Source organism: Carassius gibelio, chromosome A10, assembly GCF_023724105.1.
Source record: "Carassius gibelio isolate Cgi1373 ecotype wild population from Czech Republic chromosome A10, carGib1.2-hapl.c, whole genome shotgun sequence".
NCBI classification, from domain to species: domain Eukaryota; kingdom Metazoa; phylum Chordata; class Actinopteri; order Cypriniformes; family Cyprinidae; genus Carassius; species Carassius gibelio.
Genome location: NC_068380.1, coordinates 23022859 through 23086083, shown reverse-complemented (window position 1 = coordinate 23086083; position 63225 = coordinate 23022859). Strand labels below are relative to the sequence as shown.

Genomic DNA, 63225 nt, shown 5'->3' with positions numbered 1-63225 from the left:
GTGCTGGGTGGGAAGAGTGAAAACTCCTAATAACTGCTAAGTTACTAAACATCTGAACATAACGAACCAATTGCACATTGACGGACCTTCTTTAATCTGTTCTGCAAAATGTAAACAAATGTATATTTGTACAAGTGTAAATATTAGGAAATATTGTGGAAATATCCTTATTAATTGTGCCTAGATATAGGGGGTCATCATGTGACACACAGCAGCCACAGCATATTGGCAAATTATTATTAAGCATTATTATTATTATTATTTTCATTTTTATTAGAAACATTCCTAGAAGCATGAACTATATAAAGAAATATCTGGATTTTCACTTTTCATAAATTGTTAATAACTATAATATGCGATGGTAGCCTAATTATGTAATTTATTATTAAAACCTGTCAGTTTACTTTAGTAATATAGGTGTCATGCCATAACATATTTTTAATACGAATTGAGAGAATTCGCCAGAAAGAGGTATTCCGTAAGTTTCTTTTACTGTCTATGGGAAGCACCGGCATTTCAGCGATGACTCATCGGAACACCTCTGATTGGCCAATGCTTTAATAAGCTCAACAGAATCTTGTGTGATTGGTTATAATTCGCACTGCTGTAAAAACGCGTCTGTCTCTGGCTCACCGCCAGCCAGCGAACGCAGATCTGAATTTAGCAGCTAATGATATGACTCTGAGTTCTCACGCCGGTGTGATTGTATCAAATATAGAAAATATTAATCGGCTATTTTTTGTCTTTTGGAAGCTGCATTCAACTTGGTTCCCTTTTTTATAAGTTACACATACAATGTCATAGTGCTATCGTGTATTGTAATCGAGTGTAGCCCAAGTTATACCTGTTGAATCGTAGACAATTCAGTGCAGATCTAGCCACGTCAACAACGCTCTTCCTGTTCTTAAACGTTACAACTCTGAGTGAACAGTTTCAGAAGCTCAGCGCATGGGGCAGGATACTGAACGAATCATTCAAACTGATTGACGAACCGATTCAATGGTTAGCAAACTGGTTTGAACAAGCCTTTGAACAGAATTGACTCAAAAGAATGAATCATTCATGAATGGGCATCGCTCATTGCCCAGAGAAAAGTAGACGGCGCGTTTGGATCAAACTGAAGCATTTATTTACATTTACATTTAATCATTTAGCAGACGCTTTTATCCAAAGCGACTTACAAATGAGAACAATAGAAGCAGTCAGGTCAACAAGAACAACAACAGTATACAAGTGCCATGAGTCTCAGTTAGTCTATAGAACGCATAGCCAGGTATATATAATTTTTTTTTTTTTTTTTTTTTTATGAAAAAGACAAGAAAAGGAAAAGTACTGGTGTTAGTAGGTTAAGTGCAGGTGAAGAAGATGAGTCTTTAGATGTTTCTTGAAAATGAGTAAATACTCAGCTGTACGAATTGAGATTGGGATTTATAACATTTATTGCATAAAGATAAAGTAATGAGAGGAGCGTGGCCCACAGTAACGAAGTAAGAGTACAGTCCCCCCCCCCCCCCCCCAAAAATTACTCAAAGAGTAAGAGTGAAAGTACCCATCTTTAAATATATTCCAAAAAGTATTAGTTACCCCAAAAATTTACTCAAGTAAATGTAACGAAGTAAATGTAACTCGTAACTACCCACCTCTGGTAACCACTAGAGTGGGCCTGACACTGAGAACCACTGCTTTAAACAATCCTAATTCATTTTCAGTAATTCATTTAAATTGTACCGAAATTTTCAATTATATTTTTTTCTGAAAACACTTTGATACTATTATAAGAATAAAAACATATATATAACATACCTAATGCATGGGATTCATATCAGGAAAATGTGGAAAATATCTAAAAGACAGACAATAACATAATTAACCAGCAACACAACAACAGATTAGCATCTAACTTGAGCACATGTGATAAAGCAATAGAAAAATACACACACAGGTTTTTATTTATCTTCTGCAGGTTACAGGTCCTTTAAGTTACCTATTTGTAAAATCTGGTAACGTTATACTTTACTATTTTCAAAAGATAATAAAGATAGCGATTTTCTTACTTCATTTTGCCAGTATGTTTGCAGGACCTTGCAGAACACATCTGACCCTTCTTGTGTTCACATTACAGTTTTTGTGCTCCATTGATATGTCACGACTCAAATTCAAAAAATAAATAAATAAATAAATAGCAGGCAAATATAAAATCATTTGCGACTGACCGAACACTTACAACGAGCAGCAGCTCAAAGTCAGCCGCCTCAGCCTCACTCACAGAAATATATTAACGGTCATATTTTCAAATTCAGTAGGCACGAAATTATTCATGGTCCAGTTTCCTGAATTACAGCCAGATTAACCAATCATGATCAAAGTAATAAAATAAAATTACTAATAGGAATTGTTTCAGCATGATAAAGCAGCGAAATGTATTTAGTTTTATTGTTGCTAATGATTATAACATATACCTTTAGATTTTAGGATAGGTAAAATTTATTAAAATATTGTAAAATGCTATTAAAATAATAATAATCTTAATTTAATATACATTTTTTAAAAGTTTATTAACCTTTTCAACCATTTAGCATTAAACATTTTCAATGTTGTTTGAAAGTTAAAACGGCTACCTTTTCAACGTTGAAGGTTGGTCATATGCCGGAAGTTTTTCAACGTTCAGCTTTAAACGTTGAATCAATGTTGTGTCAACGTTTGAAACAACAACCTTCGTTATTTCGACCATATTTCAACGTTGAAGGTCGGTTATGTGCCGGCTGGGCTGACATTTGAGCTTTTTTTCAGTTACTTATAAACATCTAATGGCTAAAGTCTAATATCACTGTAATCAGCACAAACTGGGCTATAATAATATGTGAGCAGCATGTATGTACATAATTGTGTTTTTGAGGAAAATGCGTGGTTTGTGAAAAACTAAAAATGTTAAATTTTTTTTTTGAGAACTGGAGCTTGTAACCTAGAAATTTTCTTTCTAAATTATGTGAAAATCATCTTGTTTACTCACTCACAGAAAATATATATTGATTTACATTTTCTAAGACACCTTTTGTTTGTAAAAGTCATATGGGAGTAGGCATCAACTATCAATGAATATCATTGTGATTTACAGCTGAGAAGACAAAGGCCTGCATAATGAGCCATTCAGTCATCTGCGCCACTGAGAGGGAAGAGTTACAAGAAAGAATGTGAGGAGAAAATAAATGTATATAATTTTATGTTTGTAGTTTATTTAGAATATATTTAATTATCACACAAAATAATTTAATATTCACTTGCGAGTGCAGTTAAACAGTTTATTAGGATCAATCAAAGGTGACTTTTTTTTACATCATTGCTCCAGTCACATATTCCTTCAAAAATCCTTTCAACAATCTGATTTTCAACAAAAACATTAGTATTATCATTATTATTATAATAATTATTAATATTGAAAAGAGCTGATAATATTTTTTCAGTTTTTTTTTTTTGATTAATTGAAAGAACAGCATTGTTTGTTACATTTGTTACATTTACATTTATTTGTTTCATTTATACTATTTACATCAAGCTTTGAATGGTATAGTAGAGTATTGTTATTGAAACTTCATAATGTTTCACTTGATTATTATGGAGCCAAAACAGTCTCAATAAAGATAAATGCACACACTACATTCACATATGCACACACAGGATTCATACATGCACACACATGATTCATAAATGCACACACAGGATACACAAATGCGCACAAAATTTACAAATGCACACACAAAATTTGAAAAGCACAGAAGATTCACAAATGCATACAAAATTCAGAAATGCACACGAAATTCAGAAATACACACACAATTCAGAAATGCAAACAACATTAACAAATGCACTCAAGATTCACAAAGGCACAGGACAAAATTCAGAAATGTATTTCTGATGCACACACACATATATCTTGATTCACAAACTGCTTGCGGTCTGTGAACTTCACTGCATTTATGTGTGCATTTTGAGACTCCCCTGACACAAATGCTTTCTTTAAACAGGGAATGATCAGCAACCAATCAGATATCTCGCTTGTTTTAGCCAATCACAAGAACGCACTCCACGTGGGGGATTGTTTACTTATGAGCCAATCACATGAACGCGTTCACACAGCGATATGCCTGTGGTGCAGCATATTATAGCCTACTTATTTATGAAATTGTATGAAAATACAGATTCAGGTTTATTTATTTATTTATTTTTTACAAAATATAAATTCACAAATGTCTCAATACATATAGCCCAGTGACTGCAGAAAAAAAGTTAACCATGGATTCATAAATTTGCAATAGGCAATTATTTCATTTTATTGAAATATTTTAATGAAAGTAAAAAAAAAATGTTTACACCTTTTTGAATATTTAAATATCTAAATATTCTTTTGGACGCAATATAAAAGTCACTTTAATTATAATATTCGGTCCCTACATGAAGAGAGAGTCAGTGGTCAGCTGCGAGAGGAAAGTGACTCTCCGGCTGCGCAAAGTGAGTCGTTCGCTGAGAAAAGTTAGTTGATCGCTGCGTGAGGAAAGTGAATCATTCGCTCAACTTCGCTGCATGAGGAAAGTGAATCCGGAGACTGTCCGGCTGCGTGAGTTAAGTGAATCGTTCGCTGAGGAAGGTGAGTCGTTCAATGTGTGAGGAAAGTGAGTTGTTCGCTGAGGAAAGTGATTGGATTATAAGTAAACAATCGCCCGCGTGGGGTGCTTTCTTGTGATTGGCTAAAACAAGGGAAATATCTGATTGGTTGCAGATCATTCCCTGTTTAAAGTGCCAGTAAGATGAAAATTCTAAGCTTCCTATCACTGTTTATAAGTCCTGTACATTAGGTTTAAATCCGTCCAAGGTTGAAAAACATTGTGGACGTCCATGACATGCGGAGTCCCACAAGGGTCAATTCTTGCACCGCTCTTGTTTAGGCTGTATATGCTTCCACTAAGTCAAATAATGAGAAAGAACCAGATTGCCTATCACAGCTATGCTGATGATACCCAGATCTACCTAGCCTTATCTCCAAATGACTACAGCCCCATTGACTCCCTCTGCCAATGCATTGATGAAATTAATAGTTGGATGTGCCAGAACTTTCTTCAGTTAAAAAAGGAAAGAACTGAAGTCATTGCATTTGGAAACAAAGATGAAGTTTTCAAGGTGCATACCTTGACTCTAGGGGTCAAACAACTAAAAATCAAGTCAGGAATCTTGGTGTGATTCTGGAGACAGACCTTAGTTTCAGTAGTCATGTCAAAGCAGTAACTAAATCAGCATACTATCATTTAAAAAACATCGCAAGAATTAGATGTTTTGTTTCCAGCCAAGACTTGGAGAAACTAGTTCATGCCTTTATCACCAGCAGGGTGGTCTATTGTAATGGGCTCCTCACCGTTCTTCCCAAAAAGAGCATTAGACAGCTGCAGCTCATCCAGAACCAGAAGATCTGAGCATATCACACCAGTCCTCAGGTCCTTACACTGGCTTCCAGTTACATTTAGGATTGATTTTAAAGTACTTTTACTCGTATATAAGTCACTAAATGACCTAGGACAGAAATATATTGCAGATATGTTCACTGAATATAAACCTAACAGACCACTCAGATCATTAGGATCGAGTCAGTTAGAAATACCAAGGGTTCACACAAAACAAGGGGAGTCCTCCTTTAGTTACTATGCTGCCTGCAGTTGGAATCAGCTTCCAGAAGAGATCAGATGTGCTAAAACACTAGTCACATTGAAATCTAGACTCAAAACCCATCTTTTTAGCTGTGCATTTATTGAATGAGCATTGTGCAATGTCCGAACTGATTGCACTATATTTTCACGGTTTTATGTTTTATTATTGTTTTATTATTATTATTTTTATGTAAAATAATTTTCTAACTGTTTTTAAATGTTTTAATCATTTTAAAAGTTTTAAAATTACTTGTTTTATTTTTGTTATTATTTTTCTTCATGATTATTTTACTTTCTTTTATGTAAAGCACTTTGAATTACCATTGTGTACGAAATGTGCTATATAAATAAACTTGCCTTGCCTTGCCTTACAATTAAAAACACACTGTCTCCTCGACATGATGCTATCACACCAACCAGAGTGTCTGTGTGTGTGTGGGGGGGGGGGGGGGCAGGTCAGAGTTCAGTTTCTCCGAAGACGGTAGATTAATATGCAAAGTGTTCCTAGTGACGTACATAGAGATGGGCAAAAGATTTGAAATCCATAACGACTAATTTCAGCGATTCAGAGTCGACTTCTTACTTTAGAAGTCAATAACTTTATAAATCGTGTACTTTTTGGTTTAATTACTTTGCACATTGTTTACACTGATGGACAGCTACATCATACACTGTAATACAGGTAATTTTTGATTTCCCATCTGTGTGGCTCTTTAAAAAAAGGCATTTGTGTGTCGAGCCAAGTCAGTAGTAATGGGAAGTTCGGATCATTTTACTGGGACTTTTGAGTCTCGTTCAGCAAAATGAACTAATCTTTTTTCGAGTCATTTCGTTCATTTTAGCAAAATGTAATTAAAATGTTAAGTGCTACCTCCCCAACACATCTAGTACTTACGCAAATGTTGATCACACTACAAACAGTACAAAACTAAAATGCTATAAGATACAGAAAAAAATTCATTCTTTACCTGGGTCTTCAGTCTGTGATTAGCTCACCTCACCTCTTATCTGACAAGAAGTCTTCGGGTTTAAAGGGATAGTTCACTCTCAGATTAAATTTTGGTATGTTTTAGCTTACCTCAAGCACATCCAAGATGTAGGTTTCTCTGTTTCCTCAGTATTTCCCATTTTGATATTTTTAGATCCAACCGTTCTTGTCTGTGTCTCATATAATGGATGTCTATGGTCACCACCTCAAAGAGCATGCACAGAGGAGTCCAAATTAAACAATTCCCCATCGTAAGTACATTGATGACCTAAGACACGAAACGAGCGGTTTGTGTAAGAAAAAGAACAGTATTTATATTGTTTTTACCTCTTGTACACAACCATGTCCAACTGATCTGAGTGCACGAGTGATTTCTGATGTGACGTGCGCGCGCTCTGGCTTTAGTCTGTGCAAGCGCGGAAAGCCCCGGATGTGCTCTCTCGCGCCTGTACATCACTCATTGTTTACACTTACTGCCTATGGTTTACACAGATTTCAGAAGTATTACCTTTCACTGTGAAGATCTAAACATATTTAGATGTACAGGAAATTGCAATGGAAGACGATTTCAATATATCCATAGACAACGTCAAATTTTTTCTCACAACCATATTAATTTGAACCAGAATAGACAGACCAAGTACACGTCTTCAAGCCTCAGAGAGACAGAGATCTCTTCAAAATTGGTGGTGTTTTAGTAGCAAGTGTTGTGAGATGCCAACAGAAGTGGAGAGCATATGTTGTCACGAATGGAACAACAAGACGACGACGACGAGGACATTGACAGTATCGCACACCTGCCTGACTGAAGATCCTGAGTTTTCTCCGCTGTTGAGACCCAGCGTTTTGCACGTTGTGTGTAGTATGACACGTATAAACTGGAGGCGACGTCCAATGCCAGAGGGACCCAATGGCATGCTGTCAATAGAGTGAGTAATGTGTTGTATTTTTATTATAAACGCAACGATTATAGGGTGCATTATAAACAAATGAATTAATTACAATTACTGCATTATATTTCATACAGTGCAGATTGGTGGCGTAGCGTGTGGTAAACAATGAGTGATAAAAAAAACAAACAAAAAAAAAAAAAACAATGAGTGATGTGCATGCGCGAGAGATCACATCCGGGGCTTTCCGCGCTTGCACAGACTAAAGCCAGAGCACGCGCGCACGTCACATCAGAAATCACTCGTGCACTCAGATCAGTTGGACGTGGTTGTGTACAAGAGGTAAAAACAAACGATATAAATACTGTTCGTTTTCTTACACAAACCGCTCGTTTCGTGTCTTAGGTCATCAATGTACTTACGGTGGGGAATTGTTTAATTTTGACTCCTCTGTGCATGCTCTTTGAGGTGGTGACCATAGACATCCATTATATGAGACACAGACAAGAACGGTTGGACCTAAAAATATCAAAATGGGAAATACTGAGGAAACAGAGAAACCTACATCTTGGATGTCCTTGAGGTAAGCTAAAACATATAAAAATTTTATTTGAGAGTGAACTATCCCTTTAAGTCATTCCTTAATCACTTAATCATACGCAAAACCAACACGGTCTTGAGCCGGAAAGAGAATTGATTTGTTCATTTCATGAGTCTTTCGGGTCTCGGGTCGAGTTTGACTCCTTCCTCACCTGACAGACCCATATGCTATTTCTGGCATTTCTGTCACTGTGTTTTTGTTTGTCCGGCACGTGCACACATAGACATCAAAGGGGGCTTGAGCACCTGCCCTTTTTATTCCTGGAGAGAAAGTGCCCTTTTTTCTGGGGTGCTTTTTTTTTTTTTTTTTGAAAAAATAATATATATTCCTGTTTGCGCACAGCTTCCCTGTCAAACAAATATACTTATTGAAGAATATTATAAATATCTGGTAAGGAGTTCTGAAGCGCTCATTGACCACCAGACTCCCTTCCCCCCTTGCGCGCAGCGGCACACATCAGATACACAGACACACACCTGCAGGCAGCAGCCCCTCCCAGCAGTGTTTTTCTTGGCTTGTGCTGAGGTGAGTGGAGCTGGTGATGAACAAAAGATTAAAATACCAGTGCCCCGAATAATGCTCGAATTTACTGCTGATTAGCCAAAGGCAAATATAACTTAGTTAACCTGTGTTTTGCTAGCATGCATGCCTCATGAGCTACTAGACTAGAGCTGTGTAAGGGATAATCGCTATACTTATCCTCCTGCTTATTACCTGGCTACCTACCAAATAAATAAATAATTTGACACAAAATATTAAAAGGGAGTTTATTGATTTAAACCCGATTGTATTGCTTCCGCTAAAGAAAATAGTACACTCCGTCTCTACGGATAGAATCCTGTGAGTCCATAGCAACGCTCTGTTTTTCATGGCAACGGTCTGTTATACTCCGCACAGCGGTCTGTTATCAAGAAATAACAGACCGCATTCTACATTGGAGATCAACCAAGCCATGTAATAAAATAAGTTAATAAAATAAAAACGTCCCCAGTTAGTTAAAGACTTACAGAGTCTTTCCCCCTGAAATTTAGAAATCTAAATTGGTGAATCTAGAAGAAATCTACAGATGCAAACAGATGGAGGATAGGCTACACTCTAAAAAATGTAGTAAATCTGAGTAACTGCATCTGTACATTAATAAATAAAACTGAGTAGAAATAAGTTAACATTAAACATTCAAAATAACAATATTTATAAATTAACTTTTTATTCATGAACTTTTTTTTTATTTCCTCTAAACCTTTATGAAATAGTATTCCATACAACCACAAATACATACATGACATTGGCTTTTATTTAATTTTATTTAATTTTTACTTAATTATTTTGGTAAGTTTAATTCAAAGAATCAAGTAAGATTTTCTGAGATTTTATTAAGTTAAATATTTACTAAGCCACAGAATATTTTTTGAGTGTAGTAGGTTTGAAACAAACTCCATCTAAATGTGGATTTTGAAGGTTTTATTTGATGATGGTGATGATACAGTCCTCCCTCAAATGTGAAACAAAGTCCTTGTCAGTCACCATCAGTTATTGTGTATGTGTACATGCATAGTGATAATAATATTAATGTATTTGATTAAAACATTAAGGCAATTCAGTATTCTGATGCTTAGTTGTGTGAAGCTAAAAAGTTATTTTGCTTGTGAAACAAAAAGTATTTAAACAATTAATTTTAATCATGCTTGCAGTGCAGGGCCAGGCAGGCAGCATAATGCAAAGTTAACAAAATAGCAGCGACAACCCTCTTCAGTTTAGAGTGAATATTTGTGTTGATTTAAAAGTGTTATGTGTTCTGATAACACCCAAATAACTCAAATGTAGTGCCTTGTGCAAAAAACAAAACAAAAACAAATTATTAGTAAAACACACCCCTCTGCTTGATGCAGTTATTTTGGTTATTCTAAATATATACTTGAAGCTAGTAGCATAGAAAATGTTTTCTAAACATGCACATTGTGGGATGGTTTCCTTCGCTGCTCTATAAACCTAGTGAATACTAAGGAGACCATGGTTTCTGTGTGAACTGATTATTTTGTAGACATCTTTTGAAAATTAGAGTTTGAGGAAGATAAAATTAATTAACTTTTTTAAATTATTTTTTTAAAAAGGAAGTCGGTGTTGCTTTAATATATATACTTTTTTGTTTCAAAAAAGAAAAAGAAATACGTAATTATGAGAAGTGCCCTTTATTTCACTTGAGCCCCTGCCCCTCAAAATGTCTGTGCACGTCCCTGCTGTTTGTTGAGGATCTGTGGTTTGTTATTATTTTATAAATAAATAAAACCCTGTTATAAATAAAATATGGATTAATTTGTCTTCTTGACTGTCTATCGGTAAATAAACACTAGGCTATATAATAATATAATAATCCAAGTTTACAATAAAAAGTATTTATAGACTAGTTTGTTCATTTTTACTCCAATTTTGAGTTTGCTGGTATAATAATTGCTTTTCCTAGGCAGACTTGACATATTGGTGTAATATATGTATAAGGAGATTGCTCAAAAAAGGACATAATGTCATACATTAAAAGCAAATAACATTTTGAATTTGAATTATTAATGTTAGTTTAAGACATTAACGTTATGATAACTTCAGCTTTAACAGTTTTAACCCAGCTCAGAGTGAGGAGTTTCAGATCCTGGTGCACTGCCAGTGCAGGGGCCATGTTTTGGGAAGACTTTGACGAGAGGGTAGCAAGCTTGAGGCCTTCTGCTACCTCTTCTAAGACCTCAGATGCTATGATGGAGATGCGGGCCAACCTTGCAGAGCCACTCTTACCCCGCACATCAGACCCTCTGGCCTGGTGGAGGAGATGTTCACCAGTATACACAAGCCTTTCTGAAGTCACAAAGACAAGACTTTGCATTGTGGCCACATCCGTACCATCTGAAATTGTTTTTTTCTAAAACTGGGCAGATTATCTCAGATAGAAGAACTCAAAGACTCAGTCCATCCAAGGTCAGGGAGCTTGTTTTTTTTATTAAAATGCAAACATGAATAAAAAGCAAGTCCTAAAAATATAGCCACAGTGTGTTATTTATTTTAAAGCTTATTTATTTTTATTTATTTAGAAAAAGACTAGCTTGTTGTGCAATATTTTTGTTGTTGTGATTTTAAAGGTAATTTGTTATTGTTATAAGACTCCGTAGCTTTAGTATCTCTTAATTTTCATTTATTTTTTTATTCAAATGGTTTAAAATTATTTTGGGAATAGTTATCCTCTTTGATATAAAGTTTTTATTTTGGCACAAAAGTGTTATTTATTTTAAAACTTATTCATTTAAAATTATTATATTAAAAAAAGCAAAGCTTGTTGTGCAATATTTCGTTTTTCTTTTTTTTCTTCTTTTTTTTATATTGTACTTTTAAAGTTCATTTGTTAAGGTTATTAGACCCTGTGGCTTTATTATCTTTTAATTTTCATTTCATTTTTAATTATTTACATTTTATTATTTTAATTTATTTTGGAATAGTTGTCCTCTTTGTAACAAAGCTTTTCTGGCACAAAAATAAACAATAAACAACAATTCAAAAGTATGTACACAGTGTTTTTTAATGTTTATAAAGTGTCATATGTTACAAAAGTATGGTTTACACAGACAATCTGATTTAATAACTGCACAACTAAACAAAAACAAACAAACAAACAGACAGAAAAAAATATCAACATTTTAAGCATAACCAACTCTTTATTTCCACATTCAGTGTTATGGAAAAGTACCATCATGATAGAAATTAAAAGCAACAATTTGAAACCAGAAATGCATCACTTAACTGTAAGAGTAAATAATAATACTAATAATAAATAAGTACTACGCACCCATTTGTAAGGAAAGTTGTAAGTTAACTAATTACTCTAGCCAATGTTGTCACATCACGGGACAAAAGAACGAAAAACCCGAAGAACCGAAAGATGAACAATTCAATTCTCTTTCCGGCTCAATACTGCATTCTTATACTGTCTATGGTTTTAGCGTATGGGTCTGTCATGTGATTAAGGAATGACTCGACCCGAAGACTCATGAGATTAACTCTCTTAATTAATTAATTAATTCTCTTTCCGGCTCATACTGCATTGGGTTTAGCGTATTGTGCTGTCACGTGATTAAGGAACGAGTCAAAAACTCGATAGACCCGAAATATGAACTAATCAATTCTCTTTCCGGCTCAAGACTGCATTGACTGACAGGTGAATTACTACTACTAGAACAGAACCTATAGAATAATGCGCATGCGCGACTGAACGAATCACTCCCCGAGACGACTCGTTCTTCCCAAGTCACATTAAAGATTCGTTCAAAATGAACGAATCATTCAAGAACGACACATCACTGCAAGTCAGGGGAGTCTCAAAATTCACACACAAATGCATTGAAGTTCAAAGACCGCAAGCAGATTGTAAATCAAGATATATGTGTGTGTGCATCAGAAATACATTTCTGAATCTTGTCCTGTGCCTTTGTGAATCTTGAGTGCATTTGTTAATGTTGTTTGCATTTCTGAATTGTGTGTGTATTTCTGAATTTAGTGTGCATTTCTGAATTTTGTATGCATTTGTGAATTTTGTGCGCATTTGTGTATCCTAAGTGTGTATTTATGAATTGTGTGTGTATGTATGAATCCTATGTGTGCATATGTGAATGTAGTCTGTGCATTTATCTTTATTGAGACTGTTTTGGCTCCATATGTTAATGCCTGTTCTTTCATTCCTGTTCTCTGTTCTTCTTCTCGTCGTTGGATCGTCTGTGTCTTTGGAACCCCATCCACTCCTCACCTTCCACGGATTATACCTTTCACCTCCACGGCTTGCTCATCTCAGTTCCTGTGTCACGCTCTCCTGCTGCCTCTCCTCACCGCCACTTCCTGGATCGCCATCGGACATTGTCACTCCCCAGATCTCCATCAGACTTTGCCTCACCCACCTGTTATCCTGTTTCATGTTACTCGTATGTTTGACTGCATTATTAAATATACATTTACTTGCACTTGTTTCCTCACCTTCCTTCGCCATTACACTGCACTAAACACTAATGAGACAAGAAATGAATGCACTTACAATCTGCTTTTAACTCCCGCTGAATGCACTTTACTGTTTATCACAACAAAGATCAAGTCAAGTCAAGTCACCTTTATTTATATATTGCTTTAAACAAAATACATTGCGTCAAAGAAACTGAACAACATTCATTAGGAAAACAGTGTTCTAATAATGCAAAATGGCATCATTGTTCATCATTGAATTCAGTGATGTCATTTCTGTTCAGTTAAATAGTGTCTGTGCATTTATTTGCAATCCAGTCAATGATATCGCTGTAGATGAAGTGACCCCAACTAAGCAAGCCAGAGGCGACGGCGGCAAGGAACCGAAACTCCATCGGTGACAGAATGGAGAAGAAAACCTTGGGAGAAACCAGGCTCAGTTGGGGAGCCAGTTCTCCTTTGACCAGATGAAACCAGCGGTTCAACTCCAGGCTGCAGCAAAGTCAGATTGTGCAGAAGAATCATCTGTTTCCTGTGGTCTTGTCCTGGTGGTCCTCTGTGACAAGGTCTTTACAGGGGATCTGTATCTGGGGCTCTAGTTGTCCTGGTCTCCGCTGTCTTTCAGGGCAGTAGAGCTCCTTTCTAGGTGCTGATCCACCATCTGGTCTGGATACGTACTGGATCCGGGTGACTGCAGTGACCCTCTGATCTGGACACAGACTGGATCTGGTGGCTACGGTGACCTCGAACAAGAGAGAAACAGACTAATATTAGCGTAGATGCCGTTCTTCTAATGATGTAGCAAGTACATTGGGGGTTATGGGAAGCATTCCCGGTTCCGGTTTTCCTAATTAATGCAGCCTAAAAATCCTTTAACGGATTTGGATATTAAAAGCATATTAGTATGTTATGTGTGAGCCAGGTTAAAGAGATGGGTCTTTAATCTAGATTTAAACTGCAAGAGTGTGTCTGCCTCCCGAACAATGTTAGGTAGGTTATTCCAGAGTTTAGGAGCCAAATAGGAAAAGGATCTGCTGCCCGCAGTTGATTTTGATATTCTAGGTATTATCAAATTGCCTGAGTTTTGAGAACATAGCGGACGTAGAGGATTATAATGTAAAAGGAGCTCATTCAAATACTGAGGTGCTAAACCATTCAGGGCTTTATAAGTAATAAGCAATATTTTAAAATCTATACGATGTTTGATAGGGAGCCAGATCCTAACTGATGACGAAGAATTGACAGAGCAGCCATCAAGTCTTAGACAGTGTTCTAGGTTATTACATGCAAAGTTTTTTAGGTCCTATAATTAACACCTCTGTTTTTTTCAGAATTTAGCAACAAGAAATTACTCGTGATCCAGTTTTTTATATCGACTATGCATTTCACTAGTTTTTCAAATTGGTGTGTTTCACGAGGCTGCGAAGAAATATAGAGCTGCGTATCATCAGCATAACAGTGAAAGCTCACACCATGTTTCCTGATGATATCTCCCAAGGGTAACATATAAATCGTGAAGAGTAGTGGCCCTAGTACTGAGCCTTGAGGTACTCCATACTGCACTTGTGATCGATATGATAACTCTTCATTCACTGCTACAAACTATAATTGTGAGGATACCACCTTTTCTAGTATCTTGGACAGAAAAGGGAGATTGGTCTATAATTAAATAGTTATTTGGGGTCACGTCGTGTTTTTTTTTTTTTTTTGATGAGAGGCTTAATAACAGCCAGTTTGAAGGTCTTTGGGAAATCCTAATGACAATGAGGAATTAATAATAGTCAGAAGAGGACCTATGACTTCTGGAAGCACCTCTTTTAGGAGCTTAGATGGTATAGGGTCTAACATACATGTTGTTGGTTTAGATGATCTAACAAGTACATACAATTCTTCCTCTCCTATGGTAGAGAATGAGTGGAACTGTTCCTCAGGGGGTCTATAGTGCACTGTCTGATGTGATACTGTAGCTGACGGCTGAATGGTTACAATTGGGAAATGTCAACACTTGTTGAGGCTTTATTTTTCATTAATTTAGCCACTGTATTGAATAAATACCTGGGGTTATGTTTGTTTTCTTCTAAAAGAGAAGAAAAGTAATCGGATCTAGCAGTTTTAATGCTTTTCTGTACTGTAGGTTACTTTCCCGCCAAGGAATACGAAATACCTCTAGTTTTGTTTTCCTCCAGCTGTGCTCCATTTTTCGGGCTGCTCTCTTTAGGGTGCGAGTATGCTCATTATACCATGGTGTCAAACTGGTTTTCTTAACCTTCCTTAAGCGTAAAAGAGCAACTGTATTTAAAGTGCTAGAAAAGAGAGAGTCCATAGTTTCTGTTACATCATCAAGTTGTTCTGAGGTTTTGGATATGCTAAGGAATTCGGATACATCAGGAAGATAACTTAAAAAGCAGTCTTTTGTGGTAGAAGTGATGGTTCTTCCATACATGTAACAAGAAGTAGAATTTATAATTTTGGCTATATGAAGTTTGCACAAAACAAAATAATGATCTGAGATATCATTACTTGGCTGAATTTAATTTAAACACTATCAACATCAATTCCATGTGACAGTATTAAATCTAGAGTATGATTTCGACAACGAGTAGGTCCTGACACGTGTTGTCTAACCCCAAAAGAATGTCTATAAATGCTGATCCCAATGCATCTTTTTCATTATCAACATGGGTATTAAAATCACCAACTATTAAAACTTTATCTGCAGCCAGAACTAACTCGGATATAAAATCATCAAACTCTTTAATAAAGTCTGTATACAGTAGCCAGTACAAACATAACAGGGGATTTATCATTAACATTTGTTTCTCTAGATAATGTTATATGAAGCACCTTTATTTCAAACAAGTTATACTTGAGGGATGAAGACCATCTCTTTTCAACAGGTCAGGTCTGCCCCAAAAGCTCGGCCAATTGTCTATGAAACCTATGTTATTCTGTGGGCACCACTTAGACATCCAGCCATTGATGGTATGACAATCTGCTATGCATCTCGTCACCACGGTAAGCAGGGAGGGGACCAGAGCATATTACAGTGTCTGACATCGTGCTTGCAAGTTCACACACCTCTTTAAAGTTATTTTTAGTGATCTCCGACTGGCGAAGTCGAACATCATTAGAGCCGGTGTGAATAACAATCTTAATGTATTTATGTTTATGGTGGCTGGTGTCTAGATGCATCCAAAGCCGTATCTAGAGCCCTAACATTCTTACTCTCCTCAATTAAAGTTTGGATGCGTGTCTCTAATTCTGAAATCTTCTCTGTCAGCCTAACTATTTCCCTGCATTTATCACATGTGAGTCCCTCATCAGCGACAGAGATAGATAAACTGTACATGTGGCAAGAGGTGCACATAACAATAGCAGGAGAAGCCATTACTCATCGTGCTTGATTTAATATTCTTACCACAGTTGTTTGATGAACTTGTGAAAAACTGGAGCGAGAGAGAGGAGAGGAGAAAAGAAAACAGTGATAGGTTCGAATGAAAATGCTTATGACAAGCTAACGAGTGCTAACGCAATGCAGGTGCATTGCACTCACGGATATAAAATAAAAGTGAATGACCAAAATTAATCTGATAAGATTGATCAATAATATCAGAAATATGGTGTGAATAAAGTAAAAAAACCTGAGAGTCATAGTAAGATAAAGATTCTAGAGAAACAAAAAACAGCTACACAGAGCTACGATCAGCTACAGCAAGGCCAGCAACAATGGTCTAAGCAAGCGCACAACACTGACAAGGTTTGCGATTGAGTACGAGACCAAACGCAGTACATCTCAACACAGTAAACAAAAAAGTGTTTCCTAACAACAACAACAACTGCGCTAAACACTTATGAGACAAGAAATAAATGCACTTAAGATCTGCTTTTAACCCACGCTGATTTAACTGATTTAAAGAATACACACATATAGTAGCCCTATTAAAATTCTCAAAATGAAATTAAATGAATATGAAAAATTCAAGTTAAATCGTATGACCTTGATTATTTGGAAGTAGGAACATGTTTGTTTTAGTGTAGAAACAATTTAATTTATTTTAAAAGGATCATATGATGGGATTTCTATTTTTCCTTTTCTTTCGTGAGTTACATAGATATTTGTGCATGTACAAGACCTGCAGATTTAGAAAGCTCCAAGTTTCCCACAAAATGATTTATTCTACCTAAAAGAGAAGGCTAATCCAGACCAGGCTAAAATGATTCATTCAAACATGCCCCCACGTCTACGGCACGATGTGGAAATAATTGTGCAATGACGCCTAAATGTTCATCCAAAGAAAGAAGGCATGTTTTCAGTTACCGCAGTTGGTGTTTAAGCAGTATTGTCAGGGAGTTGCTGTGTGTTTCTGTGCCAAAGCAAAAAGCACTTTATTTGGCCTTCCAGAAGTAGATGCAATGAGGAATCATTGGTTAAGATTTATATACAACAGAACAGCACAACCCAGATGTTCGAGTTCGTGCAACACATTTTATGGAAGACAGTTTTGTAAGCCAAGGAGAGGTTAGCTTTCAACTTTCAAGGCTACAAACTTTGCAGCCTACAAGTCTGGCTGTGCAGAGGCTAATTTACATTGGTAACACTTTATTTTGATAGTCCACTTTAGACATTCTACTAGCAGTAAGTAACTTTGCAACTACATGTCAACTAGCAGTTAGTAGAGTCTTAGCAGACTGTCTGCTTAATATCTTCTAACACTTTCTTTGTCAACTAACTGTCAACTTATACTAAGCCTAAACCTACCCCTAACACTAACCCTAAACCTACCCTAACAGTCTACTCTGAGAGTTAGTAGACATGTAGTTCCAAATTTCTGAGATTTAGTTGATATGTAGTTGACATGTAGCTACAAAGTTACTTATAGTCAGTAGAATGTCTAAAGTGGACTATCGAAATAAAGTGTAACCTTTACATCACTTACATCAGAGTGGAGTCAGCTTTATTCATTGCTTGTGGTGTTAGGCCAATAACAATGCACTGGGTCAGCTGGCCAATCAAAGCAGACAGTGCTTGTTGGTAGGAGTGGCTTTGTAGAAAATGATGTGGAGAGAAGAAGGGCATAGAGGACCTACAATAATGTACAATATTTGAAAAAGAATATGCTGACATGCTTTTATGTTCAAAAAACATTGTTACACCAAATAAACACAATATTTACCTTTAAAATGACATCATATAAACCCTATAAATCATTGCAGAACAATAAAACAATAAGAACTGTAAATAACAGTGTAACTGCATAGGCATTTCTAGTACACTGTTCCAAAACTTTTATTTTAATGTAAATAAAGTATTGAAAACACCCCAAAACTACTTACAGTCTTCAAAAACATACCTTTGTCTTTAAATGAGGCCTCTGATCTATATCAGGTGTGCCTATAGCTATGGTTATGTCTAATGCAAATAATGCAAATTTTTTGTAAGCAGCTTCAGGAGGGAAATGCATGTTGATGATTTAGATGAAACCTCTTCACTCTCTACCACAATAGCATCCCAAATCAGAGGCTTGTGATTAATGTCATGTTTCATAATGTCAGGAACTCTCATGAAGCTCATTTCGGCCTTGTGAGGAATCAATTATAGTCATAATTCATATAGCATCCACACATTCAAGTCTCTAAAATATGATTTCAAGTTGATTTGTCATTGTGTTTTATTACAAACAATAGAGAAAAATCACATGGATTATAACATATTTAATGGCATGTTTTGAATAAATGACTGATCTTAATGTCTATATTAGTTTAACATTGAAAGAGAGTGAGGTAAGAAGAAAATTTGCAATGTGAAATTCATTTAATATTAGACACGTGGCATTCAGTAGGGTCACACTGTTTATTCTGTTATTCAAATTATAATTTAAACATTAAAATAAACTTTTAGGATTATGAAAAGTTATTTTCCCAAAAAATATTTACACATTTTTTTTCTTAAAAATCTTTATGTAGTACATAAATACAGCATGAGTTTTAAAAATGGTGGAGGTGAAGTGAGGTGGTTGGGAGGGGGTGATTTTTTGGAACAGTGGTTAACCAGAAAGATTTAAATAGCACTTCATGGCCAAAAGGTTGCCAACTCCTGGGGCCCATTCTTCGTACGTCGCTAACTCAGTTAGCTGGATTTGAATGTGGACGATTTGGCGTGATCTTGGATCTTTTGGTTCTTCGAAGCTCATCCCGGAGCTGCTGTCATAGCAACAGGTCCGTTAGCTTAAACCTGCTCGGGAGCAGCTTATTTCATGGAAACAGGATTAGATCGCTTCTTTTCAACCAGAACTGATACTCAAAATATGTCTGCTACTACCGCTACTTTATTACAAGACTATCGTACTGATCCAGGGACAATAATTTAAAATAATAATCATAAATTCTTAAAAAAAAAATAATAATAAAAATGTTGTGTAGTCGATAACAGCCTACTATAGACACAGCCAGTTTTACTCACAGAAATATTTATTTGTCAAAATTATTACTTCATAATTGTATTAGAGTCTTACACACATGCTATACAGATAATAGAGTCGTGCATTATTTTGAGTGATGACTGCTATTATAAGAGTGGCTTAATGGAATGCAGGAGATGCAGATAACATGATATTGACCCTTAAGAAACTTTCATTAATGCTGTCATGTAACAAATCTGTCCAAATATAAAATGAAATGAATAGATAATTTCTACATTGAAATAAAAATGTAAAGACTGCACAACTATTATAAATTGTGAATCTAAATAATTGGGAATCATGAAAAAAATTATAATAAAATAAAATAAAATAAAAACATTTATCTATTATTTGTTTCATGTATCTATTATAACATTTATGTAGTTTTTGTTTGCTTGGCTGTTTCCTTATAAAAGTCCAGTCTTGCCACCAGCCAATCGCTGCACTGCTGATTATGGTTTTGAGTATCAATACATATCCCCTTTTAAGCCAACACATGAATGCGCAATTATCTCAGATAACTCAATCCAGCGATACTAATCATACACAACAGGTGTGTTCGAAGAACCCAATTAGCCGGATCAGGATTAGCACGATGAAATCATCTTGGATGTGTCATTTGATCTCGGATGTAATAAGCGACGCCCCTGGCCCGTTCTTCATCAAATTCATGTAATGAATTTGAATGATTTTGCAAGTATTATGGGTCGAATCTCTCGTCAGTCTATTCTGATTCATCAACACAGTTTCACTGATGATCCAAAACCAACCTTAAACCCAGGATAGAGCGGCTGAGTGAATGTAGTCTGGACTGTGTGGATGAGGCTCATTGTGTCAGAGACGCTGTAGAAGGACAGAGTTCCTGCACTGTGATCCACAAACACTCCTATTATATAGTGATCATCATCACACTCTCCTGTTATATAGTGATCATCATCACACTCTCCTGTTATATATTGATCATCATCACACTCTCCTGTTATATAGTGATCATCACATACATCTGTTCTGCTGCTGATTGGCTCTACGGGGAGATGAGTCTGTGTGTCATTGTGTTTGAATGAGTAACTGTCAGGAGAGCAGATCAAACTCCAGGACTGATCATTATTTCCAAACAAACACTCATAACCTCCCTTCCTGCTGATGCTCTTATATGACACTGATATATACACACCCTTATTCCCACTCCACTCCAGCTCCCAGTAACACCGTTCACACACACTCTCTCTACACAACACCTGTTCCCAATAATCAAATCTGTCTGGATGATCAGGATATGGCTGTTTCTCACTCACACGGGCCACTTTTCTGTTCTCCTCAGACAGAATGAGTGCAGTGTTTGCAGTGTTTGGATCCAGTGTGAGAAAACAGGCATCTGAACACAAGAAAAGAGACATTAATAACACAACAACAATCACTACGGTTGTGTGTGTGTGCGTGTGTCTGTTTGTAGACGTACATTTTTTCAGTCCTGCAGTAATCCTGGATTCTCCTCTATGATTCAAACTAAAACAAACAAATTCAGTCACTTAACAAACAAAACATCACACTATTATTCCAGTTATGATTTAAAAAAAAACAATATAATCAAGATAAAACATGTTAAATCAAAACTGTAAATTGTTATTTGATGTTTGTCTTTTTTTCCAGGATATAAATGGATGTGCTCTAAAGCTCAGAGATTCTGCAGTAGCAAAATGTTCTCAGCACTTTTGATCAATGACTATACTATTTTTCATCTTTTCATCTGATTATCTATTTGTGAGATTTAGTCCAAACAGTTTTGAATTTTGAGATCTGATTTTGTGTCTCTGGAAAATAGTGATCTGTGACATTTTATTATTATTGAATATTAAAGTTTATGGTAACACTTTACATTAAGGTTTCCTTTATAAGCGTTTACTAAGTGTTTATAAATGACCAATAACTAATTAAAAAATGCATAATTGATCATAAGCTATAAATCCAGGAATAAAATGGATGATTTTAATGAAAAACCTGCCAAATAGTGAGGCAATTTTAACTCACTTTTTATAAATGCTTATTACACAGCTCTGTGGAATACTTGATTCTGATTGGTCAGTCCCTCAATAACAACCGGTAAAAGCTCATAACACAGGCTCATCTGGGTAAAAGCAGTTGGCACTGTACTCTTGCTTGAACTATTTTTATTATATTTTTTTCTTGGTGGAAGCTTTGCGTTTGTAAAATATTAAAACTAGATTCAAAAAGGGTACAATTATTTAATTATGTCATCCTGGTATCGCAGACTCACTGTAGTTTCATTCAAACACAGCTGCTGTCATTTTACCACAGTTATTTTATATGCAGTGATGGATCATAGCCAGCAAACTGGTAAAGTTTTAAAACATTTTTGTCTTAATTCTTTTATTGCCTTTATTTCTGTGGTGAAAAGTTCAAATATTTTAACTCAAATCAATATTTCGCTTTTAATTATTTACTTATGTGGCAAGTAGCCATTTAATAAGCAGTGCAGTGAACAACAAACAAACTTGCATTCCAAGGACCAGTTTATGGCACGGCTCTCTATCTGCCGGTGTTGAAGAAGATGTGCCCCACTGTGATTGGATCCTGGTGAAGGAACATAACCAAATGTTCCGAACCATTAGATAAGATGCCAAGACAACTGCCATACACCTCTAACAGGACAGGAAGGGAGACCTTCTGCCCCCACGACCACCTAAGAGAGGACTTCTTAAGCCCCTTTCACACTCTACGTCGGACCCGCAATATTTCCGGAACATTGCCGGGTTGCCTTCTGTGTGAAAGCAACCACGTCCCGGGATTGATTACCGAATTGAACCCGAGTCGGGGACCTAGTAACATTGGGGGGTTCGACCCGGGATGAGCGCTGTGTGAACAAAAGCCAGATCTAATTCCGTATCTAAGTGATGACGCGCGTTATCGCGCGACTCTTTTACCGCCTGTTTTGAAGGAAGATCAACGTTCGCGACGAAAACATGTGCAAACTGTAATGAAGCAGAGATCAGTTAGTTCCTCACTTTCTGCGCTGACGCCGAGATCGTTTGCTTGCTTCAGTGAAAGTATAACGTGCCTAGCGTTGTCGACTCGTACATTACACGTCACGCGCTGATGTCACGTGTCGTTACGGGATCTTTACGGGTTGTGTGTGAAAGCACGTACATATACCGGGTCATCACTGGCAGTGAGAAAGTGCCAAATCTAGCGACCCGGGAACAATTGCAGGAACAACTTTTCCCCTGTATTTGCCGGAATGGCAGTGTGAAAGGGGATTTACTGGACTATGGGTTGACCCTTACCATCAAAATCAATCCTAAGTTTTTGAAAATGCCTGCCATAAAAAATCCTCTGGATCTCTGAAAGAAACAGCAGTGGCAGAAACAAAGAAAGGCCACAAAGATCTATCCAAATCCATTCATACCCAAGTTTGGAGTCCTTAAACAGAAGCAAACTGTAAGGGATTCACTTCATATTGATAGCCATTGACTGTTAACACAACAGTTCACAGTAGAGGCCTTTTAACATATTATGATGTGAATAGGTGATAGTTCAACAGTTGCCTATCATGTTTAGACTCTTTTTGCTCCCCTTGATGTTGGTAATAATTTGAAAGAGGTTTGATAAAGAAATATTGCATGGATGAAATGTTAAAGACACTGTTAAACTGTGTACTCCACTGTATGCAAATGAGTTCCACACTAGGGTGGGCAACACCATGGCCACCTCGGACACTAGTGGCCAATCACATTCCTGGAATGGAGAAGCGCCAGATTCCAATCTCCTCCTCATCAGAAAGGGATAAATGATTTCTTCCAACAGATAGTCCCTGTTCTGACATACTAGGCACTTCAGATCAAAGCCTCAGTGGTCTAAAAGCACTCATCAATGTCAAAATGACTGAAATGGCCAATCAAATCAAGGCAGGCGGGTTTACTGTTCACAAATGCAAAGTGCGAAGCGTCAGTTTAACGTTACAGAGAGCGAGGCCAGATGAAGCTGCAAAACATTTAATATTAGTCGACTTTTAATAATACATTTTATGGTAGAAATGTTAACTGACCGACAGCTATATCCAGTGATGAAAATTTTTGAGAGGGAGAGAGATGTGTAAATTGTCTGCGTCTGTCTCTCTGTACAAACAATGGAGCAATTTTGCCCCCTTGTTTTTGATAAATATAATGTAGCAATTCAGTATCGATTAATTGAATTAATCGCATATCAAATTTGGAGAAATGAACCCCAAAAGATAATTTAAATCATCAAACAGGCATTACAAAAAGTAGGTTCACAAAGAAATAGTTTGTTTGATAAAATGTATTTCATATATATAGCCTACTCTTTTGGAACATTTAAGTAAATGATAAAAGAATTGTCTTTTTTGGTTGGGTAAACTTTAATTAAATAATTAATTTTCTTATTTTTTATTAATATTACTATGAAAATATAAAACAATTTCTCCACTGAAATGATACTCTAAATAATAAACTAAAACTGCCAGTAGGTGGTGGTAAATGCCTTAATGATTAAGTCATCGAGTTAATTCAATTCATTCAAATGGCAGATGATCCACATTTGTCTGGGGCGGGGCAAGTGTGTCAAATGCATTAATAATTTTAACTATTTTTTTTTTAATCTAAACTTTTAAACTTTATCTAATTAACGCTTTAAATTACCAGCCCTAGTTTTAATGCATTGGCCTTGTCACACACACACATATAGTACAATGTGTATCTGTTATCCACATTTTTTTTTAAGTTGAAAAAACTATTTATTAAAAAAAATATTCAGAAACTATTTGCATCAAATTGTATCATTTAAAAATGTGTATGTACCGTTTCAATACAGAATACATTAAAACGGGGGGTGTGGGAGTGGGGGGACAGTGGCTAACCAGAAAAATTTAAAATGGCACATCATGCCGAAAAGGTTGCCAAACCCTGTTCTAGAGAGACACTAACGTCTGCTTGTGGAACGTAATTTTGAACTTACCAAACCTCTTTCCTAAAGACCTTAGCTTTATACCTGCAGGACCTTCTACCCCCACGACCACCTAAGAGAGGACTTCTTAAGCCCCTTTCACACTCTACGTCGGACCCGCAATATTTCCGGAACATTGCCGGGTTGCCTTCTGTGTGAAAGCAACCACGTCCCGGGATTGATTACCGAATTGAACCCGAGTCGGGGACCTAGTAACATCGGGGGGTTCGACCCGGGATGAGCGCTGTGTGAACAAAAGCCAGATCTAATTCCGTATCTAAGTGATGACGCACGTTATTGCGCAACTCTTTTACCGGCTGTTTTGAAGGAAGATCAACATTCGCGACAAAAAAATATGTGCAAACTATAATGAAGCAGAGATCAGTTAGTTCCTCACTTTCCGCGCTGACGCCGAGTTCGTTCGCTTGCTTCAGTTTGACTCGTACATTACATGTCACGCCCTGATATCACGTGTCACTACGGGACCTTTATGGGTTGTGTGTGAAAGCACGCAAATATGCCGGGTAATCACTGGCAGTGTGAAAGTGCAACATCTAGGGACCCGGGAACAATTGCCTGAACACCTCTGACCCTTGTATTTGCCGGAATCGCAGTGTGAAAGGGGCTATAGAAATCTCTTTCATTGCCACATTCAGCTCAACAGCATTGCATTCAGCCATTGTGTGTTCATTCCATTTATTTGTTTCTGCAATTTATTCAGTCGCTTTTTTTCTTCTTTTTTGTTGTTGTTGTCTATTATCTTTTAGCAGTGCAAATTCATTTATTGATATCATTACTAGTTGGTGTAGTTACTCTTGCAGATCTATTGCTAATAATTTCATTAATCTTATTACAATTGTGTCTTCTTCGTGTTGATGATACAAGGCTCTACTAGCTAGCTAAACCACCAATCTTTCAGATAAATCAGTTCAATGATGAACTGCCTTTAACTATCATTTTGCATTATTGACACTCTGTGTTCCTAATGAATGTTGTTCAGTTGCTTTGACGCAATGTATTTTGTTTAAAGTGCTATATAAATAAAGGTGACTTGACCTGACTTGACCAGCTCCCTCCAGTGTGTGAAATTTAAATTGTAGAACAGCTTGTGGGAAACGCCCATATTGCCAAGTGAACAGTTTTTGACTGGTGCACTAACCTAAGTTAGGTGGGAATTGGTCATATGATATACTCATAACAGCACCTTGAGTGAGGTGTGATCCAAAATCACATCGTCCTTGGTGACATGAGTCTCGACTACATCAATGTACATCCAGGCAGTTGTTCTCTCAGAATAGCCAGACAGGGTGATCAGCCTGTATCAGACTGAAGGGGCTTATTCTGAGAGAACAATCAGTGACAACTATATTTATTAAAACAGATTCCTTATTACTTTCATGATGCAGCAAAATAGACTATTATAGAGAGACTTAAAGGTGATGTATTCATGTTTTGCTCATTTAAATCTTATGACTCATTTCACTTTTCTTACCAGAAGCTGTTCTTTATCTTACTAATTATTCTCTGCAAAAGTTCATGATGCCTATCCACAGTAACGATTAAAAACCTATATGGCACATAAAACTGCAACCATAACTTCATGAGATATAAATAATGACATTTTATATTCCAGTATTAGTAACATGTGTGCCTTAATGTAAAGTGAACACCTGTGAACCATTTATTAATGAGTAACTTATGATGGTGAACTGCCTTTTTATTATTTTGTGCTATTCTCTGAGGTCCCCTTGTAATGTTATCAAGATTTTTACATCAAAAAATGTTTGGTGCATGTGGGACCTGGTAGTAGACATCAGGAAGGACTGTCCTTGGAATGCAGCTAATTCACTCTCTAACAAAATCAGTAAGGGGATCCATCAGGTGGATTTGATCAAGACATCTTGAAACTGTGCAGAGGAGGGTGAAAACACAAAATGTATGGAGAAAAAAAGGGTTTTCCATATCCTGCATCTGTGACTGCCTACTACAACTTTCTATACAAAAAGTAACTTAGGCAATTGGAATCAATACATCGTTTTCAGTGAATGAGTGAGCAGAATGATTTTCATATAATTCTGAAGTAAGAACTTGAGTCTACCACATCCAGTTCTCAAAAGTCTTTTAGGAAAAATACAAAAAAATACCCCCTATCATGTAAAGTGCTTTGAGTACCCAGGAAAGCACTATTTAAATGTAACAAATTATTATTATTATTATTATTATTACTACAAAAATTTACTCTGTGTGTTTCATGGCCTTATTTCAGTGACTTCAGTGAAGTTTTTTTTACTAACCACGCATAAACTTCTTTTTTTCTCAAAAATACAAAAATGCATATTCATGTTGCTAACATTTTGGCCTAAAGCACAGTTTGTGCTGAATACAGTGACTTAAGCAGTTTATATGTTTGTAAGCAACTGAAAAATGCACAAATATCAGGGCATGTCAAACTTCTCCAGGGATTCCAAAACACCCTCAGACCCCAGAAGTTAAAGACACATCTCTTTAGTTAAGCATTCACACATCGTATCTCATAACCTTGCAATTCAGTTTGATCTGATTGAATAAACAATATCATTCTTTGCTTTTATTGCAATGGTTTAAACATCAGCTACACTAATTTTTCTTTATTTGCTATTCTGTTTCTGCTACAGGATGGGAATCCCATGGTAACTGGGAATTACACAATCTTCAGTCTGGATCTGTCCTCTTATGAAGGTCTGAACCAACATACAAAACTATAACATTTTTTTAAAGCTGGTTTGCAACAATTTGTATTGTGAAAATTGCCATACAAATAAACAGGAACTGAATTGATGACCAAACAACTGAACAGAGATAATGCCTCCCCTTAGAGGATCTCAAATGTCTAAAACCCTGAACCATCATACAAAACTACCAAATGTTTCTATAAGTTTGATCACAACATACAATCTTTGCTGTTCGAGTTCACCGTTTATGTTTATATACATGTCATTAACTAACTTAATGTTTCATACTTTACATTTCTGCCATATGGACATCACCTTGACATATTCACCACTAATAAACTACTAAATGTAATCTAGAAACTTTAATTTACTGTGAAACTGCTTTGCAATATTGCATATTGCATATTGTTGTAGCATTTAGAAACCCCATAGACTTGTGTAGATTTAGGAGTTTAAATAAGATCTGAAAACTTTTTCTGCTCAACATACTTGAGTTTCTCCAGACTAAAGTTGGGAGTCTTGAGTTTTTCAGAGAGTAGCTTGACTCCTAAATCTCCTGGGTGATTGTAGCTCAGATCCACCTCTCTCATGTATGAGGGGTTTGAACTCAGAGCTGAAGACACGTAACCACAGCCTTCCTCTGTCACCATACAGCCAGACAACCTAGAGACACACACAGCAACAGTCAACATCACAATAGTTTGGCAGTCAGACAACACAGACAGAGTCATTTGTGCTGTAGCTGTTATTTTCTGTAGTTTCAAAACGTAAAAAAAAATATATATTTATAATCCCAGTAAGAACAGTATCAACATATTTCTATATTGTTACTAGACACCAGGAGAAGAAAACTGAATTGCCATTTTTAAATTCACTCACTGTCAATTCATAAAATATAATTTTATTAATTTAGCTGTATCAGGAAGAAACAAAATTCCCAAAATCATTGCATATTACAGATATATTGTTTGAATAGAAAGTAAATTGACATAGTTTAATAACAATAATTATAGAAAGAGTTCATTTTCAAAAAACAATAAACACCACGTTAGGGCTGTGCAAAAAATCAAATGCGATTTTCATGCACATCTCATCAGTAAAGGAGCTTCTGTGATTAGTAGTTTATCTCCAGCACGTGCATTCAGATCAGGGTTGCCAGGTTTTCACAACAAAGGCTGCCCAGTTGCTTCTCAAAACTAGCCCAATCACATTTCGTTGCGGATGATAAAATACATGTTTTTTTGGCAGGGTTCACTTGATAAAATTCACATTTTATGGGCTAAATATCACATTATTGGGATTGGGGTCACTTCGTTCCATGGATGTGAAAAACAACCGTAGACTTGGCAACACTGGTTGGCATTTACTACACAGAGCCATTGTACACTTACAGACTACACAAAATGGATTTCAACAACAAAGTTTGTCAAGCGTCGGCTGAGGAGGTTATGATACACAGTGTTTCTGTTTAACTCTGAAACATGAAATGTGGAGTAATCTGCTTCTGCCAAAAAAAGACTGTTGGAATGATCTGCTTTTGCTAAAAACAAACTTTTAATATACAGTACAGACCAAAAGTTAGGACACACCTTCTCATTCAAAGAGTTTTCTATATTTTCATGACTATCAAAATTGTAGATTCACACTGAAGGCATCAAAACTATGAATTAACACATGTGGAATTATATATGGAATTCTAAACATAACAAAAAAGTGTGAAACAACTGAAAATATGTCATATTCTAGGTTCTTCAAAGTAGCCACCTTTTGCTTTGATTACTGCTTTGCACACTCTTGGCATTCTCTTGATGAGCTTCAGGAGGTAGTCACCTGAAATGGTCTTCCAACAGTCTTGAAGGAGTTCCCCGAGAGATGCTTAGAACTTGTTGGCACTTTTGCCTTCTGTCTGCAGTCCAGCTCACCCCTAAACCATCTCGATTGGGTTGAGGTCCGGTGACTGTAGAGGCCAGGTCATCTGGGACAGCACCCCATCACTCTCCTTCTTGGTCAAATCTCCCTTGATGCTTTCAGTGTGACTCTACAATTTTCATAGTCATGAAAAGAAAGAAAACTCTTTGAATGAGAAGGTGTGTCCAAACTTTTGGTCTGTACTGTATATAAAAATATACAGTACGGTGTATACAAGCACGGTGAGTAATGGCTTCTCCTGCTATCGTTATTTGCACCTCTTGCCACATGTACAGTTTATCTATCTCTGTCGCTGATGAGGGATTCACATGTGATACATGCAGGGAAATAGTTAGGCTGACAGAGAAGATTTCTGAATTAGAGCCAGCATTCCAAACTTTAATTGAGGACAGTAAGAATGTTAGGGCTCTAGATATGGCTTTGGATGCGTCTAGCTCAGGGATTCCTGTGCATTGTTTGGTTCCGGAAACAGAGCCCCTGCAGCAGGAAAACTGGGTGACGGTGAGGCAGCGTAGTCGTGGGTCAAAACACCGCTCTTCTGTTCCGATCAAAATATTAAACAGGTTCTCCCCACTCAGTGATGCACCCACTGAGAAACCTGATGAAAGTGCTCTAGTTATTGGTGATTCTATTGTACGGAATGTGAATATAGAGACACCAGCCACCATAATCAAATGTTTACCGGGAGCCAGAGCACCTGACATCTTGGCAAATTTAAAAGTGCTGGCTAATGCTAAACGTAAATACAGTAAGATTGTTATTCATGGCGGTGCAAATGATGTTCGACTTCGCCAGTCGGAGATCACTAAACAATAACTCAATAACTTTAAAGAGGTGTGTGAACTTGCAAGCACGATGTCAGACACTATAATATGCTCTGGTCCCCTCCCTGCTAACCGTGGTGACGAGATGCATAGCAGATTGTCATCACTCAATGGCTGGATGTCTAAGTGGTGCCCACAGAATAACATAGGTTATATAGACAATTGGACGAGCTTTTGGGGCAGACCTGACCTGTTTAAAAGAGATGGTCGTCATCCCTCCTGGGGTGGTGCCACTCTTCTCTCTAGAAATATGGCAAAAAGTCTTAGTGTTTATACTTGACTAACTGGGGCCCAGGTCAGGAAGCAGACAGACTGGCTAAACCGACCGTCTGCTAGCTGCCTCCCATCACAGAGGTCAGTTAATTCTCAGCACATAGAGACTTTTCACCTAGATATCACACTATAGAGACTGTGTCTGTTCCCCGAACTAGAAAATACAAAAAACGTCCAAACCAAGTTAAGATTAACAATTTACTTAAGGTTCAACAAATAAAAAACAGAAGCAATATGGATAAACAAATGATAGAGCTTGGCTTATTGAATATCAGATCCCTTTCTAAGAAAACACTTTTTGTAAATAATATGATCACTGATCATAATATAGATGTACTCTGTTTGACAGAAACCTGACTAAAACCTGACGATTACATTATTTTAAATGAGTCCACCCCCCAAGATTACTGTTATAAACATGAGCCGCGTCTAAAAGGCAAAGGTGGAGGTGTTGCTTCAATTTATGACAACGTTTTCAGGATTTCTCAGAGGGCAGGCTTCAAGTATAACTCGTTTGAAGTAATGGTGCTTCATTTAACATTATCCAGAGAAACATATGTTAATGATAAATCACCTGTTATGTTTGTACTGGCTACTGTATACAGGCCACCAGGGCACCATACAGACTTTATTAAAGAGTTTGGTGATTTTACATCTGAGTTAGTTCTGGCTGCAGATAAAGTTTTAATAGTTGGTGATTTTAATATCCATGTTGATAATGAAAAAGATGCGTTGGGATCAGCATTTATAGACATTCTGAACTCTATTGGTGTTAGACAACACGTTTCAGGACCTACTCATTGTCGAAATCATACTCTAGATTTAATACTGTCACATGGAATTGATGTTGATAGTGTTGAAATTATTCAGCCAAGTGATGATATCTCAGATCATTATTTAGTTCTGTGCAAACTTCATATAGCCAAAATTGTAAATTCTACTTCTTGTTACAAGTATGGAAGAACCATCACTTCTACCTCAAAATATTGCCTTTTAAGTTATCTTCCTGATGTATCCAAATTCCTTAGCATATCCAAAACCTCAGAACAACTTGATGATGTAACAGAAACTATGGACTCTCTCTTTTCTAGCACTTTAAATAAAGTTGCTCCTTTACGCTTAAGGAAGGTTAAGGAAAACAGTTTGGCACCATGGTATAATGAGCATACTCGCACCCTAAAAGAGAGCAGCCCGAAAAATGGAGCGCAGCTGGAGGAAAACAAAACTAGAGGTATTTCGTATTGCTTGGCGGGAAAGTAACCTATCCTACAGAAAAGCATTAAAACTGCTAGATCCAATTATTTTTCTCTTCTTTTAGAAGAAAACAAACATAACCCCAGGTATTTGTTCAATACAGTGGCTAAATTAACGAAAAATAAAGCCTCAACAAGTGTTGACATTTCCCAACACCACGGCAGTAATGACTTTATGAACTACTTCTAAAATCGATACTATTAGAGAAAAAATTGCAACCATTCAGCCGTCAGCTACAGTATCACATCAGACAGTGCACTATAGACCCCCTGAGAAACAGTTCCACTCATTCTCTACTATAGGAGAGGAAGAATTGTATAAACTTGTTAAAACATCTAAACCAACAACATGTATGTTAGACCCTATACCATCTAAGCTCCTAAAAGAGGTGCTTCCAGAAGTCATAGATCCTCTTCTGACCATTATTAATTCCTCATTGTCATTAGGATATGTCCCCAAAACCTTCAAACTGGCTGTTATTAAGCCTCTCATCAAAAAACCACAACTTGACCCCAAAGAACTAGTTAATTATAGACCAATCTCGAATATCCCTTTTCTGTCCAAGATACTAGAAAAGGTGGTATCTTCACAATTATATTCCTTCTTAGAGAAAAATGGTATATGTGAGGATTTCCAGTCAGGATTTAGACCGTATCATAGTACTGAGACTGCTCTCCTTAGAGTTACAAATGATCTTCTCTTATCATCTGATCGTGGGTGTATCTCTCTATTAGTTTTATTGGATCTTAGTGCTGCGTGTGACACAATTGACCACAACATTCTTTTGCATAGACTTGAACACTTTGTTGGCATCAGTGGAAGTGCATTAGCATGGTTTAAATCGTACTTATATGACCGCCATCAGTTCGTAGCAGTGAATGAAGATGTATCATATCGATCACAAGTGCAGTATGGAGTACCTCAAGGCTCAGTACTAGGGCCGCTACTCTTCACGCTTTATATGTTACCCTTGGGAGATATCATCAGGAAACATGGTGTTAGCTTTCACTGTTATGCTGATGATACTCAGCTCTATATTTCTTCACGGCCCGGTGAAACACACCAATTTGAAAAACTAATGGAATGCATAGTCGATATAAAAAACTGGATGACGAATAATTTCTTACTGCTAAATTCCGAAAAAAAACAGAGGTGTTAATTATAGGACCTAAAAACTCCGCTTGTAATAACCTAGAACACTGTCTAAGACTTGATGGCTGCTCTGTCAATTCTTCGTCATCAGTTAGGAACCTAGGTGTGCTATTTGATCGCAATGTTTCCTTAGAAAGCCACATTTCTAGCATTTGTAAAACTGCATTTTTCCAACTCAGAAATATATCTAAATTACGGCCTATGCTCTCAATGTCAAATGCAGAAATGTTAATCCATGCATTTATGACCTCAAGGTTAGATTATTGTAATGCTTTATTGGGTGGTTGTTCTGTACGCTTAATAAACAAATTACAGCTAGTCCAAAATGCAGCAGCAAGAGTTCTTACTAGAACCAGGAAGTATGACCATTTTAGCCCGGTCCTGTCAGCGCTGCACTGGCTCCCTATCAAACATCGTATAGATTTTAAAATAATGCTTATAACTTATAAAGCCCTGAATGGTTTAGCACCTCAGTATTTGAATGAGCTCCTTTTACATTATAATCCTCTACGTCCGCTACTTTCTCAAAACTCAGGCAATTTGATAATACCAAGAATATCAAAATCAACTGCGGGCAGCAGATCCTTTTCCTATTTGTCACCTAAACTCTGGAATAACCTACCTAACATTGTTCGGGAGGCAGACACACTCTTGCAGTTTAAATCTAGATTAAAGACCCATCTCCTTAACCTGGCTTACACATAACATACTAATATGCTTTTAATATCCAAATCTGTTAAAGGATTTTTAGGCTGCATTAATTAGGTAAACCGGAACCGGAAACACTTACCATAACACCCTATGTACCTGCTACATCATTAGAAAAATGGTAAGTACGGTAATATTTGTCTGTTTCTCTCTTATTCCGAGGTCACTGTAGCCACCAGATCCAGTCTGTATCCGCTCTCATCGGGCTCTCTTCTCGAGGGAAGAGAGTTCAGCATCTGGTCCTCACGGATCGCGTCCTGCTTGTGCCGAGGCAGAGCGGCGACACATTTCATGGTGCTTCCAGATGGAGCTCGCTGACCGTCTCGAGAGGGGCGTTAACCTCTCGGACGTGTCATCGGCTGACGAGAGTGAGCTGCAGGTGGATGACGGAGACAATTCTCCTACTGATACTGCAGCGAGTGCTCTTCGGGCTGGGCACGAGATGGCTGAGGAGGATGATTTAGATCCTCAACCTTGTCAGCCATCATCAGAGTTGGTGGAAGTTATGGAGCGCGCCACTGAAAATCGGGGATCGGGGAGTATGGTTATGTGTCGATGCCGCCCATTGACGAGATGTTTGCGAACCATCTCGTATCTGGGCGGGTGTCGACACTAAAAGCTCAGACTCTGCCATACAAGAACCTTAAAACCACGGCTCGCTTGAATGGGAGAGCGTACACGGCAGCAGGTCAGGCTGGTGCTGCCCTTCATACCATGGCAGTGCTCCAAGCCTACCAAGCTGACCTGCTGCAGGATCTCGACCAGGGGCAGGGCTGTCCCCTGAGGCGGTCGCTGAGTTGCGCCGGACCACAGATTTGTCTCTCCGGGCCACTAAACAGACTGCTGCCACGATTGGCCGATCGATGGCGGCAATGGTGGCCATGGAGAGGCATCTGTGGCTTAACTTGGCTGATATCGGGGAGAAAGAAAAATCCCTTCTCCTTGATTCAACAGTTTCGCCTGCTAAACTTTTGGCACCTCCATTGAGGCAGTGGTTGGAAAGTTTCGGGAGGCGAAGGCGCGCTCAGCCGCATTTAAGACCTGTATACCGCTGAGATCCGGGCCCCAGCCCAGGCATGTGGGAGGAGCTGGTCCGTCTTGGTCTGAGGACCGTAGACAGGACAGAGGTCTAGTGTCACCTCTCGTGCGCCCCCTCCATGGAGGAGCCTCCCTCAAGAAGAGGGACTTAAGGGAGGTCATTCAGCACAAGCAATGCTCCGCGGAAGTAGGGTTTGATCTCCCTGGAGGGCCTTTTCTACCAGCCCTCTCCCTCTTCTTGACTCTCCAGGCGTTTATGTTACACCAGCCCTGGGGATAGGCCTTATGATGAGAACTATGTTCTGATGGCCCGCCGTAGCAACTGGTTGATGTGAGCGCCTCTTTTAGGCATGTAAAAGTGGTGGACCCCAGATTCATTGAGAACCCTCTGGCGAGTTTTCACTCCGCACGCTGCAGGTGATCTTTTTGGTCTTTAAAATTCTTTGTGTATAACTAACACTAATTTGTTTTTCTCTACAGACCTTGTTCCCTGTATAGACCTAGGAGGTCATTCTTAGAGGAGCAATTAAAGTATTGGACTTTAGGACTTTAAGCCTCCCCCAGTTGGTGGCTAGAACGAATTAAGGAGAAGCTCAAAGAAGATTTGGCTTCCGTGCTGAGTATGTGATGGCCTTCCTGTCATAACATTTTATATGCATGGTGGGCATTTTATATGCATTTCTGTTTAGCCTCAGGGCTATTAGACACCAAGGGGTAGAGTAGTTGGTCTTCCTAAAAAAAGAGAAAAGGAGAGCTGTTTTGCTTTAGGTTTCGACTGACACTGGCGCTTCAGATAGATCTTCAGATAGATGTCCTGCCTATCGGTTTGTGACATTGGTATCCTGAGTACTCGCTCCCTGAGCTCTGTAAGGTTTCAGTAGGTTGAGCGTTTCACAGCCTCTCAATCAAGTAGGCTGTGGCTCCACCGAACCCTCAGGTAGATCTATGCTTGTAGGTCGGCCCTCACCTGGGCCGCTTCTGTAGCTGGCCTAGGCTATGCTAGGGATATTGGAAGTGTGTTGCTTGTTAGGCTGTGTTAAATGGGAGTTGTTGGCCAAGGCTCGCCCCTTTCTCTGCATTCAGGGGTGATAGAGTAATGCAGGGTGGTAGCTGAGGTAGATTCAGTCTGGCAGGGTTAGGCCATCTTTCGCTCTGCGAAGTGATAGTTCGTCAGACCCTGCCGAACAGAGATGTTTGGGTCTCTAGAGCTGGCTCCACTCAGCCCGTTGAGCTAATCGCTCGACTGATGGGTTGAAGTGGGTTGGCTTGCAATTTAGAGCCCCCCGCTCCCCTAGGCTGGGCGCAGGACAAATCCCTGTCACCCTTTGGAGCCACTTGCAGGCCCGCTCCCTGTCTAACATTGCAGGGGCATATGGTTGTTACTCCCCCACTAACTCAGGGTAGTTTTGAGTAGTCAATTCTCAGCTCTATATTTATCTACCTCACACCACGATGGCTTCGGTTGAGCAGGGAGTTCTAAACTACATTTCATTCTGGTATTTGAACTCCGCTCCCTTGAAGCCAGAGCATTTCCATGGACTGACGCCTATGCATTTAGTAGGTAGGCCCCTAATGGGGCCTCCACTAGGCACAATGGCGTATGTTGTACTCCTCTGCTATAAGGGTATTTTTTTTGCTGAGTACACTGCCTTTGGCAATGTGATTAGGTATCAGGATGCAGTAGTAACAGCTGTTTGCCGTGAAGGCTGCACGGTTAGGTAGTAGGCCCCAGCAGGCTTCCTTGACCGGGTAGCCCCCAAATAGGGCTCCTATGCCAGCTCACCTTCGGCGGTTGGCCCTTGTAGTTTGGGCAGAAGGCTCACTGCCGAGTAGTAGGCCTTTAACAGGCCTCCTTGGAGGTGGGTCACAACATTGTGGAACATACACTAGGACAAAACTATAGGAAAATATTTTTAATAGTATGGTTCCAGCAGTGTACGTTAAAGTAGCAAAATAGACTCGTATCAGCTAGTAGGCTCGACCAGGCCTCACAGTTAGGCAAGTCCCCAGCAGTAGTCACATCCAGCTGATTAGACTGTTTCAGGTAGTAGGCCTCTTTAGGCCTCCCTGAAGGTGGCCCCCACATTTTGTGGTGGTCAGGTAGTAGGCTTTTCTAGGCCTCCCTGAGGGTTAAATCCCACATACTGTGGTTACTAGGTGGCAGGCCCCACAGGCCTCTCTGAAGTTCAATTCCTGCTTTTTTGAACTATCAGGTAGTAGGCCTCATAAGGCCTCCCTGAAGGCAAAGCCCCAAAGACTGCCAGTCTGGCTCACTATCAGCTATGGTTTTCAGGTAGTAGGCCTCTCCAGGCCTCCCTGAAAGTAAGCAAAGTGAACTCCCATGCACTGTGCTTATCAGGTAGTAGGCCTCACTAGGCCTCCCTGAAGTTGAGCCCCCTCCAGGCCTCTCTGTAAGCGAGCTCCCATGTTTTGTGGTTGTCAGGTAGTAGGCTTCATCAGGCCTCCCTGGAGTTGAGTTCCAAATTATTTTCAGTTTCCACTTAAGGTGGTTATCTGGTAACAGGTAGTAGGCCTCTCTAGGCCTCTCTGTAGGTGAACTCCCACATATTGTGGTTATCAAGTAGTAGGCTTCACCAGCCCTCTCTGAAGGTGAGCTCCCACATACGGTGGTTGTCAGGTAGTAGGCCTTTCCAGGTCTCCCTGGGAGTTGTTTCACAGTGATGCTGGGTTTTGTAAGCTAGTGGCCGCTTACTTTCAGTTAAGCAGTCCTTATCAGGCAGCTACCGAAGGTGAGCTTGCGCCCTGGGTTGGCTCAAGTTTTTATTCTCTGCTACGGGTTCCCTCCTGGACCCTCTTTATCCTGCTACAGCCTGGTTGCCTACCAGGTAGATCTTATGCTCCCCTCACTGAGGGTCAATGTGAGTATGTGGTCTCCTGAGTCTGGTGAGTCGGTCGTAGGCATCTCATGAGGTCTCCCAATTAGATCAGTCCTTACTGTGCGTTCACACCGCCGGCGTCGAGAGCGTCAAAGTGGCCGGAAGTCATTCATTTTCAATGTAAGCCTCCGTCTAGCAGTGCGGCGCGACTTGGCCGTTGAGAGCATCGAGTAGAGTTGAAATCAAGGCAACTTTATGGTAATGAGCTATGACGCGGTTGGGCAGCAACCAATCGGAACATAGAAGTCCACCACTTGAGAGGATTCCAGAGAACACAGCTCCGACCACATTAGTTCCTAAGCACAATGGAGGATAGGTTTATACAGGGACATAAAAAATGAATTAAAAGTGAAACGTGGACCAAGGTGTCTGAGATTGTTCATTTTATGTAAAGGATCTTAATATTTCGTCCACTACAATATGTAATGAAGTTAACTTATAACGTTACCCTCCTTGTGGTTAGTCTGCACAATATCAACAAGCTTGTTTGCTTTGCGGCCACTTTAAATACAAAATAAGCATTCGATCTACGTCAGAGCGTCTGAGTGCTCACGAATCTTTCTGCAGCGTCGTGAGCAGAGCGGCAAGAGCGATTTTTGATGCTCTCGACGCCGGCAGTGTGAACGCACAGTTAGGCCCTCACAGGCCTCCTCAGTGTTTTGAAACACAAACACTGGCTAGATCCGTGGATCGAGTAGAGAAACTCCCCTCGCTGGCAAGGGTTGTAAAGCACTATGCTGAGTGATACTCTCCAGGATATCCAGTCTCTGAGATCCGTGCCGAGTGGTTCACTGCCTGTTCTGCAGTTCTTCGGGTTGGATGCCTTCCTAAAGGGAAGTGTCCAGAGGCTCTGTCTTCTAGAGTTGGGGTACTCGAACTTGGACTCGGACTTGACACGGACTTCAACATTTTGGACTCGGAAAATATTCAGAGTACAGTCGAGTCCACGTCATGTGTAACAATAAAACCAGCATAAAATTGAAATGATAAATTAATGAATATCTCCCCTTCTGTCATTTTACTGCACCACACCGGCAGGCAGAAGTCTCATGCTTGCAGACGAAACACACGCACCACTCAGTCACTGGATATCAGTGTGGATTAGTGATGGGAAGTTCGATTCTTTTCCGCGAACCGGTTCTTTCGGACGGTTTGATTCAAAAAACCGGTTGAAAAAAAAAACAGTTCACTGGATACATAATCCATTGCGATGTATTTGTTATTAAATGAATTTACGTTTCGTCAGATTGCCCTTCATTCAAGCCCTCGGTTTACCCGCACTCATTACATTAGCACAAAATCAGTTCAGAATCAATCACCAAAAGAATCAGTTTGGTTCAGACACGCTTCATGCTGAATCACGAATGCGCAGTATCATCAGCTCCTCGGTTCTCGAATCGGACGCGTCCGAAAGAAACGGTTTTCGGTTCAGTTTACTGATACAACCGGTTCTTGACTCGAGAACGAGAATCGCTCAAAACCCGGGTAGGAAAATCTGACAGGGTAGGATAAAATGTCAGGATACCAGCACATGCTGCAGTTCAGTATCATCAGCTGCTCTACTCGTGTTCATGTTCTGTTTACTACAAACTCAGTTTTTGAATCTGTCATCATTAACTATAAATACAGTACAGATATTTCATAAATCATCCCTTATTCATATTAAACATGGAGTCTTTAGAGTCTTAATCATTGTCCAACTTCCCTGAAAACCCCTTTGGCCCATACATAATCTACAATATACAGATTAGAAACATGTAGCCCCTATCTTAAAAAAAAATGTGTATATATATATATATATATATATATTAGGGGTGTAACGATACGCGTATTCGTATTGAACCGTTCGGTACGACGCTTTCGGTTCGGTACGCGGTACGCATTATGTATACCGAACGGTTCGTTGGAGTATTTAATTATATTTGAAAAAAAAAAAAAAAAAAGAGAGAGAGAAATATAATGATATGCGTTCAACAAGGTAGCCCAATAACCCAAACAACGTAACAGGCAACGCCCCTGACACTCCCGAAGAAGAAAAAAACACCATCTTATATGTTTATGTTAGGCTACTCAGCAGGCGCTCGCTCACTCAGTACGCGCTGAAGGCTCGTTGCAAAATAGCCAATGCGTTTAACAGACTAGAAATGAGAAGATCCTCCAATAACCAACAGGTCTGGTGTTTGGGTGCACTTTGGATTCCAACGGTATGTCGCATCTGCAACATGACAGGGTACACCAGCGGGAATACAAAAAAAAAAAAAAAAAAACACCAGCGGGAATATCTGGGATATATGCGTCAGTACTATCTGGGAAAAGACGAAAAAAAAGGAGAAACATGCACGCAGCAAACTATCCCTGCAGCATTTAGACACTATAGCTTACAGGGAATCCAACCCAAACACCAGACCTGTTGGTTATTTTAGGATCTTATATTTCTGGTCTGTTAAATGCATTCGACATTTTGCAACGAGCCTTCAGCGCGTGCTGAGTGAGCGAGCGCCTTAGGGGCCGTTCACATATCGTGCCTAAAAACGCATGGAAAACGCTAAGCGCGTCTTTCTCCTCCTTTCCAAAGCGCTCGGGCAGAAGCGCTCATGAGGCGTCTGTCTTTGCTAAGCAACAATGACGTGCTCTCTCCATGAGACGCGGAAATTTCAGCGAAGGATAAATGGATTTGCAGCTCTAAAAATCGCTTGCAGTAGCTCTGCTACTAAATTTATTTCAAAATTGCAATCCATATACAACTATGATCAGCTGTTCCTTCATCTTGGCTGAGCTCTCAACGTTGTTACGGGAAAGGATGAAGCTGATTGGTTGGTTCTTGTCACATGACCCGCGGTGCGCTTGCGGCATTCTGAAAAGTTGAGATGTTTTTACATTTTGCTGTATCTAAAACGTATCGAACCGAACCGAACCGAACCGTGACATCAGTGTATCGTATCGAACCGAACCGTGAATTTTGTGAACCGTTACACCCCTAATATATATATATATATATATATATATATATATATATATATATATATATATTTATAGTTTTATCACACTTTCCGATGTTTAACAAAATACTTGAAAAATTACACGCATGCGCAGTATCATCAGTTCATCGGTTCTCAAATCGGACGCCTCCGAAAGAAACGGTTTTCGGTTCAGTGTACTGGTGATCCGAAAACCGATGCAACCGACTACCAAAGACAGCAGCAGCAACCAACAGATGCTGCACAGCTCAGCATTGCAGGAATTGCAAGACCAGAACTGACCAAACAAGCAATGCAACTTTATGATGCAAGTTCTCCAAGACAACAAGAAATTCATAATTCCATTATTAAGGATCTCCTCATTGGCCGCACTTTACCTCAGTCAAATGTGGGGGAGAGGCATTAAATAACTAAAATGTCATCTTTAACTGGAGGACAATATAGTGTGATACAATAATAAAATAGGTTCATTTGTATTTTCATGCACTTGTAATACAATAAAACCTTTGAAACCTTTTTTGATAGGAAACTAGTTCTGTTGACATAAAAATGTTCAATGGCAATGACTAGATGTAACAGTGGTATTTTTTTATTACATTTTTATATTGCCATTGGTTTAATGGGTTGAAAGGTTAAAATATTAATAGAATGTAAAAATGTACAATACCAATTTATAATCTTTTTTAATTTAATTACTTTCTGGACTTGGGCGGACTCGACTCGGACTCGGCCTTTAAGAACTCGGACTTGAGTCCAACTCGACCCCTTTTGGACTCGGACTCGGACTTGGACTCGATGTTTGTGGACTTGGTCTTGACTCGTACTCGACAAAGGTGGACTTGGACCCAACTCTACTGTCTTCGGACAGACAGGAAGTGGCCATTCTGTAGTGTCTTATGTAGTTACACCAGGTCAGGCCTGCCTGGTGGCATTTCAGGTGGCACATTACCCTGAATGGTGACTGGCTGGGGTTCCCTCGGGTTCCCTAGCCACATTCCATAGAAGGGACCCCTTCTAAGAAGTTGAAGTTGTGGTCCTAGGCCCTTGAGCAGGCCCAGGTAGACCTTTCACTAAACTATGTTTATGGAGGTTTTCTGTGGTATCATATAGCTTGGGCTATGACCGTAGGGAGTTCTGTCACTGACAGCCCAGTGTGACCTGAGGGTGAGTGGTTCTAGCGTTCATTGAATTGCTGGTTCTGACAGTTGTCACTGCCAATGGGCATACACTCCCTTTAGCATGGCGGCGTAGGTATTTCGTTCCCCATAACGTCGATGACGTTCCTTCGAAAGAGAACGTCTCAGGTTACAAATGTAACCTTTGTTCCCTGAGAACAGGGAACGAGACAATACGTCTCCCAGCCATGCCTCGGGTCTGCCTGTCAAACAGTCCCTTCAGACGAAAGGATATTGTCATGATTTCAAGGCGTCCTTTTTATATATCCAGGTCGTACGCTCATCATTCAAGCTGATGATTCACGGCTGTCACCAGTCAGCATGATTGCTGTGAGTTGATATTTGATTTTAGACACTTGTCACACCTGAGGCATTCCCCATAACGTCGATGATGTATTGTCTCGTTCCCTGTTCTCAGGGAACAAAGGTTACATTTGTAACCTGAGATGGTTTCATTGAAGGGGGGATAAATGCAAGAACAATGAATCAGTCTATATCCGACAATAAAACATGTTCCATGACATATTGCTTAAAAGGGTCCCAAGCTTTATTAAACTGGTAAGATGAATCTCTTATAGAATGTTAGATTTTTTCCAACTTTAGGAAAAAGAGGACATCACGAATCCATTGTGTTAGGGTTGGAGGCCTCTGATCCTTCCACTTCAACAATATGAATTGTTTTGAAACCGGTTCTTGACTCTTGAACAAGTCAGTCTGTTGTTCGTTATCTGGCTCGGCTCAGTATTCATCTTCAATTCTCTCTTCACAGCAGTTCAGTAAGTGTACTGTTTGAGTAAATGAATTATTCTGGGATATTGGTTTGTTTGAACTCAAAGGGAGTGTCAGCAACATTAAAAAAGTTAACAGCTTAAGTCATTTGTGGATTAATGCGTATTGGAGACGCGAACCGTTTAAAATGATTCAGTTTGATTTGGTGAACTGGTTCAAAAAGATCCGGTTACATCGAATGATCCGTTCGCAAACCGGGTATCACAAACTGCTTTTTTTGAACTATCTCTCACAACAGACACGGAAGAGAAGACAATGCTGAATAAAGTCGTAGGTTTTGCTATTTTTGGACCAAAATGTATTTTCAATGCTTTAAAAAATTCTAACTGACCCTCTGATGTCACATGAACTACTTTGAAGATGTTTTTCTTACCTTTCTGGACATGGACAGTATACACAGTATACACAGTATACACGTTCACACAGCTTCAATGGAAGGACTGAGAGCTCTCAGACTAAATCTAAAATATCTTAGCCCTCTGGAGTCTAAGGGTATTTTTTGGGCATGGAGAAATTTTGTCATGCCCTGACATTTGTGCTTTTTTCAGTTTCTTATAAATATCTAAATGGGTAAAGTCTCATCTCACTGTAATCAGTACAAACTGGGCTATAATAATATGTGAAATTCATGTAGAGGTGGGTAGTAATGAGTTACATTTACTTCGTTATATTTACTTGAGTAATTTTTTGGGGTAACTAATACTTTTCGGAGTATATTTAAAGATGGGTAATTTATACTCTTACTTGAGTAAATTTTTTGGGAAAAATCTGTACTTTTACTTCGTTACTGTGGGCGACGCTCCTCTCGTTACTTTATCTTAATGCAATAAATGCTTCAGGTTATTCCAAATGCGTATACTTTTCTCTGGGCAATGCCCATTCGCGAATGATTCATTCTTTTCGGTCAATTCTGTTCAAAGGCTTGATCAAACCAATTGGCAAACAAGTGAATTGGTTCATGAATCAGTTTGAATGAGTCGTTCAGTTCCCTGCCGCAGGCGCTGAGCATCTGAAGCGGTTCACTCAGAGTTGTAATGTTTAAGAATATCAGCAGTGTTGAAAACTTGGCTATGGGACTGCACTGAATTGAAAGCAAATCTGCAAAGGCTATTATTTGCTTGCGATGGAGATCCTTATTAGATGAACGCATGTGCTGTCTACTATTTATCAGGTAATAACTTGGGCTACATTCGATTACAGTACACGATACCACTGTCTGTGACATTAGTTTGTTGTACGTGTGTGGCTTATAACAGAGGGGAGTCAAGTTGAATGTAGCTTCCAAAAGACAAAAAATAGAAGATTAAAATTGTATTAATTTTAATACAATCACACCGGTGCGAGTACGTTCAGCAAGTCATATCATCAGCTGCTAAATTCAGATCTGTGATCGCTTGCTGGCGCTGAGCCAGAGATAGATGCGTTTTTACAGAGCTGCACATTATAACCAATCACACACGATTCTGTTGAGCTTTTGAATGCTTCACTCGCTCACTGACTGAATACCTCTTTCTGGCAAATTCTCTCGTCAGAAACAACAAAGTGCAGATGTGTGTACGAATCTATAATTAAAGATATTGATTTTACAGTGTTAACAGTTTCAGTGATTTTAATGGGAGTTTTTGAGAGTGATTGAAATCTAGTTTAATAATGTAAATGTTATTTGCACTCTTTCTGAAAAATGAAAGATTAGTAGCAATACTTATATCACATTAACTTTCAATGTTAAATTCACATTTAATATAAAGTCAGTCGTATTAAAAATAAGTTGGCATGGCATGACACCTATATCTGTTACTTAAGTAAACAGACAGGGTTTTATAATAAATTACATAAATTGGAGTAAAGGCTGATGAAATATATACATTTATACACACACACATAACATACATTTTATGTATATATCTAAATAAAAATAGGCTCAGTATATATGACCCAAAGTAACTAGTAACTAAGTACTTGAGTAGATTTTTTATCCGATACTCTTTTACTCTTACTCAAGTTACTATTCAAGACTAGTACTTTTACTTTTACTTGAGTACAGTTTTTGGGTACTCTACCCACCTCTGACTGCATGTATGTACATAATTGTGTTTTTGAGAAAAAAAAAAATATTATGAGTGGTTAGTGAAAAACTAAAAATGTTAAAACACTTGAAAAGGCCATAAAACACATAAAGAACAATGGTTCCCGGGATTTTTAAGAACTGGAGCTTGTAGCCTAGAATTTTTCTTTCTAAATTATGTGAAAATCATTTTGTTTACTCACTCACAGAAAACAATATATTGATTTAAATTTTCTAACACACTTTTGTCGGTAAAAGTCATATGTGAGTAGGCGTTAACTACCATGAATATCATTGTGATTTACACCTGAGAAGACAAAAGCCTGCATAATGAGTATTATAATGAGCTGCATAATGAGCCTCTCATTCAGCTGTGCCACTGTGAGGAGTTACAAGAAATAATGTGAGAACAAAATAAAAGTATATAATTTTATTTTTGTAGTTTATTAAGAATATATTAAATTATCCCACATCATAATTTAATATCCACTTGGGAGAGCAGTTAAACAGTTTATTAGAAACAATCAAAGCAGACTTTCAAACAAATTGTTTGGCATCATTACTCCAGTCGCACAATCCTTCAGAAATCCTTTTAACAATCTTATTTTCTACATAAAAAAAACAAAACATTTATTGTTATTATTATTATCATTATTATTAATGTTGAAAAGAGCTGAGAATATTTTTCTGGGTTTTTAGGGGGAATAAATTGAAAGAAAAACATTTTTTTTACATTTGTTACAGTTATCTATTTGTCACATTTATATTATTTACATCAAGCTTTTGAATGGTATAGTATGTATGTTGTTATTGAAACTTCATAAAAGTCTTTGGAATAAGTCTAACTAGTAAAATGTTTACACGTTATGTGAAACTAGTACAAGTATATAAATAAATAAAAAGAGACTTACTCATGTTTATGATCTCTGCTGAATAAAGTGCTTCATTCTTTTTTTTCTGAGGAAATCAATTTTTTTTTAAAATCCTCATCCATATCACATCTTTTTGGGGTGATTTATGTCTTATTCTTATTCCTCTCATCACGAAGGAAACAGTAAAATAAAATAAAAAAACTTGAAGAACAGTCTCGCTTTTTCTTCTGTGTGGGTGTATTCAAGCCACGCGCTTCAGTTTAAATCTGAATAGCGCGTCCGGCGCGGGGGCGTGGTCACATTAGATATAATGAAGGGAGATATGAAAAACAGACATTGCATTGTTTTCATATGGATTACTTTATCACAGAATATCTGTTTTCGGCGGCACTTGTTTAGTTTAAAAATAGACATGTCAAGCTTTCTATAGATATCTCTATCATGTCTTTTCGTTGAGTATTCACGGAGTTACAGTTCATTTTAATGACGTGTTTGTCAAAGAAGATCAGCGCAGACAAAGGCTGCAGACAGCACACCTTGTTTGTTATCTTTATTTTATAAGTGCACAAAGTTTTGTTGTTATTATGTCTGTATCCAAAAAAAGTAGACCCTTTACAGATTCGATTGATGTATTGCTCTTATCTGTACGATTAAAACTGAAAGTGTAATTTACGTTCTTTTCGGGGTTATCATATATGCGTTAATCGACTCGAAAGGGTTAAACTGTGTTCCAAAGATAAACGGAGGTCTTACGGGTTTGGAACAACATGAGGGTAAGTTGAATGTTGAAAGTTGAAAGTTAAATGAGCGGGAAATCTTAAACAGGAAAGAAGAGAAAGATAATTCCCGGGCAGCATTGTTGATGGGAAATATATAAGAGCAAGTTGTCCGCGTACAGAGAGACTTAATGCTCTCGTCAGTCTCTGACTATACCAGTTTTTTTTTTATGCAAAGCGATGGCCAAAGGCTCTATTGCTACTGCAAACAAAAGAGACAAGAGGGGCAACCCTGTCTAGTGCCACGATTAATCTGAAAATATGCAGAGGAAATATTGTTTGTACGAACTGAGGCAAGTGGGGCTTGGTATAATAATTTGATCCAAGATATAAAACTCCAAACCAAACATCTGAAGAGTGTCAAATAAGTAATCCCACTCCACCCTGTGAAATTCCTTTTCTGCATCAACTGAAATCAAAACTTCAGGTACAGATGAAGGCATGGGATGATAGAGAATGTTGTATAACCGTCTGACGTTAACTAGGCTTTAAATCTAATAATTAAATTATTCATTCCATCAGGTTTCATACATAGACGTTATTGCACAAGTGCACCGCAATCGCACTCTCCTGCTGCGGAATGTCAACGCACCCCTAGCTGCCCCGCCATCGAGGGTAGTGAGGATGGAGGAACGAAATGAGCTGCTTCCGGCCGTAAAAAGGGGCCATCCACGACTACATTACTTCCCCATAAACAATCCGGGAAGAAAGGAACCAGAGTAAAACGCGGTTGTGAGCCGCGCTCTATTTTTATTTTTATTTATTTAAAGTTTATTTAACAGGGACCATACAAGCAAACATAGTTACAATACAAAACCTGTAACTGATGTGCAGCATATAGAGACTGAGAACCAATCAAACAGCCATGAGTACTCAGGGCTGGGCGGTGCTTTCACCTCCATCCTGATTCTCACAGCTGCCCGTGCAAGCACGGCTGTCAACTCTGGGTCCAATTCGGCAGTGGCGACAACACCCGAGTGGGGCAGCCCCGCCGAATCTTCATCCACAGAGCACATCCCCGATGCTGCAATCGACATCTGATCCCCGGCGGCAAACTGAATGACCTGTTGGGACTGCCATAAGACAGCCCAGCAAAATCACCCAGCAGCCGCACAGGACAAACACTGCGGAAGGGGAAAGAGGTCCGTGGGGCGTGGCCCGTCGGAGAAGCTCTCACTGTCACCTTCAAATCTCCCAGAGCACTAGCTGGCGGTCCTCTGCTCGTGACAGAGAAACCGGAACGGGTAGTGACAGAGGGGTCTGCTCCTTTCCTTTTAAGAAAGGAGAGACGCGATCACAACGTTGCCATGGTCACACACACAGTGCGTGCATGAACCATCCACGAATGCACCTTCAGCGTGCTGAATGCCAAGACACAGAAGACAATGATCGTGGCCATTGTCAGAGAAGCCCAGGGGAATCGCTGAATGGGACACCGCTGTTTGCACCATACCGCCAACCAGAACAGCTTCCTGACAAAGCAGATGAATGGCTTTGTGGAGTATAACAGCTTTCATACAACCACTCGGCTCCGAAGCAAAAATCTAATGAGTGGATGCACCTGTCGCCCTATTTATACCCGTTGGCACGGGGAGTGGCTCAGGTATGTTAAATCCACTAGCCAATTTTCATTGGCGTTTTCTCTTAAACTCAGAGATGATTGGCCTCCCAATCCATATGTCGTTCGACATAACTCGTAGTGACCGACAGATAGGGAACAAATTCATGTGTGTACACACTTGTTTTGAATGGGCCAAAAGTTTTAAAGAGAAGTTTGAATGTTTGTGTAATTACTAGGGCCGCACGATACTAATCTAATTTTTTTTTTACAAAAAAAAATGGGTTGAGCACACTTACATTCTCATTTTAAATGAGTTAAACATCGACACCATCGTGTCAATTGATTAATATGCTCAAGGGAGAGAGAGCAAGATAGCGCTCGTGTTGTTTGAAGACCGTGAGCGTGTGGCCGGGGCTCTCTCTCTCTCTCTGCATCTCACACGCGCTCTCTCTCTCACTCTTTTTCTCTCTCTCTCTCACGCACGCTCTCTCTCTCTGTTAAACTGACAGGACTTAAAAACACATGCATAATGTGTTTGATAAACATGAAAACATTTCACTCTGTGATGGTTAAGCTGTGCAATTAATCCGCGACATTCGTCAAGGGCCGGGGAGCAGCTGGCCCGTACAGTTAATGAATAACGGATCAACTATGACAGCCTACATTGCACATTCTGCGATGTGACTATCGTGGATTCGTACATCACAATATCGATGCTTAAACGACACATCGTGCAGCCCTAGTAAGGACGAATAATATATGCAATTATTACTCTCTGAGATGCAATGGCATTCCCACACATAGCTGCTAAATGAAGCTGCTACTTTATACAGTGCTGTCAGAAGCTATACATTCATCAAATAAATAATTTAAAATATTTTGCTATTTAATTACTATAAAATATATATTTTTTATAATTTTAGTTCATTCAGTACACAATGGGCATACTTCAAGGTGAGAAATATAGACATTTATACAAATATGAAAACCATACTTGCATGCAAATTTTTCTGTCTTGTTCTGTTGGCATTCCATTGAATTCAAATGCTACATTTGTTGACAAAAGTTAAAGGTATTTTATTCTACCAGTTTTTATTTTTTTTATTTTATGAAAAACATTTACCTCAGTATCTCCAGCTGACAATTTGGACTTTTCAGTCCACTCGAGAGCAGCTTCACTCCTGAATCCTGGAGGTCATTGTTACTCAGATCAAGTTCTCTCAGAACACAGTTTGGGGATTGCAAAACTGATGACAAACTCTTACAGGACTGAGCTTTGAGATTACATGAGGAAAATCTAAACAGGAAAAACACAGCCATTGCATAAAAATCTTTACAATATTATTTTAAGTGAATGTAAATGCGAAAACTAAAATAAAAAATAAAAATAATAATAATAATTACAGTGTTTTAAAACAAACCTCAGTATCTCCAGCTGGCACTTTGGAGTTTTCAGTCCATCGCAAAGAAGCTTCATTCCTGAATCCTGGAGGTCATTGTTACTTAGATCCATCTCTCTCAGGACAGAGTTTGGTGATTGTAGAACTGACGACAAGCTCTCACAGCACTGAGCAGTGAGATTACATAAGGAAATCCTAAACAAGAAAAACACTTAATATAATTTTTAGTGAACAGGTTAATGCAAAATAAACTAATAAACAAGACTAAATAAAGTGTTCAAAAACAAACCTTAGTATCTTTATCTTACAGTTTGGACTCTTCAATCCAAGAGAAAGCAACTTCACTCCAGAATCCTGCAGGTCATCGTTATACAAGTCCAGCTCTCTCAGGATACAGTTTGAAGATTGTAGAGCTGATGAAAGACTGTCACATGAATGGGCAGTGAGATAACACCTATGTAGCCTGCATAGAGAGAAAAAATAGTGACACTGATGTTCTTATAAGGTATGGTTTATAAGCCTCTAGTAGCCTACTGAACAAGTGCTCAGTTCAGTTTGATCAGGGGCTCATGGAGTTTATAATTTATCATGTTTAAAAACAATAAACATAAGCAACACATTATTCAATAATTTTGCATTTACTTCTAGATTTATATATTAATTTGTTCAAGCAATTGGCAAAACATTTAAACTACTTTTCTTACATTATCACAAACTTGACAGAAATAGTCAGATCTACTGCCTTTCCTTTTTACAATATTTATTACAAGCAATCCTGCCGTTCATAAAGAACTTTATTTTTGTGTGCCATCTTATTGCCTCGTTTATCTAAAAGTGCTCTTTCCCTTTAAACCTAACCAAAATAACATGTCTACAGAGTAGACTTTAATAATATGCATTTATGGTGTAATTATAACATTTACATGTCAATCCATGTTAATATTTAACGAAAATAATAAGCTATTGTTTTAATTCAGCACTTGTATTGCAGCAATAGACAGAAACAATCTCTACACTGTGGCAGATGTGCTGACGGACTGCAACCGTGTGTGCAGTGTGAATGATTGCCATTAACATGAGTGCAGGAATAAAATATGCATTGCATACACACAGCAAATGGAGTAATGTGAACCTGACGTGCTCGCTGCGAGGGTGCATGAGTGTGAGGCCTCCAGGAGAGCGCATGAGTGCTGAATGGTTAAACACGGGCAAGTATTAAAAAGCAATGCAATTTATACATTTTAAGTGATGATGTGACACTGCCTCGATTGTGGAAGTGACAATTCGTGTGTCACCTGTGCAGCTAGCTTATAGACAGATGTGATGTGTGGTGATTTGAAGCCATTTGCATATTTTGAGAGAGAAAGAGAGAACGTGCGTGGTAATTCACTTCTGCTGTTTGTGAAGTTACTTCTCACACAAGATTTTCAAATTACTTTATACGTTATTTAATAAAGAAATATAGCATTATAATTATTTCACCCATGCCAGACAGAGTATGAGACGGTGCCGCTGCATGTCATGCCAAACCTCTTACTGCAGCCACGTTATCAGCTTGAGATTGGTTTTTAGAAACCGCCGATCGATCATCCCAAAGCAATTATCGGCTGATTTAGATCAATCACCCCTACTACAAACTAATTAGTGCTTAAACATACCACTGCCTAATTTTTCAATTATAAAACAATAGACAGAATATTCAAAATCATGTAAGTGATTTATTTGAGCACTAAAAAAATACAATAAGAATAATTAAATTAATATTAAGAAAAATAAAAAAAATATAAAAAGAAGATTTAACTATAGGCCTATGCCAATTACAGTAAATCCTGAGATTGCTAGAAAAAAAAGCATTTACACTGTTAGACACTCAAACAGTCAGTAATCACGTTGATGGCCTTCCAAATAGATGATAATCATACAGATATGTCATATATGTGTCATGATAGGTAAAAGTTGATAGCCTGAATGCACTGTAAGTCGCTTTTGATAAAAGCGTCTGCTAAATGCATACATTTATTTAATTTATTTTAAAATGTATATATTCAATAATCAAACTCTATTAATATTGACACATTCACACTGATAGCTGTCTGTTACACACTGATTATCAGTCATAGACATGGTTATCATGCAGATACAGCCACATTCCCCACAAAACACACACAAAAAATGTTGAAGAAGAAATAAATTAAGAATTATTTGTGCAAAAAGCCAATCGATAAGTTATGCTTCCATCATATGACAGGTGCGTCACAGTGCGCATCAAGATCCGTCATGAGAGAGTGCTGGAATTCAAATAAACAATATTCTGCTTATCTTTGACTTTTTTGGGGGGATGGTCTCATCCTCTTAGTTCCACTGTATTCTACAATAGTGCTGCAATGACGTGCGTGAAATGCGTCGACGCGTCACACTGTTTGTTTACATCTCGCGTAATGGCATACTGGGAATGGAGAAAGTTGCATTCTATCACAAAAACAGAGACCCCTGTTATCAAAAGTATGGGAATACTTTAAACAGAGGACAAATAAAATGGCCCTTTGTTCCCTTTGCAAAACCGATATGGTGTACCACGGCAGCACAACTGCGATGCACTAGCACCTCAGAGGAAAACATCTTGGCGCTCTCCGGTGTTACGGTTTAACTGGTTACCGTGTGATCTGGTGACCAACTTCCTGGTTCAGGTCTGATATTCTTGCACTTGCGGCATTCTGAAAAGTTGAGATGTTTTTAGCTCGATGCGGTTCGGACGCGACTGGAAAAAACGAGCATGTCATGACAGCGTCGCTTCAATTATGAGCGCGCTTATCGCGCGCCTACATTGGAAATAGCGAACTTGAGCACGCAAAAGACGTGATATGTGAACGGCCCCTTAAAAGACAGCACGCCGCGAGACAACAGTCACAAACCACAGAGCTACCCCGAATCAGCTCCAGATCTCTGGAAACCATGCTAAACCATAGCAGAACCCTGACTACATTTTATGGTTTGTGATGCTAAAGAACATTTCATGACGTCTCAGACAACTGTAAATTTATGGCTACTGTGGTTTAATTATAAACGCCATCATAAGCTCATATTTACCATAGTAAAATAATTTTCTTTGCCTCTTTATTATTTTATACTGTAAAAACTTAAACCACATAGGTTGAAAATGAATAAAGGTTGAAATATTATATTAGAAGTTGTACTTATATTTTTTTTTGTAAAGTAATCCAAAGGATTCATTAGCTAATAAAAAAAACATTAGATTAATTATTTATTGTAATAAAAATAATCGTTAGATTAGTCGACAGAAAAAATAATCGCTAGTTGCAGCTCAATTCTACAAAACCATGCTAGTTTTTTACTACCATGACACCGTTTTTTGAGCGTAGTTTAATAAATGATTAAATGAGACGTAAACAAAAGAATTAACATCCATATTACAATGTTATTGCTTCGTTGGACTAAAATTGCACTATGAGATGTTGTTCAGTGGACTTCCTAACTGAACCGGGATTTACAGCTCTGGATGTGTTTGTAACTCGTGGTTATGATGAATCTGGTATGTACTGCATTTGGATTATTCATGTTTTGATGTGTACTGCTTACACAAATATAGCAAATACCTTCCTTATAAGCTTTCCATTGAAAACAGCGATCTGTCGTCGATACTTGAGGCTTAGACCTAGATTTATAGTTTGTATTGATTAATTATGTCCTGTTTCATTTAATCTATTCATAAACATTGATACATGCGAACAAAGAGCATTCAGTGCACCGGTGTCCAGGTGCGGGTTAACAGGTTAAACTACTTCAGTCTGTATGCATTTAATTTAATACATGAGTTTCACAATTTGAGTTGAATTACTGAAATAAATTAACTTTTTCACAACATTCTAATTTATTGAAATGCTCCTGTAGTCTTTGTTGCATCACTGAATTAGTTACACCTACACTGCGTTGGACCCAATCACATTTTTGCTCCTCTTCTTTTGTACACTGATCACAACCCTTTTACTTTCCTCGCTCAGATATCTAATTCAAAGCAAGGCTTGATGCGATGGGCATTAATTAAGAATATATTCTTGATATTCGTCATTTGAGAGGCTCTTATAATGTGATGTGCTGATTTGCTATCCCGGGCCAGTAGTGCTGATATTTAAAGTGTTACTTATTATTTTTCCCCTTTTAGCACTTGGTGAAATGCTATGTTGAGGAAAAAACTTAGTGATGAGGGTGTTACGTCCATATGGACATAGAAGTAAAATTTTTATATGATTTGACTAATGATTGACTTTCCTATGTGTATACTGTGTTCCTCTCTCTTACTCCTCCTGCTCTTATGAGTGTCACCTGAACTCTGTTTAAGCTCATTAGTTGGAGTAAAAAGGAACCCATAGAACTGCAGTCCAGGGTGAGAGGCTGAGGTGTTACGTCCATACAACTACCATCTTCTTGTCCCAGTGCTGTTTTTATCTTCCATGTTCATCATTTGCTTTGCTTTAGTGTGTGTTTCAGCTGTTTTGTAACTATTGTAAGGTCCTCAAACTCTATCCAAGGAAGGTATCCGGTGCTGGGTGAATGTTTCCTGTGTGTTCGGTCTTTTCAGTGCGCGGAGTTATTCATTTTAGTTGTAACACCTATCCGTTAAGTGCTACAAGAAATAAGGGACAAACCAGACCAATCTCACTCATGAGTCAAATGTATTAAACATAGTCACACCAAACATTCATTATTCAACATAACACAATTCAACATCAAACAGGTAGAAACAGTGGATAAGAAATATGGTCCATCACATAAAGCACAGTCCTTGGTTTCTTCTCTATTAGGATCCTAAGCTTTTCTCAGTCTTTGTTGAATATGAATAGAGAAAACAGTACTTAAGTGGCAAGATGATCCACAGCAGAGTTCAATTATCAGAGAGCTTTGCCATGCTTGAAGGGAAAGTTTGTCTTGCAACAGGCAACAATCAAGTACTAAATGGAAATCACTCTTAGTTCCAATCTTCTCAGTTGTTTTTGTCCCCAGGTAATCCATATACATTTAGAACACAAACCCTCTGTAAACAATTCAAAACAAACAAACACCATAACCATGTGCTAGTAACAAAAATTGTTAACCAAAGTAGAAACAATGACACTTACTTACAGATGAGCTTAGAACTCTAAAGTTCCTCAACAAGGGTAAAAAAAAAAAAGGCCACAACCACCATGAGGAAACAAACTTCCTGCCATTTCTCTTTCTTTGTCTCCTTAAATAGGCCTACTAATTCACCTAAAAATAGAGCGCCCCCTAATGCTCAGGTGAGTAATAATGGTAAATACACTGGAGAAAACTACTGGTCTATATTAGTAACAGGATAACTGTTACATACCCCTCTCCTCAGAAAAAAAGTGTTTAAACATCACCATAAAACTGAATGAAAATTTTCAACTCGCTTTGAATCATCCAACATTACTACCTGGTAGTTTACATTGTTTAACTTCTTCATAATTTCTGCTAGACCTAGCCATATACGAGTCTGCAGACCGAGACAGAGGGTGAGAACGTATCCAGACCAAGTCTCCTTCATCGAATGATTCAAGCTTCATTCTTTGGTTATAGTACTTTGCTTGTCGTTCTTGAGCTTAACTAGTCTTCTCTTTTACTTGTTCAAACAACTCTCTCTGCCTTTCAACAGTCCCATAGGCCACATGATCAGGTTGCGGTGGAGTTCGTACCAATCGGTCCATGGGTCCTTTTAACTTTCGGCCTAAAGCAATCTCTGCAGGGGTTAAACCTGTACTTTCCTGCCATGCCGTGTTTATGGCATATCGGAAATCAGATATCCATTTATCCCAATGCCTGTGGTTGTCCTTAACATAAGAAGATATCATAGCCTTGAGGGTTCGATTAGTTCTTTCATTAAGGTTTGTTTGTGAATGGTAGGCTGTGGTTAGCTTCTGAATAACCCCCCAGCGCTTACATGCATCATTCAAAAGTTGTGCCGTAAACTGCGGTCCACGATCTGAGACAAGGTAGGTAGGCGTACCCCATTGAGTGAAGATCTCCTTTATTAAGAAATTAACAATTAGATGGGTCTTAGCAGATCTCAGAGGGAATAATTCTACCCATTTATTGCAATAGTCTACTACCACCATCAGATATTCATTAGACTGCAAACTCTTTGGGAAGGGACCCATGAGATCGACACCAAACATGTGTCCTGGCTCGACTACAGGTGTCGACTGTAGGTGACCAGACAGCTTTGAGATTCTTGGTTTGTAAATCTGACAGGTTTGACACACGGTACAAAAGCCCCAAACATCTCTGCGTATCTCCAGCCAGTAGACCACATTAAGTAAACGCCTCAAAGTTTTAATCCGTCCAAGATGTCCACTCAAGGGATTGGAATGGGCAAATTGTAAGAATATTTCCTTTAATGACAAATGGTACAATTATCTGCATAGTTTCACCCTGATGTTTGTTAGGCACACAACAAAATTAATAGTCATTTTGTAAGACATAATGAATGCGGTTAGGGTCTGTTACTGTCAACTTAGCCATTTCCCATAAAGGCTGAAGTAAGGGATCTTGTTTCTAAGCACTTCCAATCTCATCCCAGCTGATAGGTAAGTCCGACCCAATGCTGGTTGCTTGACAAAAAGCAATGTGACCTTTAACTTCTTGAAAAGGTATACTCCGAGAAAGTGTGTCGGGTACTACATTACATTGTCCCTTAAAATATTGGACAGTGAAGTCAAAGCTTTGTAACCTCAAAGCCCACCTGGTCAGTTGAGAAGTTGGACGGGGATGATTGAAAACCCACGTAAAAGCAGCATGATCTGTAAATACTTCTAAATGTTTTCCTTCCAGATACTGTTTCCATTTCTTGACTGCCCAAATCACTGCAAGACATTCTTTTTCAGGCGTGGAATAGGACTTCTCAGCCCCATGTAGAAGTCTCGAAGCATAAGCAATAACATGTTCAGCTCCGTCGTGGTCCTGAGTCAACACCGCTCCTAACCCAACATCAGTGGCATCTGTCTGGACTTTAAAACATTTTGTGAAATCCAGAGATGCCAACACAGGTGTTTTTGGAAGAGCATTTTTCAGTTTATCAAAAGCCTGTTGACATTCCATTGTCCACTCCCAGACAACATTTCTTCCCTTCAGGGCATGCAATTGTGCAGCGATCTCTGAAAATTGAGGGATAAACCTATGATACCATCCTGCAAGGCCTAAAAAGCATTGTACCTCTTTGAGTGTGGTTGGAACAGGAGCATTTTGAACCGCCTCCACCTTGGCATTTTCTGTACGAACTCCTTCTTTAGACACAACATGTCCTAGGAAAGTGATGGATCCTTGGAGCAGGTTGCACTATGACAGATTCAGGGTCAAACCAGCAGCTTTAACATGTCAAAGAGTCGTTAAAGGAGTTCAAAATGCTCTTGGAAATTCTGGGAATAAATGACAATATCATCGAGATAGACAAACAGAACTTTCCAAGACAGTCTCTCAATATTGTATTCATCAGGCGCTGAAAAGTTGCATCAGAGTTTCGCAGTCCAAATGGTAGACACAGGAATTCATACTGGGCATTTTTGGTTATGAAAGCAGTTTTCTGAATACTCTACTCATCCATAAGCACCTGCCAATAGCCAGATCTAACATCCAATGTACTGAAAATAGAAGCACCGTACATTTATTCAAGTATATATTGGATCTGTAGCATAGGAAATCCATCTAAAGGGGTCTTGGCATTTATAGCCCTGTAATCAATACAGAAACGCGTAGTACCATCCTTCTTAGGGACAAGAACTATGGGAGCCGCCCATGGAGAAGTTGATGGTCTGAATATCCCTTTTTCCAACATTTTGAAACTTCCTGATCAATGAATTGCTGTTTGAAAATAGAAACAGGATAGGCTCGTTTACGGACTGGAATCTCATCTGAAGTTTTAATCTGAATCACATTAATTTGAATCACAGTGGTTCGTCCTAGGGACTCTGTACAGACTGTTGGCCGCTTGAGCATGAGTGCTTCCAACTGACATTTCTGTGTTCTGTTAACCTCAGCTCGACTTGCCAGATCTTTTATGGTTCCCAATGTGCGGAAAGGCACGTGAACCAGAGGTAATGCCAGATGTTGACTAATTGCCATTGAATTAGTATAAAGCATGAATGGATGTTTTACCTCATTTTCTTCAGTCAGGATTTAGGTATTGTCCTTGAAATCAATCTGGATTCCTGAATCCATCAAAAACTCCAGGCCAAGTATCACAGGCAAAGTTAGATCTTGATCCTTCATCACATAGGCACAAAATGGATATTGATGACCATGAAGTGTACAAATCCAAACAATCTTTCCTAGAGTTGTCTGTACATGACCATTGGCCAGTGAGAGGGTCTGACCTCTGCTGGACAGCCATGTTTCCATGCTTGACTTCAGTTTTTTGCTACCAGTGTCCAAAACTGCTTGACATATGTAATTTCTGATGGATATCGGCAGGACCAATGGGTCAAGCTCTTTCTCTATACTTCCTGACAACACCGCAATGTGAGGATTTGACTGTCCGCCTTTTGCCATTTTATTAGCTCCATTTGACTTTGCCTGATGCTCTGCTTGTGTCTGTCTCCAATAGGCTCTTTCTTCACTAACATCCCTTTCCACCAGTGTACCAACACGTACCAACTCATCAACCGTAGAAACAGTGCCTCAGAGTATGCTGGCAACCCGAGGATTACAGTTTCTTAGAGTAGCCTGGAGTATCTCCCTTTCTGACATGGAAGGTTTCAGTCGAAGGCATAAGGCACGATATTGATAAGCAAATGTTCCAAGATTTTCATCAAACCCTTGTTTCCATTCTCTAATTCTTCTTTCCAACTCAACTTCATGATCATCAGGCAGAAAAGACTGCAGGAATGCTTTCTTGAACTGGCACCAAGTTCTCCCCCTCTTCTTCTCCGCAAGCCACCAGTCTTTAGCTGTATGAGTTAGAACCGAAGGTAACATAGCTAATATCTCAGCATCATTCAGTGGTTGAACTGCAAGATACTCATCACATTTCTCAAGGTAAGAAATAGGGTCTTCTCCCTCCAAACTACCAAACCTGGGAAACTCCATCTTGATCGGCGTTTTGAAATGTACAGGGTAGGTTGAACTTTATGCTGATTGGTGTGGACTAAAGTGTGGAGTAGATGTTACAGTGGGGTTAGACTGAATTAAAGATTTCAGCTAAACATCCCTCCTTGCTATACAATCCATCATCGTTTGACCTACTTGCTGTATACTCTTTTCTAAGGTTTCTTTTACATAGCGACATTCAGTCTTGAGCTCAGTGGGCAGCATCTGCTCCAATTGTTGGATCCGTTTATGATGGTCCTTTTGTTGGGTTAAAAGTTTCTGCATTTGGTCTTCCAGAACAGTCAACCTGTGAGTTTGCCGATCTATATCATGCTGCACACCATTACGAAAAACACACCAAAAGATTTCTCTTCTTTCATCCATTCTAGATTCTATCTTGCTCACTGTTGATTCAAAATTAGAAGGAGTTATCTCTTCCACCTGAGGTGGTGGTGGACGCGGTAAAAGCAAGTATTGTGAACTGTCTTCATGTTCTACCTCATCTACCTCATTCTCCAAATACAAATTACTGAGAGATTGAATAAGGTCTTGAACTGGTTCTCGCCTGATGATTAATGGAGCGGTGGAATAGTCTGTAACGCCATCACCCTCTGTCTCATCACCCAGGTCTGCCATTTTGTGTAACTTTTTCCAATTAACTCACTCATTAAATATAATTTGATAACTTAATGCACTTGCTCAGCCATTAAGTTCAGCAAACCTTCTATACCTTCAACACACTGACTCATAAGTGAAATTGGTCTGTTTAAAACCAAATTAAATCCATTCAAATCTTACTAACTGGTTTTGGATTTTTTCAGGTCCCTTTTCGGGTGCCAACATATGTAACACCTATCCGTTAAGTTTATGAGCTACAAGAAATAAGGGACCAACCAGACCAATCTCACTCATGAGCACTGTTGGGAACGTTACTTTAAAAAAGTAATTAGTTATAGTTACTCACTACTTGTTCCAAAAAGTAACTGAGTTAGTAACTGAATTACTCTATAATAAAAGTAACTCGTTACCAGGGAAAGTAACTATTTGCGTTACTGTTAAAAAAAGTTGCTATATGTCAAATAATTTTTAAATAAATAAAAGAGATATATCTCTGCTGCTTCTGCGAATCTTGTGTGCATGCATGTGTGTGTGTTTGATGCCGCTGGCGTAAAAACACTGGCTCTGATTGGCTACCATGAAACACATACATGACTCTGCCTTAGCCAATCATAATCGCTTATCTCGTTATTAACCGACCTGTGCTCACTCGCTGTGTGAGCCAGGGGTGTGTCCGGATTGCGTAGTTTATTAAATCAATGCATAGTAACGCACCACATTTAACGTCCAGTAATGTTAACGGCGTTATAACGACGGGAAAAGTAATTAGTTAGATTACCCCGTTACTGAAAAAATAGTTTCGTTACCTAATGCCGTTCTTTTAAACAGCGTTATTCCAAACACTGCTCATGAGTCAAATGTATTAAACATAGTCACACCAAACATTCATTATTCAACATAACACAATTCAACATCAAACAGGTAGAAACAGTGGACAAGAAATATGGTCCATCACATAAAGCACAGTCCTTGGTTTCTCCTCTATTAGGACCCTAAGCTTTTCTCAGTCTTCGTTGAATATGAATAGAGAAAACAGTACTTAAGTGGCAAGATGTTCCACAGCAGAGTTCAATTGTCAGAGAGCTTTCTCTGACAGTCGAGTACTAAATGGAAATCACTCTTAGTTCCAATCTTCTCAGTTGCTTTTGCCCCTACGTAATCCATATACATTTAGAACACAAACCTCTGTAAACAATTCAAAACAAACAAACACCATAACCATGTGCTAGTAACAGATATTGTTAACCAAAATGACAATGACACTGACGAAACAATGACACTTACTTACAGATGAGCTTAGAACTCTAAAGTTCCTCAACCAGGGTAAAAAAAGGCCACGACCACCATGAGAAAAGCCTCTCCTTCCAGAGAAAGAACAAACTTCCTGCCATTTCTTCTCTTCTTCTTCTTCTTAAGGTTTTATTGGCAGTTGACAAGCAACAAATTGGTTTATTACCACCACTAACTGGTATGGAGTGTGGATCAAAATTACATTTTATATTCTCTCATACAAATTATTTATTCTAAGATACTGAAAAATAAAACTACAACATCCATTTCCAGATTTATTTTGTAAAATATCCTCTAGTATAAATTACATTTTTATTTTTCTTAATTTATCTATTAAAATCCTTCTTTCAAGCTCGTATTTCTGACAGTATATCATAACATGTTCCACAGTTTCTTCTTGCCCACAAAATGTACACCTTACCGTATCATGTTTACCCATTTTATAAAGTGTACCCTTTAATCTTGTATGTCCAAATCTCATCCTTGATATTACCATCTCATCTCTCCTGTTTTTTTCCGGCAGGTCTCATCTCTCCCACTTTCCTTTGAATTCTGTAAAACCATCGACCCTTCTTCTCCATATCCCATTGTTTTTGCCACCTTACCTTCAACCTTTCCTTAATAATACTCTTAATTTCATTCTTACTTATACTAACACTTAAGTTAATTCCATTATTTTTAATGGCTTCCTTTGCTGCCTTATCTGCCATTTCATTTCCTTGGATACCAATATGTGCAGGTACCCATAAAAAATTCACTGTAAGTCCTATCATTTGTATTCTGTATAATGTTTGCTGTATTTCTATTAAAAAATCTGGTCTACTCATCACTAATCCTTTTCCTTATTGCTAACCGAAACTCTGGAACAATAAAAGCGACTCCTATCCTATTGTCTATATTCTTTGATGCGTCTGTATATATCTCAACATAGCTTTGGTAATCATTAATATATTTCTGCACATTACATGAACTCCATTCTCCTGTTTTTCTTTTCTAACAATGTAAAATCTACTTTAGCATCTGAGAGTAACCATGGTTTTATTACTGGTAGCGGAATAGTTGGACTAACTATTAATTGATAAACTTTGAATTCTATTGCTTTCTGTATTACTGTCCATCTGAAACTTTTAGTTTTTCTCCTCTCTTTTCCCCAACAGGGCTTTAAAGTATCTTGTGTAGGATGCTTTTGACAGTGGCCTTGTAAATTAGCCCAATAACTCAATGATAACTGTATCCTTCTCATTTCTAAAGACATTTCCCCCATTTCTACCTGTAGTGCTACGATTGGTGTAGTTTTTATAGCTCCTGCACATAATCTCAATACCCAATGCTGGATACTGTGTAACTTTCTAAGTGATGATCTGCTGCTGATCCATACACCACACAACCATAATCATATACAGATCTAATCAGCCCACTATATATGGATTTTAATGCCTTCCTATCAGCCCCCATTCACTTCCTACTAAACACCTCATTATATTTAACACTTTCTTACATTTGTCCAATATTTTCTGGATATGCATCGCCCATGTAACTCTTTCGTCAAACCACAACCCTAAAAATGTAAAACTTTTCACTCTTTCCAGTACTTGATTTTATAATTTTAGACTTACCTCACCTCCAACTTTTTTCCTTGTAAAAAACATTATCTTTGTCTTGTCTACTGAAAATTTTAAACCCCACCTATATGACCATTCTTCAACTACTTTAATAGCCTCCTGTAATTTTTAACAATAAAATCAATGTTCCTTCCCCTTTTCCAGATTACCCCATCATCAGCGAAAAGCGTGAATCCTCAATCCATTTTCCAGATCCTCAAACACATCATTTATCATTATCGAAAATAATAAAGGACTAACTATACTTCCTTGAGGAGTTCCATTTTCTATCATACATTTCTCTGAATAACTGTTTCCTATTCTAACTTTTATTGCTTTCCCTAATAAAAAATCCTTAATCCATCTATACATTTGACCTTTAATACCTAACTCACCAAATTTGATTAACAGCCCTTCTCTCCACATCATGTCGTATGCTTTCTCTATATCAAAGAAAACAGCCACAACACTCTCTCTATTTATTTGTGCTTTTCTTATATCATGTTCTAAACATACAGCTGGATCCATGGTATTTCTCACTCTCCTAAAACCACTCTGATATTTGGATAATAAATAATTTATCATTTTTTCCCATTATTTTACAGACATTAGATGTCAAAGCTATTGGTCTATAATTTTCTGGATATGTGCAATCTTTCCCTGGTTTGTGCATTGGAACAATCACCGCCTCCTTCCAACTTGGTGGTAATTTTCCTTCCTCCCATATTTTATTGTACATTTTGAATAAAACATCTTTGGATGATTCACTGAGCTGGTTTATCCTTTTATAGCAAATCTGATCCATGCCTGGAGCTGATTTCTTGGTTTTCCTGAGAGCACGATTTAATTCTGTCTTTGTAAATAACATATTTAATTGGTCATTATTGTATGTCTCATTCTGTAATAGTTCTTTATACTCCTCCAATGTGCTTTCCCTTCCTCTTTTCCCTCTTCACTAATATTGAGTTATGAATTTTATCAACATTTTTAACCAGCATTTCTGACTTCTGACTCTTCACCTCTTATTGCTGTTGTTTCTCCATCCTTTAATATTGGATACCCAAATTCTCTTTTTATCCCATTCACTCTTTTTATCATTCTTCATACTTTACCAATTTCTGTTTCCCTTCCCACTGTGTTACAAAATTTCCTCCAAAAATCCTTCTTTGTATTTTTTATGATTCTCCTTACATTTGCTTGCCTCCTTTTATATTCAATACAATTCTGAAAACTCTAACTAAACTAAAATTCTTTTTAAGCATTTAAAAGCTTTATTTCTAGATTGAATTGCTTTATCACATTCATTTGTCCACCATGGTACAACCTTCTTTTTTATACCCCCTTTCTTTGGTATAGTCTGACTTGCCGCTAATAATATTGTATTACAAATAGAATTATTAACATTAACAACACTTTCTTCAATATCATTTTTATTTTAATTTTCTCAGTTTTTTATTTAACTTGATCTGTACAATTAATTACATAAGCATTGAACAAAATCAACTTATCCACTGTCAGTGCTGTGCAGCTTTCCTCTGCTTGACCAACCTCTTGTCTCAAGTTATTTTCCATTGCATTGTTTTCCTATGCTTGACCAACCTCATGTCTCATGATATGTTTAA

General features: G+C 38.3%; 1 protein-coding gene and 1 long non-coding RNA gene across 2 annotated transcripts; both read right to left on the bottom strand.

Moving 5' to 3' along the window:
- Nucleotides 1-14086: 14086 nt before the first annotated feature.
- LOC128020676 (NACHT, LRR and PYD domains-containing protein 12-like) lies at nt 14087-50183 on the bottom strand. Its single transcript, XM_052607282.1, has 7 exons — nt 50136-50183; nt 49288-49487; nt 49020-49193; nt 48722-48895; nt 27797-27970; nt 21076-21122; nt 14087-20991 (listed from the first exon to the last, which is right to left on the bottom strand). Exons 1-7 carry the CDS (start codon nt 50181-50183, stop codon nt 20354-20356), a joined length of 1455 nt encoding a protein of 484 aa, XP_052463242.1. The 3' UTR covers nt 14087-20353.
- Nucleotides 50184-53670: 3487 nt separating this feature from the next.
- LOC128021588 (uncharacterized) lies at nt 53671-57899 on the bottom strand. Its single transcript, XR_008185596.1, has 2 exons — nt 54138-57899; nt 53671-54048 (listed from the first exon to the last, which is right to left on the bottom strand). It is a non-coding gene; the product is annotated as an uncharacterized LOC128021588 (long non-coding RNA).
- Nucleotides 57900-63225: the final 5326 nt, after the last annotated feature.

Bases quoted from the DNA above. Each gene is read 5' to 3' on its own strand.
- LOC128020676 (XM_052607282.1), bottom strand. From the start codon at position 50,183: ATGCGCTCTCCTGGAGGCCTCACACTCATGCACCCTCGCAGCGAGCAC. The intron at 49,194-49,287 runs GTTTGTTTTTGA...TTTCTTGTTTAG, and splicing joins TGTAAGATAAAGATACTAAG to GATTTCCTTATGTAATCTCA. The intron at 48,896-49,019 runs GTTTGTTTTAAA...TTTCCTGTTTAG, and splicing joins TGCCAGCTGGAGATACTGAG to ATTTTCCTCATGTAATCTCA.